Below are 69,688 nucleotides of genomic sequence, written 5' to 3'. Positions count from 1 at the left end.
TCGGAAATTTGGCGAAAATTTTGAAAATTTTGCAATTTTCAAAATTTGAAATTTTATGCCCATAAATCTGAGAGATATGTCACACAAAAAAGTTACTAAATAACATTTCCCACATGTCTACTTTACACCAGCGCAATTTTTGAAAAAAAATTCCGTCAGGAAGTTAGAAGGGGTCAAAGTTCATCACCAATTTCTCATTTTTCCAACAAAATTTACAAAAAAAAATTTTTTAGGTACCACATCACATTTGGAGTGATTTGAGAAACCTAGGCGACAGAAAATACCCAAAAGTGACCCAATTCTAAAATCTGCACCCTCACTCTGCTCAAAACCACATCCAAGAAGTTTATTAACCCTTTAGGAGCTTCACAGCAACCAAAGCAATGTAGACGAAAAAATGAAAATTTTACTTTTTTAACACAAAAATGTTACTTTAGCCATAAAAATTCGTATTTTCACAAGGGTATCAGGAAAAATGCATCATAAAATGTATCGTGCATTTTCTCCTGAGTACGCAGATACCCCATATGTGGTGGAAATCAAATGTTTGGGCACACAGCAGGACTCGGAAGGCAAGGAGCGCCATTTGAATTTTTGAGTGCAAAATTAGCTGCAGTCATTAGCGGACGCCATGTCGGGTTTGAAGACCCCCTGAGGTGCCTAAACAATGGAGCTCCCCCATAAGTGACCCCATTTTGGAAACTAGAGCCCTCAAATATTTTTTCTAGATGTTTTATGTGCACTTTGAACCCCTGGGGGCTTCACAGAAGTTTATAACGTTGAGCCGTGAAAAGAGAAAAATTTTTTTTTACCACAAAACTGTTGCTTCAACCAGGTAGCTTTTTTTATCACAAGGGTATCAGGAAAAAATGCACCATAAAATGTATTGTGCATTTTCTCCTGAGTACGCAGATACCCATATGTGGTGGAAATCAAATGTTTGGGCGCACGGCAGGACTCGGAAGGCAAGGAGCGCCATTTCACAGCAAAATTGGTTGGAATTATTAGCGGACGCTATGTTGCGTTTGGAGACCCCTGAAGTGCCTAAACAATGGAGCTCCCCCACAATTGACCCCATTTTGGAAACTAGACCCCTCATGGAATTTATCTAGCTGTTTAGGAGCACTTTGAACCCCTGGAGGCTTCACAAACGTTTGTAATGTTGAGCCGTGAAAATATTTTATTTTTTTTACCACAAAATTGTTTTTTCAAACAGCTAGCTTTTTTTCCACAAGGGTATCAGGAAAAATGCACCATAAAATGTATTGTGCAATTTCTCCTGAGTACGACGATACCTCATATGTGGTGGAAATCAATTGTTTGGGCGTACGGCGGGGCTCAGAAGAGAAGGAGCGCCATTTCACAGTAAAATTGATTGGAATTATTAGCAGACGCCATGTTTCATTTGGAGACCCCCTGAGGTGCCTAAACAATGAGCTCCCCACATGTGATCCCATTTTGGAAACTAGACCCCCCCCCCCCCATACAAAAAAAATTAGTTTGGCGAAATAAAAAATACAGACATCAGTAGAAAAAAAAAAAAAATGAGCGCCTGCCAAGACCAGTGCCAAACGTGAGAGCAATGCACGAGTCTCGCATCGCATCATCCACTGCAGTCTGGAAGCGAGCAACTGCGCTGGATAATGCGATGCGAGGGGGCGGGGCGGCAGATGAGAAAGGGCGCAGCGGATGGAAGATGGGAAATGGCGCAGCGGATGGAGGAGCGGCAGAGGATGGGAAAGGGCGCAGCGGATGGATGATGGGAAATGGCGCAGCGGATGGAGGAGCGGCAGAGGATGGGGGGGGGTGAGATGGGGATACCTACCTTACAGGATGGATCTAGGCAGCAGGATCACAGCAGACAGAAGAGGCAGCAGATGAAGGAGGCAACAGATCGAGGAGGGTGAGAGGGGGCAGTAGATGAAAAATGGGAGAGAGCAGGCAGCAGATCGGGGAGGGGGGCAGAGTCTGATGGGAGAGAGAGATGGCACATGTAGGGGGAAGGGAGGGGGGCTTGCAGCACATGTAGGGGGAAGGGAGGGGGGCTTGCAGCACATGTAGGGGGAGGAGGGGGGCTTGCAGCACATGTAGGGGAGGGAGGGGGGCTTGCAGCACATGTAGGGGGAGGGAGGGGGGCTTGCAGCACATGTAGGGGGAGGGAGGGGGGCTTGCAGCACATGTAGGGGGAGGGAGGGGGGCTTGCAGCACAATGTAGGGGGAGGGAGGGGGGCTTGCAGCACATGTAGGGGGAGGGAGGGGGGCTTGCAGCACATGTAGGGGGAGGGAGGGGGGCTTGCAGCACATGTAGGGGGAGGGAGGGGGGCTTGCAGCACATGTAGGGGGAGGGTGGCTGGCTTGCAGCACATGTAGGGGGAGGGTGGCTGGCTTGCAGCACATGTAGGGGGAGGGTGGCTGGCTTGCAGCACATGTGGGGGGAGGGTGGCTGGCTTGCAGCCACATGTGCTGCAAGCCAGCCACCCTCCCCCCACATGTGCTGCAAGCCAGCCAGCCACCCTCCCCCCACATGTGCTGCAAGCCAGCCAGCCACCCTCCCCCCACATGTGCTGCAAGCCAGCCAGCCACCCTCCCCCCACATGTGCTGCAAGCCAGCCACCCTCCCCCCACATGTGCTGCAAGCCAGCCACCCTCCCCCACATGTGCTGCAAGCCAGCCACCCTCCCCCCACGTGGGGGGAGGGTGGCTTGCAGCACATGGAGGGATAGGTGGTGTGGCGATGGAGAAGGGGCAGCCGAAGAAGGAGGCGGCGGCCGCCGCCGATCGGGGCAGCAACGGCTGAAAAAGGTGGGTGCGACGGCGGCGGGGACAGTGGCGAGCATGGCGGCGGGGACGGCGGTGGATCGGGAGCGGCGGCGGGGACGGCGGTGGATCGGGAGCATGGCGGCGGAGACGGCGGTGCAGCGGGAGCATGGCGGCGGGGACTGCGGTGGATCGGGAGCGGCGGCGGAGACAGCGGTGCAGCGGGAGCATGGCGGCGGGGACGGCGGTGCAGCGGGAGCATGGCGGCGGGGACGGCGGTGCAGCGGGAGCATGGCGGCGGGGACTGCGGTGCAGCGGGAGCATGGCGGCGGGGACGGCGGTGGATCGGGAGCGGCGGCGGAGACGGCGGTGCAGCGGGAGCATGGCGGCGGGGACGGCGGTGGATCGGGAGCGGCGGCGGAGACAGCGGTGCAGCGGGAGCATGGCGGCGGAGACGGCGGTGGAGCGGGAGCATGGCGGCGGAGACAGCGGTGCATCGGGAGCATGGCGGCGGAGACAGCGGTGCATCGGGAGCATGGCGGCGGGGACAGCGGTGCATCGGGAGCATGGCGGCGGGGACACCGGTGAAGCGGCAGCAGCGGCGGGGCGATCGGAGACAGCGGCAGCAGCGGCGGGGCGATCGGAGACAGCGGCGGGGACAGCGGTGAAGCGGGAGCAGCGGCGGGGCAATCGGAGACAGCGGCGGTGAAGCGGAGCAGCGGCGGGGTGATCGGAGACAGCGGCGGTGAAGCGGAGCAGCGGCGGGGCGATCGGAGACAGCGGCGGTGAAGCGGGAGCAGCGGGCGGGGACAGCGGTGAAGCGGGAGCAGCGGCGGGGCGATCGGAGACAGCGGCGGTGAAGCGGGAGCAGCGGCGGGGACAGCGGTGAAGCGGGAGCAGCGGCGGGGCGATCGGGGACAGGGGGCGGGCGGCGGGGCGATCGGGGACAGGGGCGGGCGGCGGGGACAACAACTTACCGCTCTCCTCGGCTTCCAGGGACGGTCACAGGCCGCAGATCCATATTGATTGGAGAGAGCGGTCACAAGACCGGTCTCTCCAATCAGAGCTGGGGGCGGGTGAAGCATCGATCACCCAGCTCCAGCCAATGGCCAGTGCTACAGCAGCACTGATCAGGGCTGGATTTCAATGTTCCAGCCATTTTCAATGGCTGGAACATTACAGTGGCTGTAATTGGCTGAGCGGCGTTCGTCAGCCAATCACAGCCTCTGTAGGTTCGGGGAGGAGGCACCACCCCTCCTGAGGTCAGGCAGAGGTCCCCTCCTTCCCGAATCTACCGTTTAAGTAAATAAATTTCACTCCCCGGGGCTCCGGGACCGCGATTTCGCCAGGACGTACTGAGTACGTCATGGGTCCTTTAGCACCATGTCACCATGACGTACTCAGTACGTCCAAGGTCGTTAAGGGGTTAACACCTCTATATACAGTAGATAACCTAGGATCTACTATTCACAATAGGTGATGTCACAGCTCACCTCCTCCTGTACAATGACTGATAACACCTCTATATACAGTAGATAACCTAGGATCCACTATTCACAATTGGTCATGTCACAGCTCACCTCCTCCTGTACAACGACGGATACTACCTGTAGGTATCAGTAGTAATTGTATTGGAGAAGGTGAGCTGTGACATCTCATTGTGGATCGTGTCATATACGGCATAGATATCATCTCCAGTAGTGACCCATGTAAGTTCTGTGGTTGTCTTCCCTCCCTTGAGCTGCATCTGATGAGGACGACGATGAGATCCCACGTAAGCAGGCGCGCACCGACACCGCAGACAAGGAGAAGGACTATGAGGAGTGGAAGAGAAAGATACTGGAAAACGCGGCCAAAGCTGCAAAACCCAAATAGCTGTGTGCAGGGCTGTCACCATGAATGGACATACGAGGCGCGGTCCCATCCTGCCCCCGCGATGGTGCACCTCTCCGGAGTCTTGTACGATGCTCTGCAGAACCGACTCACGGGTCATTTTTAATCGCCCAATTCCAAAAACTATTCTATACTTATATAATTTTTTTTATTTTTGTCTTAAAATCTTCATTTTCACAAACGCCGACCGGTTTCCATTCACTTGGATCAAGCGGAGATATTAAAAATGGAGCCACAAAGCCTGGGACGGTTTGTCCCATTTATTGGTAGGATAAACCGTAAACTGCCTCCGGGTCCGGACCTGTCTTAAAGGAGCTGTCCATCCTTTGTAATGATTGTATTGGGGGCAAATCACATTACACCCTTTAATTGCTGGGTGATAGGATGATGCAGTTCCTTGTATGTTTTTATCATTAGTTCAGTAATTTTTAATGTTGACTTTTTTTTTTTTTTTTTTTTGCTTATATGGTAGAATTTTCTGTTTAAAACTTAAAAAAAATATAATTTAATTTGTGCAGATATATTGTTGTTTTTGTTTTTCTTCTATGCTGTTTCCAAGGCTACTTGTTACAACGCCTCGGATGATAAGGTCATGATTCTTCGTGCCGCCAGGATTGCCGGAGACGTGAGGCTGCGTTATGTCAGGAAATCGCTTGATTAGACAGAACAGATTCTGTATCCATCTTGAGTCTCGTCTTGCAGTGATTTTATAGATGCTTTTTGATATGCTTTTTTTGTACTTGTTGTAATTGCTGCCATTGTCCTGAATCCGGCGCCGTTTTTCTTTTCTTTCTACGCCTCTGTGTTCCGGAGATACGGCCCTTTCATCCCTGTATATGAATCTAGTCTTGTTGAAGTGGGCGTGGCCCTCATTTTTTTTTCCCGCTAGGTCTTGAGAACCACACCCATTTGTCAAATAGGCCTAGATTTATGTACTTTGAGATAGAGGGCCGTATCTCAGGAACAGAGAGGCTTAGACAAAAGACAAATGTCGCTGGATTCGGGAAAAAAAAAAAAATACACTTGCTGACGTTTCCACCTCTGAACTCTTATCCAGTGTGCTGGTGTTTATAAATGTGGCTCACACGCTCCTGATAAAAAAAAAAAAAAACCTCTACACACCCATGATATATATGTATATATTTTAAAAAGTGTACACACCTGATATCTATTAAAAAAAAAAAATAGTCTAAACACCCTTGTGATAGCTGGATAAATCCTTTGAAGATCACCATACACACAGTGAAGCATGGTGGAAGCCGCATTGCCTAAGGCCGGTTTCACATTTGCGTTGTTTTGATGGAAACTGAATCTGTCAATAATGTAGTACAGTTCATTTATTTACAGTGGAAACGTTACAACATGTGGATATCACCTGAGCTATAGCTTGTTTGTTCAAACTTAATAAGAATATCTGTATATAAATAATCAAAATGTAGATGTAGTTGCATAATTATGTCTGTCTATGTAGCCATTGCATAGACCCATAATATAATTCTAAGCTGTGTAGTCATGAAGGATTTAACCAAAGATAATGAAGCCAGAATGTGAAGCTGCAAAGTCTTATCAGTAGCTTTCACACAGAATGTACAAGAAACAATGAGCTGGGAGAAAATAGGGAGTGAAATACTTCTTACTCCCTTGTTCTAGCTTCAAGGTTAGAGATGCAAACTGTATAATTGGGTGTCTTGCAATACACAAGTTCAGTTGATGACGCTGGCTCAAGGAGAACAGGTTTGTGTTCATTGTCTTAAGCTGGGTTTACACACTGCAACATCTCAAACGACATCGCTGTAACGTCACCGGTTTTGTGACGCAATAGCGATGTTGTTTGCGATGTTGCAGTGTGTGAAACCTATCAGCTAACCGGCCTCTGCTGTGAAGTTGTAATCGTTACAAATCGTTCAGGACCATTCCTAGGTCCTTTGTTTCCCGCTGTGCAGCATGAAGTTTCAGTGTGTGAAGACTTTGCAGCGACTTTGTTAGCAACTTCCCTTTCAAAAGGCTGCTTATCAACGTCCCCAAACAACCAGCTAGGTCGCTCTGCAGGTCTGGATCGCTGTTGAGTTGTTGGCCAGGTTTGCCTGTTTGAACGCTCACCAGAGACTTAGCAGAGACTTAGGGAGGTCGCTATTGCGTCACCAAACCGGTGACGTTACAGCGATGTCCTTTGCGATGTTGCAGTGTGTAAACCCAGCTTTATACATTGGCACTGATATACAGCTAATACGGCACTGTCTGTGGATATCCCGAACGAAGACTCCATTAGCATTCCTTATCTAAATTCCTCCCTTGATATGGACACATGCGGGTATTGTATGGTGTTGCGCTTCCACTGTAAATTAATGAAAAAAATTCAGTTTCCGTCAAAACAATGCAAATGTGAAACCGGCCTAACTGGTGTTTTAGTGAAGGTGGAGGGCATTATGAACAGTTCCAAATATTAGTAAAAGTTGACACCCCCCTTTTATGATGCCAGGTTTTTGTCCGGTAGGTAAATCCTACCTAAGAAGAATCATTTCAGATTTTTTTTTTCCACCTCTAATCTGTACAATAGACAAAAGAAATAATCTTTTTCAGGGGAAAAATAATATGATGCAGTTGCATAAGTGTGAGCATCCTCTTATAATTGGGGATGTGGTTGTGTTCAGAATCAGCCAATCACATTTATGCTCATGTTACTTAGTAGCCAGCGCATAGCTCCTATTATTTACAGGGGTGCAGATTGACCCCATAAAACTGTTTGCTGTTGTAAGAGGATTTTCTTGACATTTGTTTAGTTGTATTTTACAGCAACAGCTGACAACACAGCAAAGGGAACCTATTATCATATTAGCATTCAGGACAAGGGTGCAAAAATGCCTCCCAAAATATTAGATCCACCATGAAGCACTGAAGATGTCATGAGTGACTTACATTTGGCACAACGTTGACATTACCCAGAACTGCACGTTCCTCAAAAAAACAAAAGTCAAGAATAAAATAAGTCTTGGAAACTAAAAACCTGACTGCAACATTAAAGGAGCTGTAGGAATTATTTGCAAGTCCTGGTTGTGTCCTGCTAGTGCCAACAATCACCCGTATTCTTCATAGGGCTGGGCTGTGGGGTAGGAAGGCAAGACGGAAGCCTATTCTAAATAAAAAAAAAAAAACATCCACGCCTGGTTAAGCTTTGCCAAAACCTACATAACATCGTCCAAAAACGTGGGGGACGTGTCAAGTTTGATTGGACCAAAGGGGAATTTTTTTTTTACCATTTCAAAAAATGCGAAGTACTCTTTGGAAGGTCGCCAGACGATCACCATACACACAGTGAAGCATGGTGGAAGCTGCATTGTGGAACTGGTGTTTTAGAGAAGGTGGAGGGAATTATAAATGGTCCCAAATATCTGTAAATTTTGCTACAAATCCTTCAAGGTTTGTGCTAAAAACTGAATGATGTGGTCCTTAAGCGACTGCCAAATATGCCGTCACCAGAAGATTAAAAATTTGGAATGACCCAGAGTTGAATCCAATGTAAATCTGAGGAGGGCGCTGTACACAGGTTTGGAGCTACAGCAAGGAGGCGGAGCCAAAGATTGCAAATTCTAGATGTGTCATGTGATTGGTCCTGACCCAAAAAGACAAAACCTTCATAACTTAAAAGGGAACTTCAACTAAGTATTAGTTTAAGGGTGTGCAGATTTATGCAACCAAATTATACTACTTTTTTAATTTTTCCCTGCAGCACACCCACTCGTGAAATGAGGAATTATACCGTTCCCTGCAGCACACCTGCTGGTGAAATGAGGAATTACACTGTGCCTTGCAACTCACCCGCTGGTGAAATGAGGAATTACACTGTGCCCATTCACATAAATAGGGGATGGGTCCTCCAGTTTCCTTGCAGCACACCCGCTGGTGATATGAGGAATTATACCGTTCCCTGCTCAGTTTCCCTGCAGCACACTCGCTGGTGAAATGAATAATTACACTGTTCCCATTCATATCAATACCGGATGGGTCCTCCAGTTTCCCTGCAGCACACCCGCTGGTGAAATAAAGAATTACACCATGCCCTGCTCAGTTTCCTTGCAGCACACCCGCTGGTGAAATGAAGAATTACACTGTGCCCTGCTCAGTTTCCTTGCAGCACACCCGCTGGTGAAATGAGGAATTACATTGTGCCAATTCACATCCATAATGGATGGGTCCTCCAGAGCAGGAGACGCTATATGTAACCACTCTGCCTGACACAGGAGGATCCTGCTCTTAAATTTCTTAATAGAATAAGTCAAACTTTTCTAAATTGGCTAAAATAAGTACACCTCCAGTCTCTTATTTTTATTAATTTACAAATTTTCACCAAAAAACTGACTATTGCACAATCTAAACAATAAGATAGAAACGTCTTGAGCATGATGCCTGTAAACTCCTATGGAGCGGGCTAAGTCTCTGTTCACATCATTTGACCCTCGCATGCATAGGACCCATAGCCATAGGCTTCCATCCACCCAACGGAGGACAGAATAGTGTCTCCGGATGGGGGCATATATATTGGGTACTTCTGGTGTATCACTCCGATGTGATGTAAGCAGAGACTTAGAGGTTAACCCCGACCTCACTAATGCAATAAAAAAGGCAGATTTCATGCAATTTTGCTTTTTTTGGAAAGTGCACGCAGTCTCCTCGATCAGTTGAATACATTGTTACTGATCCTCTAGTTGATACAATGTAGAAGCCATAGTGTTACCATCCCAATACGGTCAGATGAATGGTTTGGGTTTTTTTTGCCTGGAATTGGTTCCACCCGGTCATCCGAAAGGTGCCCATAGGCTGACAATGCGCCCGCTGTCCTCATAGTCCGTACCGGAGGGGGAGAGTTTGGCTCGTTGTAAAGTCTACTTACACTATATCCAAAATAACTACATTTGCTTTGGGTTCCTGAAACTGCAAAGGAGCCGAGCCCTGAACGTCTCTCAGCCTCCGGTCGCTGGACCTCTATGTGCAGCCCCCGACCACCCTTATCCTACGAGGGCTTCAGGGAAAGGAGCTGGAACTTCCTGAGACGATTCGCAGCCGTGACCACGTAGAAATGTTTCTGGAGGAGAAAAAAGTAGAGATTATAAGTGAGCTGTCCTGCGACCTCCCATAATAGTGGCAGCTAGTGTAAGGGGAGGAGAATCTGACAGGCACTGTGTAAGGGGAGGAGAATCTGACAGGCACAGTGTATAGGGAGGAGACTCTGGCAGACACTGTGTATGGGGAGAAGACTGGCAGGCACTGTGTATGAGGAGGAGACTCTGGCAGGCACTGTGCATGGGGAGTAGACTCTGGCAGGCACTGTGTATAGGGAGGAGACTCTGGCAGGCACTGTGTATTAGGAGGAGACTCTGGCAGGCGCTGTGTATGGGGGGGAGACTCTGACAGGCACAGTGTATAGGGAGGAGACTCTGGCAGGCACTGTGTATTAGGAGGAGACTCTGGCAGGCGCTGTGTATGGGGAGGAGACTGGCAGGCACTGTGTACTGTGTATGGGGAGGAGACTGGCAGGCACTGTGTATGGGGAGGAGACTCTGGCAGGCACTGTGTATTAGGAGGAGACTCTGGCAGGCGCTGTGTATGGGGAGGAGACTGGCAGGCACTGTGTACTGTGTATGGGGAGGAGACTCTGGCAGGCACTGTGTATTAGGAGGAGACTCTGGCAGGCACTGTGTATTAGGAGGAGACTCTGGCAGGCGCTGTGTATGGGGGGGAGACTCTGACAGGCACAGTGTATAGGGAGGAGACTCTGGCAGGCACTGTGTATTAGGAGGAGACTCTGGCAGGCGCTGTGTATGGGGAGGAGACTGGCAGGCACTGTGTACTGTGTATGGGGAGGAGACTGGCAGGCACTGTGTATGGGGAGGAGACTCTGGCAGGCGCTGTGTATGGGGAGGAGACTCTGTCAGGCACTGTGTATGTGGAGGAGACTCTGGCAGGCGCTGTGTATGGGGGGGGAGACTCTGACACGCACAGTGTATAGGGAGGAGACTCTAGCAGGCACTGTGTATGAGGAGGAGACTCTAGCAGGCACAGTGTATGGGGGGGAGACTCTGGCAGGCACTGTGTATAGGGAGGAGACTCTGGCAGGCACTGTGTATTAGGAGGAGACTCTGGCAGGCACTGTGTATTAGGAGGAGACTCTGGCAGGCGCTGTGTATGGGGAGGAGACTCTGGCAGGCACTGTGTAGGGAGGAAACTCTGGCAGGCGCTGTGTATGGGGAGGAGACTCTGGCAGGCACTGTGTAGGGAGGAAACTCTGGCAGGCGCTGTGTATGGGGAGGAGACTCTGGCAGGCGCTGTGTATGGGGAGGAGACTCTGGCAGGCACTGTGTATGGGGAGGAGACTCTGGCAGGCACTGTGTATGGGGAGGAGACTCTGGCAGGCACTGTGTAGGGAGGAAACTCTGGCAGGCGCTGTGTATGGGGAGGAGACTCTGGCAGGCGCTGTGTATGGGGAGGAGACTCTGGCAGGCACTGTGTAGGGAGGAAACTCTGGCAGGCGCTGTGTATGGGGAGGAGACTCTGGCAGGCACTGTGTACTGTGTATGGGGAGGAGACTGGCAGGCACTGTGTATGGGGAGGAGACTCTGGCAGGCACTGTGTATGGGGAGGAGACTCTGGCAGGCACTGTGTACTGTGTATGGGGAGGAGACTCTGGCAGGCACTGTGTATGGGGAGGAGACTGGCAGGCGCTGTGTATGGGGAGGAGACTCTGGCAGGCACTGTGTATAGGGAGGAGACTCTGGCAGGCACTGTGTATAGGGAGGAGACTCTGGCAGGCACTGTGTATAGGGAGGAGACTCTGGCAGGCAATGTGTATGGGGAGGAGACTCTGGCAGGCACTGTGTATGGGGAGGAGACTCTGGCAGGCGCTGTGTATCTGGAGGAGACTGGCAGGCACTGTGTATGGGGAGGAGACTGGCAGGCGCTGTGTATGGGGAGGAGACTCTGGCAGGCGCTGTGTATGGTGAGGAGACTCTGGCAGGCGCTGTGTATGGGGAGGAGACTGGCAGGCACTGTGTATGGGGAGGAGACTGGCAGGCACTGTGTATGGGGAGGAGACTGGAAGGCACTGTGTATGGGGAGGAGACTCTGGCAGGCGCTGTGTATGGGGAGGAGACTCTGGCAGGCGCTGTGTATGGGGAGGAGACTCTGGCAGGCACTGTGTATGGGGAGGAGACTGGCAGGCAGTGTGTATGGGGAGGAGACTCTGGCAGGCGCTGTGTACTGTGTATGGGGAGGAGACTCTGGCAGGCTCTGTGTATGGGGAGGAGACTCTGGCAGGCGCTGTGTACTGTGTATGGGGAGGAGACTCTGGCAGGCACTGTGTATAGGGAGGAGACTCTGGCAGGCAATGTGTATGGGGAGGAGACTGGCAGGCACTGTGTATGGGGAGGAGACTCTGGCAGGCACTGTGTATGGGGAGGAGACTCTGGCAGGCGCTGTAGGGAGGAGACTCTGGCAGGCACTGTGTATGGGGAGGAGACTCTGGCAGGCGCTGTGTATGGGGAGGAGACTCTGGCAGGCGCTGTGTATGGGGAGGAGACTCTGGCAGGCACTGTGTATGGGGAGGAGACTGGCAGGCACTGTGTATGGGGAGGAGACTGTCAGGCGCTGTGTATGGGGAGGAGACTCTGGCAGGCACTGTGTATGGGGAGGAGACTGGCAGGCACTGTGTATGGGGAGGAGACTGGCAGGCGCTGTGTATGGGGAGGAGACTCTGGCAGGCACTGTGTATGGGGAGGAGACTCTGGCAGGCACTGTGTATGGGGAGGAGACTCTGGCAGGCACTGTGTATAGGGAGGAGACTCTGGCAGGCGCTGTGTATGGGGAGGAGACTCTGACAGGCACTGTGTATGGGGAGGAGACTCTGGCAGGCAATGTGTATGGGGAGGAGACTCTGGCAGGCACTGTGTATGGGGAGGAGACTCTGGCAGGCGCTGTGTATAGGGAGGAGACTCTGGCAGGCGCTGTGTATCGGGAGGAGACTCTGGCAGGCGCTGTGTATAGGGAGGAGACTCTGGCAGGCACTGTGTATGGGGAGGAGACTGACAGGCACTGTGTATGGGGAGGAGACTCTGGCAGGCACTGTGTATGGGGAGGAGACTCTGGCAGGCGCTGTGTATGGGGAGGAGACTCTGGCAGGCGCTGTGTATGGGGAGGAGACTCTGGCAGGCACTGTGTATGGGGAGGAGACTCTGGCAGGCAATGTGTATGGGGAGGAGACTCTGGCAGGCACTGTGTATGGGGAGGAGACTCTGGCAGGCGCTGTGTATAGGGAGGAGACTCTGGCAGGCGCTGTGTATGGGGAGGAGACTCTGGCAGGCGCTGTGTATGGGGAGGAGACTCTGGCAGGCACTGTGTATGGGGAGGAGACTCTGGCAGGCACTGTGTATAGGGAGGAGACTCTGGCAGGCAATGTGTATGGGGAGGAGACTCTGGCAGGCACTGTGTATGGGGAGGAGACTCTGGCAGGCGCTGTGTATAGGGAGGAGACTCTGGCAGGCGCTGTGTATGGGGAGGAGACTCTGGCAGGCGCTGTGTATGGGGAGGAGACTCTGGCAGGCGCTGTGTATGGGGAGGAGACTCTGGCAGGCACTGTGTATGGGGAGGAGACTGGCAGGCACTGTGTATGGGGAGGAGACTGTCAGGCGCTGTGTATGGGGAGGAGACTCTGGCAGGCGCTGTGTATGGGGAGGAGACTCTGGCAGGCACTGTGTACTGTGTATGGGGAGGAGACTGGCAGGCACTGTGTATGGGGAGGAGACTCTGGCAGGCACTGTGTATGGGGAGGAGACTCTGGCCGGCACTGTGTATAGGGAGGAGACTCTGGCAGGCACTGTGTATGGGGAGGAGACTCTGGCAGGCACTGTGTATAGGGAGGAGACTCTGGCAGGCAATGTGTATGGGGAGGAGACTCTGGCAGGCACTGTGTATGGGGAGGAGACTCTGGCAGGCGCTGTGTATAGGGAGGAGACTCTGGCAGGCGCTGTGTATCGGGAGGAGACTCTGGCAGGCGCTGTGTATAGGGAGGAGACTCTGGCAGGCGCTGTGTATGGGGAGGAGACTCTGACAGGCACTGTGTATGGGGAGGAGACTCTGGCAGGCACTGTGTATGGGGAGGAGACTCTGGCAGGCGCTGTGTATGGGGAGGAGACTCTGGCAGGCGCTGTGTATGGGGAGGAGACTCTGGCAGGCGCTGTGTATGGGGAGGAGACTCTGGCAGGCACTGTGTACTGTGTATGAGGAGGAGACTCTAGCAGGCGCTGTGTATGGGGAGGAGACTCTGGCAGGCACTGTGTATGGGGAGGAGACTCTGGCAGGCGCTGTGTATGGGAAGGAGACTCTGGCAGGCACTGTGTATGGGGAGGAGACTCTGGCAGGCGCTGTGTATGGGGAGGAGACTCTGGCAGGCACTGTGTACTGTGTATGAGGAGGAGACTCTAGCAGGCGCTGTGTATGGGGAGGAGACTCTGGCAGGCACTGTGTATGGGGAGGAGACTCTGGCAGGCGCTGTGTATGGGGAGGAGACTCTGGCAGGCACTGTGTATGAGGAGGAGACTCTAGCAGGCGCTGTGTATGGGGAGGAGACTCTGGCAGGCACTGTGTATGGGGAGGAGACTCTGGCAGGCGCTGTGTATGGGAAGGAGACTCTGGCAGGCACTGTGTATGGGGAGGAGACTCTGGCAGGCACTGTGTATAGGGAGGAGACTCTGGCAGGTGCTGTGTATGGGGAGGAGACTCTGGCCGGCACTGTGTACTGTGTATGGGGAGGAGACTCTGGCAGGCACTGTGTATGGGGAGGAGACTATGGCAGGCACTGTGTATGGGGAGGAGACTCTGGCAGGCGCTGTGTATGGGGAGGAGACTCTGGCAGGCGCTGTGTATGGGGAGGAGACTCTGGCAGGCGCTGTGTATGGGGAGGAGACTCTGGCAGGCGCTGTGTATGGGGAGGAGACTCTGGCCGGCACTGTGTACTGTGTATGAGGAGGAGACTCTAGCAGGCACTGTGTATGGGGAGGAGACTCTGGCAGGCGCTGTGTATGGGGAGGAGACTCTGGCAGGCGCTGTGTATGGGGAGGAGACTTTGGACGGCACTGTGTACTGTGTATGGGGAGGAGACTCTGGCCGGCACTGTGTACTGTGTATGGGGAGGAGACTCTGGCCGGCGCTGTGTATGGGGAGGAGACTCTGGCAGGCGCTGTGTATGGGGAGGAGACTCTGGCCGGCACTGTGTACTGTGTATGAGGAGGAGACTCTAGCAGGCACTGTGTATGGGGAGGAGACTCTGGGCGGCACTGTGTATGGGGAGGAGACTCTGGCAGGCGCTGTGTATGGGGAGGAGACTCTGGCCGGCACTGTGTACTGTGTATGGGGAGGAGACTCTGGCCGGCACTGTGTACTGTGTATGGGGAGGAGACTCTGGCAGGCACTGTGTATGGGGAGGAGACTCTGGCAGGCGCTGTGTATGGGGAGGAGACTCTGGACGGCACTGTGTACTGTGTATGAGGAGGAGACTCTAGCAGGCACTGTGTATGGGGAGGAGACTCTGGGCGGCACTGTGTATGGGGAGGAGACTCTGGCAGGCGCTGTGTATGGGGAGGAGACTCTGGCCGGCACTGTGTACTGTGTATGGGGAGGAGACTCTGGCCGGCACTGTGTACTGTGTATGGGGAGGAGACTCTGGCAGGCACTGTGTATGGGGAGGAGACTCTGGCAGGCGCTGTGTATGGGGAGGAGACTCTGGCCGGCACTGTGTACTGTGTATGGGGAGGAGACTCTGGCAGGCGCTGTGTATGGGGAGGAGACTCTGGCAGGCGCTGTGTATGGGGAGGAGACTCTGGCCGGCGCTGTGTATGGGGAGGAGACTCTGGCCGGCGCTGTGTATGGGGAGGAGACTCTGGCAGGCGCTGTGTATGGGGAGGAGACTCTGGCCGGCGCTGTGTATGAGGAGGAGACTCTAGCAGGCACTGTGTATGGGGAGGAGACTCTGGTTCTCTCTGTAAAAGTTTGTGCACCCCCTCTCTAGAGATTCCATTTGCTCTCTCGGAATTAACCACTTACTTTCCATTTCTTCTGGGCCATGTATCTCTGGAGCAGGACCTGGGACTTGAGCCGCACTTTGTATTTTTGGGCTTTTAGGGGCAGGTTGACGAGCCACTCGTGCTTCAGGCACTGCCCGGCGCTCAGTCTGCAGCTGGAAAACAGAAATAGGAGAGGTCCTCACTGACAGCGGCCATGTACAGCCGGTGGTGAGGGGGGATTAGTCACAGAGTCACCCAGGCTTTATATAGGGGTATGGTCCCTGCTGGCTCCCCCCCCCTGTGCTCTGTGGCTTCTCCCTTCCTGTACTCTGGCTCTGCCCTCCCCATGCTCTGTGGCTCCTCTCACCTGTGCTCTGTGGCTCCTCCCTCCCCACCCCCCTGTGACCCCCTCCTCCTACACTTATCACAATGCGGTCCCTGTTGGCTCCTCCCCCTGTGTTATGTGGCTCCTCCCTTCCTGTAATCTGGCTCCGCCCTCCCCATGCTCTGTGGCTCCTCCCTTCCTGTGCTCGGTGGCTCCTCCCACCTGTGCTCTGTGGCTCCTCCCTCCCCACCCCCTGTAATCCCCACCTCCTACACTTATCACAATGCGGTCCCTGTTGGCTCCTCCCCCTGTGTTCCGTGGCTCCTCCCTTCCTGTACTCTGGCTCCGCCCTCCCCATGCTCTGTGGCTCCTCCCACCTGTGCTCTGTGGCTCCTCCCTCCCCACCCCCCTGTGACCCCCTCCTCCTACACTTATCACAATGCGGTCCCTGTTGGCTCCTCCCCCTGTGTTATGTGGCTCCTCCCTTCCTGTAATCTGGCTCCGCCCTCCCCATGCTCTGTGGCTCCTCCCTTCCTGTGCTCGGTGGCTCCTCCCACCTGTGCTCTGTGGCTCCTCCCTCCCCACCCCCTGTAATCCCCACCTCCTACACTTATCACAATGCGGTCCCTGTTGGCTCCTCCCCCTGTGTTCCGTGGCTCCTCCCTTCCTGTACTCTGGCTCCGCTCTCCCCATGCTCTGCGGCTCCTCCCTTCCTGTGCTCTGTGGCTCCTCCCTCCCCACCCCCTGTGACCCCCTCCTCCTACACTTATCACAATGCGGTCCCTGTTGGCTCCTTCCCCTGTGCTCGGTGGCTCCTCCCTCCCCACCCTCTGTGGCTCCTCCTCCTACACTGATCACAATACAGTCCTGAGTGCCGGATGAACATCCCCTTTAAGCAGCTTCACCTTTTCTCTTTCACTAAGAGTCTGGAGATGAAATCTTTGGCTTCTTCCGACACTTGATCAAATGTCTCGGATTCGAAGTCCCAGTTGCAGTTCACAATGTAGTTCATGGTCTCGGCATCACTTTCACCCAAAAACGGAGACAGACCGCTGAGGCTACAAAAGAAAGGGGCATGAGTGCGGGGGAGGAAACAGGGAAACAGTCAGTGAGTCTGAACTTTGCCTCCAGCCATTCTGACACTACAACTCCCAGCATATCTAGACTATTGCACTATGGACTCAGCCTTAAAGAGATCATTCCATCTTAGACGACGGAGTACCATATGCCTCCAGTGTGGGGGTCTCATGTTGCTTCCGGCTCTCTCCATTCACTTCTATAGTGGAGACCTGAAAACAGTCACAGAAGCTCCCATAGAAGTCATGGTCACCTCTTCCTTCCTTCCTTGCGCCCGCTTCACCAGGCGAGACAGAGTTAGGAACCTACATTTATGAAACATGTTTAACCCTTTACAGGTTTCCGAGTCATGGATAGCGCCACTCTTGCCTACAGGATGTGTCTGGTACTGCAGCTTCAGAACCGGACCTGGAACACCACAGCTCTGTATACTGTCTAGTGGCCATTCTCAGGATCTGCAGCTCAACTCCCGTTTATTTCAAAGAAAAGTTAACTGCAGCACCCAAGTATGGCCACTACACTGTGTAGGGTGCTATTTTGTTCTGACACCGTACACTGTGATAGGTCGACACATCAGAGCTGGACAATCCCTTTAACTTGCTCCTGTCCCCAACATATAATGCACTGGGCGGTTGGTGGCTCCTGGGCTATTGGTGCCTCTTGAGCTGTTGGTGGCTTTTGTGTCTTTGATGGCTCTTGAGCCTTTGGTGACTCTTGGGCCATTGGTGATTCTTTGGCAGTTGTTGGCTCTTGGGCCGTTGGTGGTTCTTGACCCTATGATGGCTTTTGAGCCTTTGGTGACTCTTGGGCCAGTGGTGGCTCTTGAGCCTATGGTGGCACTTGAGCCGTAAGTGGATCTTGAGCCATTGGTGACTCTTGAAACGTTGGTGACTCTTGAGCCATTGGTAGATCTTGGGCCTTTGCTGACTCTTGAGCCGTTGGTGACTCTTGGGCCGTTGGTGACTCTTGGGCCGTTGGTGACTCTTGGGCCGTTGGTGACTCTTGCACCGTTGGTGGCTCTTGCACCGTTGGTGGCTCTTGCACCGTTGGTGGCTCTTGAGCCGTTTGAGACTCTTGGACAGTTGGTGACTCTTCCACCATTGGTGGCTCTTGAGCCATTGGTGACTCTTGGGCCTTTGCTGGCACTTGAGCTGTTGGTGGCTCGCTCTTGGGCCGTTGGTGGCTCGCTCTTGGGCCGTTGGTGGCTCGCTCTTGGGCCGTTGGTGGCTCGCTCTTGGGCTGTTGGTGGCTCGCTCTTGGGCCGTTGGTGGCTCACTCTTGGGCCGTTGGTGGCTCACTCTTGGGCCGTTGGTCTGTCTTGAGCTGTTGGCAGCTCTTGAGCCTTTGATGACTCTTGGACTGTTGCTGGTTCTTTGACCTTTGCTGGCTCTTGGTGGCTCTTGGCCCTTTAGTGGCTCTTGAGCTTTTGGTGGCTCTTGGCCCTTTAGTGGCTCTTGAGCTTTTGGTGGCTCTTGGCCCTTTAGTGGCTCTTGAGCTTTTGGTGGCTCTTGAGCTGTGACCTTCTCTCCCTTGATCATTTACTATGAGAGATTTGTGAAGACGATGCAGAGAATGACTCGAATATGTGACATCTACGCCAGGAGATGACTCACAGCATGTAGGTGATGACTCCTACACTCCACATGTCCGTGGGGAAGGACACAAAATCGTAATTTACCACTTCTGGAGCCAAAAACTCCGGAGTTCCAAAATTCACTTTTAGCTTTTCGCGAGGCTTGTACCTAGAAATCATCAAAAAAAAATCATCAATGTCGTAACTGGGAGATCATCCGGTCATCAGAGGACGGGAGCGCGGCACTCACCTCCGCGCCAGCCCAAAATCAATGATCTTTATCTGGTTCCCTGTGCGGCTGACACATAGAATATTCTCCGGCTGAAGGATACAAAGTAGGCAACAATTGGAGCTATACGATAAATGGCTGCAACAGTGGACATCCCCTTGAAGATGAATTAAAGGGGATGTCTGAGATGCATTCCCAAGACATCCCCTTTAACACCCCCAATGCAGGGCATCACCTTGAGGTCCAGGTGTAGAATATACTGTTGGTGCAGGTAGTAGATCCCCTCACAGATCTGCCTGGTGAACATGATGGCGTCCAGCTCCGTCAGGTGGTAACTCTCATCGGTGATCCTGTCGAATAATTCCCCTCCGTCCAGACTGGAGAGAGAAAAACAGAAACCCATAGAACCTTCTAGGTGGCCACCATCTAGTTATGCCTGATCACTGCGGGGTCGGGGGGGGGGGGGGGGGGGGCGATGGCTGGGACACCCCTTGTGCACCAGATCCAGAGTCCTGTGACCCCCGAATGAACAGATCGAGCACATGCAAGAGTTTCCAAAAAAGAAGGGTGACTTAAAGGGGTTGTCCAGCACTTTAACATTGGACACAGCTGACGGAGATGTGGAGCTCCGCAACTGAGCGTTTCCAGATGTCGCCGGCATCGGGAACAGCTGACCGGTGAGGGGGCAGGGTGTTGCACCCCAACCAGTCAGACATTGATGACCTGGCCTATGCATTTATTTCACCTGAGTGCTGGATTCACAGCAACACAGCTCAGTACTTCTTTATAATGTCCTCTACACTGCTGCTTTCTAGTAAGTGTTTTATCTCTCTCCAGTTCTGGATTCACAGCTACACTGCTCAATGCTGCTGTATAATGTCCTACATGCTGCTGCTTTCTAGTAAGTGTTTCATCTCACGCCAGTGCTGGATTCACACAATACAACTCAGTACTAATAGATAATGTCCTTTTTAGCTGCTGCTGATTTCTAGTAAGTGTTTTATCTCATGCCATTGCTGCATTCACACAACACAGCTCAGTACTTCTTTATAATGTCCTGTATGGTGTTGCTTTCTAGTAAGTGTTTTATCTCTCTCCAGTTCTGGATTCACAGCTGCATTGCTCAATACTGCTGTATAATGCCCTACATGCTGCTGCTTTCTAGTAAGTGTTTTATCCCCCGCCAGTGCTGCATTCACACAACACAGCTCAGTACTTCTTTATAATGTCCTGTATGGTGTTGCTTTCTAGTAAGTGTTTTATTTCTCTCCAGTTCTAGATTCACAGCTGCATTGCTCAATACTGCTGTATAATGTCTTACATGCTGCTGCTTTCTAGTAAGTGTTTTATCTCACGCCAGTGTTGCATTCACACAACACAGCTCAGTACTGATAGATAATGTCCTCTATTTAGCTGCTGATGCTTTCTAGTAAGTGTTTTATCTCACGCCAGTTCCGGATTAAATGCTGCACTGCTCGTTACTGCTTTATAATGTCCTACATGCTGATGTTTTCTAGTAAGTGTTTTATCTCACGCCAGTGCTGGATTCACAGCTATGCTGCTCAGTACTGCTTTATAAAGTCCTACATATTGCTGCTTTCTAGCAAGTGGGGGTTTTTTTCCACTCCAGAGGTGGATTCACAACTACATTGCTCAGTACTGCTAGATAAAGTCCTCTATGCAGCTGCTTATGCTTTCTAGTAAGTGTATTATCTCAAACCAGTGCTGGATTCAGAGCTATTTTACTCAGTACTGCTGTATAATGTCCCCCATGCTGCTGCTTTCTCGTATTTTATTTCACTCCAAAAGGTGGATTCACAGATACACTGCTCAATACTGATAGATAAAGTCTTCTATGCAGCGTCTGATACGTTCTATTTTTATCTCATTCCAATGCTGCTCAGTACTGCTGTGTAATGTCATAAATGCTTCTGCTTTCTAGCAAGAGCTGGACTCACAACTGCATTGCTTAGTACTGATGTATAATGTCCTCTATGCAGCTGCAGCTGCTTTCTAGTAAGTGTTTTATTTCACCCCAGAAGTAGGTTCACAACTACACTGCTCAGTACTGCTGTACAATGTCCTCTATGCAGCTACTGATGCTTTCCTAGTAAGTGTTTTATCTCACTTCAGTGCTGGAATCACAGCTACACTTCTCAGTACGGCTGTATAATGTCCTCAATGCTGCTGCTTTCTAGTGAGTGTTTCCCCCCCCCAAGAGGTGGATTCACTACTACAATGCTCAGTACGGATATATAATGTCTTCTAAGCAGCTGCTGCTTTCTAGTAAGTGTTTTATTTCACTTCAGAAGTAGGGTTCACAACTACACTGCTCAGAACTGATAGATGCTTTCTAGAGTCTTATCTCACTCCTGCTGGATTCACAGCTGCACTATGCAGTACTTCTGTAAAATGTCCTCCATGCTGCTGCTTTCTAGTAAGTGTTTTATTTCACTCCAGAGGTAGATTTACCACTACACTGCTCAGTACTGATGTATAATGTCGTCTATGCAGCTGCTGATGCTTTCTAGTAAGTGTTTTAACTCACTCCAGTTTCACAGTTGCATTGATCAGTACTGCAGTATGGGAGATGAAATAGCAGTTAGTCTCCACCCACTAGCTCAGCAACAACTGAAAAAATTGAGAAAGAGCCCAAACTTATTCTGAAAAGTATGGTTATGAAAAATAATTTCTTAAAGGGGCAGCGTTCTCTGATGCTGCAGACCCCCTCCCCCTCCTCCCCCAGATGATACATACTACTCCATGATTAGCGTCAGGTCGTTCTTGCATTCGAACGCGTCGTACAATTGTATCAGGTTGACGTGATTTAACTGATTCATGACATTAATTTCATTCTTCACTTCGTCCTAAAAGAAATAAAAAATAAAAAATAACCATAAAATCCAAACTCTGATCTCTCCCCCCTCCTTGTAACGCAGACGAGGGGTCTGGAGCGCCAGGTGTCTGTGGAGGAGTAAATAAACGGATAATTAGAGGCTGGCGGGGGCCCGGATGACTAGCGGCAGCGCCTGCCTGCCCTTTTCCAGACCCCCATCTGAGCACGTTAGCGGAGCACTGACAGCATCTCCCGCTAAGAGGCTCATGAATATGTAAATTTATGCAAATGAGCTAGTCAGAGCCCCTGGCCTTCTCACTATACATCTCTGCACTAAAGGGTAAGTGCCTTCCCCGGCAGCGGCATAAAAATGGACAAAACAACAACAAAACTTATACATGTCCGTAAAATAAAAAGCAATTTGATTATTTTTGTACAAAAATATAAGAAATGGTCGTTGTCACTTCTACAAACGTTACATAAATCAATACAAGAGAATATACAACTTTGGAATGTTTATTATCAGAGAAATCTACTTCTTTCTCCACTTATGAGCCACTTCTCCTCCCCCATTACTGCCTCCTGAACTCATCCTTCATTTATAAAATAGCTAAAATTGCTCAACCTTTACACAAGAGTGCAACGTCACTGAAGAGTCAGATTATAGCTGCCTATTGCAGTCTATGGAGAGTGGAGAGGAGTAGAGGAAGAGGGCTAAAGACAAACAGAGTAGGTTTCTAGTAAGTGTCTTATCTCACCCCAGACCTGGATTCGCAGCTATACTATTCAACCTGTTGTGTAATGTCCTCCATGCTGCAGCTTTCTAGTAAGTGTTTTATTTCATTACAGTGCTGGATTCACAGCTACACTGCTCAGTCTTGCTATATAATGGCCTCTAGTAAATATTTTTCTCACGCCAATGCTGGATTTGCAGCTACAAGTCTTAGTACTGCTATATAATATTCTTCACGCTGCAGCTTTCTAGTAAGTGTTTATCTCACTGCTCAGTACTGCTGTATAATGGCCTTTGTGCTGCAGGTTTCCAATAAGTGTTTTATCTCATTCCCTGCTGAACTAACAGCCACACTGCTCAGTACTGTTGTATAATGTCCTACATGCTGTAGCTTTCTAGTAAATGTTTATCTCACTTCGGTGCTGGATTCACAGCTACACTGCTCAGTTCTGTTATATAATGGCCTCTAATAATTATTTTTCTCATACCAATGCTGGATTTGCAGCAACACTTCTTACTAATGCTATATAATATCCTTCATGATGCAGCTTTCTAGTAAGTGTTTATCTCACTCCAGTACTGGATTCAAACCTACACTGCTCAGTACTGCTATATAATGACCTTTGTGCTGCAGGTTTCTAATAAGTGTTTTATCTCACTCCTGTGCTGGATTCACACCTATACTGCTCAATACTTCAGTATAATGTTCTACATGCTGTAGCTTTCTAGTAAGTGTTTTATCTCACTTCGGTGCTGGATTCACAGCTACACTGATCAGTCCTGCTATATAATGGCCTCTGTGCTGCAGGTTTCCAGTAAGTGTTTTATCTCACTTCAATGCTGGATTCACAGCCACAATGCTCAGTACTGGTGTTTAATGTCCTCCATGCTGTAGTTTTCTAGTAAATGTTTATCTCACTTCAATGCTGGATTCATAGCTACAATTCTCATTAATGGTTTTTAATGTCCTCCATGCTGTAGCTTTCTAGTAAGTGTTATATCTAACTCCATTCATGGATTAAAACCTACACAGCTTAGTACTGCTGTTTTATATCCTCCATGCTCCAGCGACATATCTCACACCAATCCTGGATTCACAGCTACACTGCTAAGTATTACTGTATAAAGTCCTCCATGCTGCGTTTTAGTAAGTGTTTATCTCATTCCCATAGCTGGATTCACAGCTACACTGCTCAGTAATGCTGTATAATGTCCTTCCTGATGTAGCTTTCTAGTAAGTGTTTATCTCACTCCAGTGCTGGATTCAAACCTACGCTCCTCAGTAATGCTCTATTATGTCATCCATGCTCCAGCTTTCTAGTAAGTATTTTGTCTCATGCCAATGCTGGATTCACAGCTACACTGCTTAGTACTCCTACATAATGTCCTCCATGCTGCTGCTTCTAAACATTTCCCACATTGAGACAGGAGAGCAGGAATCTCTCATCTCTGTGTGTGCTGTGTATGGGAGACATCATAGAATCTAGTCTGCACCCACCAGCTCATAGACAAGTGAAAATTAGAGACCGTCTGTGTGTGCTGTGTATGAGAGACATCATAGAATCTAGTCTGCACCCACCAGCTCACAGACAAGTGAAAATTAGAGACCGTCTGTGTGTGCTGTGTATGGGAGACATCATAGAATCTAGTCTGCACCCACCAGCTCATAGACAAGTGAAAATTAGAGACCGTCTGTGTGTGCTGTGTATGAGAGACATCATAGAATCTAGTCTGCACCCACCAGCTCATAGACAAGTGAAAATTAGAGACCGTCTGTGTGTGCTGTGTATGAGAGACATCATAGAATCTAGTCTGCACCCACCAGCTCATAGACAAGTGAAAATTAGAGACCGTCTGTGTGTGCTGTGTATGAGAGACATCATAGAATCTAGTCTGCACCCACCAGCTCAGAGACAACTGAAAATTAGAGACAGTCTGTGTGTGCTGTGTATGGGAGACATCATAGCAGCTTGTCTCCACCCACCAGCTCAGAGACAACTGGAAATTAGAGACAGTCTGTGTGTGCTGTGTATGGGAGACATCATAGCAGCTTGTCTCCACCCACCAGCTCAGAGACAACTGGAAATTAGAGACAGTCTGTGTGCCGTGTATGGGAGACATCATAGAATCTAGTCTACACCCACCAGCTCAGAGACAGCTGAAAATTAGAGACAGTCTGTGTGTGCTGTGTATGGGAGACATCATAGCAGCTTGTCTCCACCCACCAGCTCAGAGACAACTGGAAATTAGAGACAGTCTGTGTGCTGTGTATGGGAGACATCATAGAATCTAGTCTGCACCCACCAGCTCAGAGACAACTGGAAATTAGAGACAGAGTCTGTGTGTGCTCTATATGGGAGACATCATAGCAGATAGTCTGCACCCACCAGCTCAGAGGCAACTGGAAATTAGAGACAGTCTGTGTGTGCTGTGTATTGGAGACATCATAGCAGCTCATCTCCACCCACCAGCTCAGAGACAACTGAAAATTAGAAAAAGACTCTGCAGAGGGAAAAACTGAGTATATAAGTAATATAACGTCTAGAAATGATCTACAAGTCTACACAGATACATTGTTGTCACACCTGTGACTTGTACCGCTGGTAAGTGTTGCCTCACTCACTGGGTGCTCCGCTCTGCTGTTCCCTATGTCATTTTGTCCTTGCAACATATCTGGATGTGCTACATCCTCCTGTTGCTGGAGAGTCTCCACCTGGCTATAGGAAGATGTGACCAGACAGTCTCTGCCTCCTGTTTTGACCAGCCAATCAACTGCTGCAGACCCAGGGACTGCCCTGGAGGAGCGCCTGGTGACTACCTGCAGCCCCGACTATCCTCACCACCAAAGGCTCTAGTGAAAACCAGGTAGTCGCCTAGTTCTGCCCCTGCAGGGTGAGCCCGGCCCGTGGTGCAGTGGGTCCACACCCAACACCGTTGCAATTACTGTATAAAGAAAAGTATCAACACCTGAAGAAATTATGCAAGCCAAAACATATTATAAATTATACCAATATCCTTTATTGATAAATATTAAATATATATTTAAAAATGGAACAACTCAAGAGATGGATGGTATACATTGGGGAAATCCGGATATGCCCTGATACAATAAATAAATATCACACAAGTGTGTGAGTATCCAATTCAATTAGAATAGATTTAAAAGGATACATGACATCCCAAAACTGCAACAGAACTTTATATATAAAGAAATTAAATACTCACAAGTGAATGCTAAAAGTAACAGTGGTATTTGAAAAGTATCAATTACAAACTAAAGAATCAAAAAAGGAAGTGAATTACCAATGAGCCGGGTCCAAAACAGGGCTAAGGAGCAGTTTTCCCCGTACACTCGACGCGCATTTCGCAACCGCACTGAGGTTGTGAAACGTGCGTCGAGTATACGGTGAAAACCGCTCCTTAGCCCTGTTTTGGATCCGGCTAAGGATATGATAAGCATATGATAAAATTGTCACAGTGGCATAAATATTGGTGCCTTAAATATTATCTCGTTGCACCTCCACTTACCCTGTCCTTGGGCGCCTTCACTTTGATGATTTTTGCAGCCAGACGAAGCCCGGATGAAATCTCCACACATTTGTGAACTTGACCAAAGCGCCCCCTAATGATCAATATATTAAAATGTGAAAAGGAAATACATGGAACAATAAAGCTTATGTTCGTATTCCCATTCCTCCCTTGTTATAGGCCAGTTTATTTTTTTTTTTAAGTTTTTGTAACCACCAGATGGTGCTGTTGCTGTGACAGCAAAATAACATTTAAAGGTAAACTCCACCTTGTTAACTTGGAAACTTCAGCATTGTTTCAGTTTGTAAAGCTGAACTAAAGAGCAGTTCTCCATTTGAACAACCCTTTGCATCTTTATACACATGGTCCATTTATTTGGATCACTTCATTTCCTAAATAATACCAATGCATTGCACATAAGCCAGCAGCTGCTTCCTTCCGGGACAGGTTAGTATAACTCCCGACAATTAGGGATTCCCAGGAGGAAAGTGACAGCTGGACAACTCTTTCTCTAAGAGCAAACACTGTCCAAATGACCAACACTTATAATGGTAGCGAAGACTTAAAGGGGGTGTCCATAACTAGAAAAACATGACTACTTTAAAAAAAAAAAACAGCGCCACACCTGTCTACAGGACATGAGTGGTGTTACAGCTCAACATCATTGGGTTTTAGCAGCAATATCACACATAAACTGTAGACAGGAGATCTTTTTGGAAGAAGCAACCATGTTTTTCTAACACTAGGCAACCCCTTTAATATAGTCTAAACCAAGCAATAGGAGTTGCTCTTTCAGTAGATTCTCTCACTTCTCATAAGCCTTGTGTGAATGCTGGTGTTGGGTCTGATATATATCCATATTTATATATTAGACTTTAATATATGTTTTTTACTGTAACAGATAAGCAAGTGACTTAAAGGTGACTTTTCAGGTGACATAAATATGTAATTCTTTTACAATGGCTAAATGCCACTGTTCTCCTGAATCCGACGCTGTTTTTCTTTTCTTCCTGCGCCTCTCCGTTCATGAGATATGGCCCCTTTTGCCTGTATACCCTGTTACTGAGTGGGCGTGGCCCTCCACTCTTCTCTGGACCACGCCCACTTTTCTAAGTAGACTAGAATTATATACAGGCAAGAGGAGGCCATATCTTATGAACAGAGAGGCGTAGAAAGAAAAGAAAAACAGCGCTGAATTCAGGAGAACAGCCACATTTACACCATGTAAAAAAAATTACATATTTATGCCACGTGAAACGTCACCTTTAAGTCACTTTCTTCTCTGCTACAATAAGAAACATATATTAAAGTCTAACAGAGAAGAAAGTGACTCAAAGGTGACGTTTCACATGGCATAAATATGTAATTTTTTTACATGGTGTAAATGTGGCTGTTCTCCTGAATCCAGCGCCGTTTTTCTTTTCTTCCTGCGCCTCTCCGTTCATGAGATATGGCTTCTTCTTTCCTGTATATAATTCTAGTCTACTTAGAAAAGTGGGCGTGGTCCAGAGAAGAGTGGAGGGCCACGCCCACTCAGTAACAGGGCTAAATTTATATACAGGAAAGAAGAGGCCATATCTGAGGAATGGAGAGGCGCAGGAAGAAAAGAAAAACAGTGTCGGATTCAGGAGAACAGCGGCGTTTAATCATTGTAAAAAAAATTACATATTTATGGCAATGGAAAAGTCACCTTTAAGTCACTTTCTTCTCTGTTACAATAGAAACACAGTGCTGGATTCAGGAGAACAGCGGCATTGACACTAGGAAATAAAATTACATATTTATGGTATGTGACAGATCCCCTTTAAGTCAGTGTCTTCCCTATTGCAAACTGAAACATATGTATGAAATGTCATAAACACAAATGCATGACTGTGGATACACACACATATATAAAAATATATATATATATATATATATATATATATATATATATATATATATATATATATATATATATATATAAATATATATATAAATATATATATATATATATATATATATATATATGTATATATATATAAATATATATCTAATATAAAAAAAAATATATATATAAATAAATATATATAATATAAAAAAAATTATATATATATATATATATATATATATATATATATATATATATATATATATATATATATATATGCATAATATGTACAATGGGATAGTTAACCTCTTTGCCTGGGACAGGTTAGTATAACTCCCGACAATTAGGGATTCCCAGGGGAAAGTGGCTGCTGGACAACTCTTACTCTAAGGGCAAACACTGTCCTAATGATCAACACTTATAATATTAGCAAAGACTTAAAGGGGTTGTCCATAACTAAAAAACATAACTGCTTACTTTCAAAAACAGCGCCGCACCTGTCTACAGGACATGAGTGATATTGCAGCTCAACATCATTGTAAGGAATGGGTTTTATCTTCAATATCACACACAACCTGTAGACAGGAGTTCTTTTTGGAAGAAAGCAGCCATTTTTTTCAAACACTAGGCAACCTCTTTAATATAGTCTAAACAAAGCAATAGAAGTTGCTCTTTCAGTAGATTTGCTCACTTCTCATAAGCCTTGTGTAAATGCTGGTGTTGGGTCTTATATGTGTATTCATGTATTCCTATTTATATATTAGACTTTAACATATATTATAAATATGTTTCTTATTGTAAAAGAGAATAAAGCGACTTAAAGGAGACTTTTCCATTGCCAGAAATATGTACATTTTTTGACATGGGGTAAATGTGGCTGTTCTCCTGAATCCGGCGCTGTTTTTCTTTTCTTCCTACGCCTCTCCGTTCATGAGATATGGCTTCTTCTTTCCTGTATATAATTATAGTCTGCTTAGGTAAGTGGGCGTGGTCCAGAGAAGAGCGGAGGGCCACGCCCACTCAGTAGCAAGACTAAATTTATATACAACTGAATAGGATAACTGAAGTGAGCACTAATATATATATATTGAGTGCAAGCCAAAAAATACATACATTATAAAAGGATAAGGCTGCACATCAAACTTAGATAATAGTATAATGCCTCAAGCATATGGAAAAATATTGGAATATACAATGAAAAATGCTACTTGCTAATTTGAACATGTGAATAATGAATTGCATACCTGCCATGAATATTAGGAAAAAGGAGATATTTAGCAATCACATTGATCAATGTAACTGAGCCCCAAGACCTCGTCCAGGTATATCTCTATATTGGGGTCCCTAGCTCTGTGACCCTAACTGTGTGTCATCTCATTGCAATTAAAAACTGCTATGGGTGGAGAGGGGTAACTAAGGACTTTCTTATATAGGAGATGGAAAAAACATGGCCGAAAGGGGCGGAGCTGTGTTCACATTCAGAAAAAAACTACATATAACTGAATAGGATAACTGAAGTGAGCACTAATATATATATTATGAGTGCAAGCCAAAAATTACATACTATATACGGATAAGGCTGCACATCAAACTTAGATAATGGTATAATGCCTCAAGCATATGGACAAATATTGGAATATACAATGAAAAATGCTACTTGCTAATTTGAACATGTGAATAATGAATTGCATACCTGCCATGAATATTAGGAAAAAGGAGATATTTAGCAATCGCATTGATCAATGTAACTGAGCCCCAAGGCCTCGTCAAGGCATATCTCTATATTGGGGTCCCTAGCTCTGTGACCCTAACTATGTGTCATCTCATTGCAATTAAAAACTGCTATGGGTGGAGAGGGGTAACTAAGGACTTTCTTATATAGGAGATGGAAAAAACTCCTATCTCCTATCCTATCCTATATATCCTATCCTATCTCCTATATAAGAAAGTCCTTAGTTACCCCTCTCCACCCATAGCAGTTTTTAATTGCAATGAGATGACACATAGTTAGGGTCACAGAGCTAGGGACCCCAATATAGAGATATGCCTTGACGAGGCCTTGGGGCTCAGTTACATTGATCAATGCGATTGCTAAATATCTCCTTTTTCCTAATATTCATGGCAGGTATGCAATTCATTATTCACATGTTCAAATTAGCAAGTAGCATTTTTCATTGTATATTCCAATATTTTTCCATATGCTTGAGGCATTATACCATTATCTAAGGTTGATGTGCAGCCTTATCCTTTTATAATAAATTTATATACAGGCAAGAAGGGGCCATATCTCATGAACGGAGAGGCGCAGGAAGAAAAGAAAAACAGCGTCGTATTCAGGAGAACAGTGGCTTTAATACTAGGAATTAAAATGATATATTTATGGTATGTGTCAGAACCCCTTTAAGTCAGTGTTTTCCCTGTTACAAACTAAAACATATGTATAAAATGTCAAAGTCAAATTCATGAATGTGGAAACGTATAAGATGTTCGGTATTCACTGTGGGGGGCATAATATGTAGGCTAACATAGTTAACCCCTTCTCTGCCAGAGAAACAACAGAATGGAAAAAGTTACACAACCGGTGTGCTGTTCCTATGTTTAAGGCGAGACCTCAGAGATGTTTTGGGAGTTTGCCAAAGTGCTGTTGTTATCGCTGATTATAAATAGCCCCGGTACATGGTAAACACCATTGAAAGACCAGGAGCATAAATCTCATCTTTCTCACGCTTTACAATGGATTAGCCCCTCGGCCAGCTGTCCGCTAACCATGTAATACAATGTTACAGCGCTTTTTCTATGCCACGGTCACATGCCGCAGGGTGTAAATATATCCGCTGCGGAAAAACAACCTTACAAGAACATTATGGCCTATAGACAAAGGTGGTAATGTATTGGAGCCTGTATCCATTTCCATCATTATGGCTTCCCTCTCAGCACGCAGATAGCACATGATTACATTTTCTACATTTTCCCCCTTTTCTTCGCATGTCTACATCCTGACTTTGTAAGTATATGATAAAGAGGAGGCTAAACAAGCCTGTGCAGCATGGAGAGGCAGTCACAGGTATAACTCCTCTTTGTCATCCACATAGCCTGAATTAGAGGGAAATAGACAAGTCTACGCACAAGAGAGAGCCAGTCCACTGTATAGCAGAGAAAAAGCTACAATATTTCTTGACCAATCATTTTTTAATTCATGGTGCCTAGATTAGATTGAACTAAACAAGTCTGTGCATCATAGAGAGGCAGTCTATTGTATGGCAGACAAATAGAAACCACATGATTTCTTGAATAATCTTTTGTCAATTTCTTAGTTCATGATGCCTAAAGTTGAAGAAACTAAACAAGTCTGTACACTATGGAGAGGCAGTCTTTTTTATTTTATTACTCTTGAATTAGAAGGAACTAGACAAGTCTGTGTACAACAGAGAGACAGTCTGTTGTATAACAGATTCTAAGGAACTTTACTAGTCTGTGCACCTTGTAGAGCCAGTCTACTAAACAGCATACAAATAGAAGTCACATGCTTTCTTAACGAGTCTTTTGATCATTTTTTTAATTCCTGATGCCTACATTAGAGGGAACTAAACAAGTCTGTGCGCCTTGTAGAGGCAGTCTACTAAACAGCATATAAATAGAAGTCACATGCTTTCTTGACCAGTCTTTTGATCATTTTTTTAATTCCTGATGCCTACATTAGAGGGAACTAAACAGGTCTGTGCGCCTTGTAGAGGCAGTCTACTAAACAGCATATAAATAGAAGTCACATGCTTTCTTGACCAGTCTTTTGATCATTTTTTTTTTAATTCTTAATGCCTACCTTAGATGAAACTAAACAAGTCTGTGCACCTTATAGAGGCAGTCTACTATATAGCAGATACATAGAAGTCATGTGTTTCTTGACTAGTCTTTTCATCCTTTTTTTTAACTACTGATGCCTACATTAGAGGGAACTAAACAAGTCTATGTAACATGGAGAGGCAGTATATTGTATAGCACATAGAATTTACAGAACTCTTCACCAGTTTACTGATATTCTGTATTGCTTGAAACAGATCTGTGCACCATGGACAGGCAGTGCACTGTATAGCAATTAGATGTCACCTGATTTTGCAATTTCTTAAAATATTTGCACCAAACAGTTAACCGCTCCGCCGGCTCCTGCCGGGATCCGGGTGACATTTACGCATCGGCCAGCACAAACAAGATGTAGGTGTTTCTAAACAGACGGTTTTCGGGATTAAACATCTTAAGAGAAGTCAGTTCTGTTTTCTAACTCAATTTTCGCAGCCAAATTGTAAATGTCACCGTTAATTAATGCGTCGAGCTATAAAAAGGCGCATTTTCTAGTCCCTCATTGCATATTTTTTTTTACAATCCTCTGATATGTTTTCACAAAAGAAGCCACTTTCTAAACTTTGTTTTGAAGCTGCAGCCTGCAGTGTAAAGCATGGAGGCTTTTTAGTATTATTGTGTTTGGCAGGACTCACCCTCCCAGGACCTCGTGCTGGCACACCGTGTAGCAGGATGACAGGATGGCTTGCTTGATGCTGACTATTCGGTGGTTGAACGGCGCAGGCGGGGGCGGACAGTCATCTGTAGGATAGTAACACACAAGTCTGAGGACGGAGATTATCATATTTGCATATATGTGGGTAAAGATGGCGGCTGATCACATAACTCTCACAATGTGGACCATATGGTGCTGGATTATATATAATTTCCCTTATTAACCTATATGCCTCTCCTGAAATACTCTGTGCTGCAGGAAAACTCTATGCACTTAGTCCATGACCCCCCCCCCCACTTGTCTTTGACCCTCTCCTCTAATCCTGACATATCCCAGTTACATGCACTCCTGTCCTCACCATCATTAGCCTGACAATGACAAAAATATGTTAAAGCACGTTTTTCCTGAAATACTCTGGGCTGCTGTGGTTACCTGCACCTGACCTCTGCCCTTGTTTTTTATTTCTCCCCTCGCATAATGACACAAACCTATCACATGGAGCCCATCCTCACTAACGCTGTCACATCACAAGTCACCCTGACCCAACCAGGATCAGCACATTATTCTCCTGAAATACTCTGTGCTGCTGTGGGTGCCTGCACCTGACCTCACCCCTTGATTTTCGATTTCTCCCCTCCCATAATGAGACAAATCTATCAAATGCAACCCTGTCCTCACTAATGCGGTCAGGCCACAGGCCACACGGTCAAACAGGATCAGCACATTATTCTCCTGAAATACTCTGTGTTGCTGTGGGTGCCTGCACCTGACCTCACCCATTGATTTTTTTATTTCTCCCCTCGCATAATGACACATAACTATCATAAGCAACCATGTCCTCAATAATGCTGTCAGGCCACAGGTCACACTGACCCATCAGGATCAGCACATTATTCTCCTGAAATACTCTGTGCTGCTGTGGGTGCCTGCACCTGACCTCACCACTTGTTTTTTATTTCTTCCCTAGCAAAATGACACACACCTATCACATGCAGCACATCCTCACTAACGCTGTCACATCACAGGTCACACTGACCCATCAGGATTAGCACATTATTCTCCTGAAATACTCTGGTCTGCTGTGGGTGCCTGCACCTGACCTCACCCCTTGATTTTGGATTTCTCCCCTCTCATAATGACACACCTATCACATGCACCCCTGTCCTCACTAATGCTGTCACGTCACAGGTCACACTAACCCATCAGGATTAGCACATTATTCTCCTGAAATACTCTGTGCTGCTGTGGGTGCCTGCACCTGACCTCACCCATTGATGTTAGATTTCTCCCCTTGCATAATGACACCTATCACATGCAACCCTGTCCTCACTAATGCTGTCAGGTCGCAGGTCACATGACCCATCAGGATTAGCACATTATTCTCCTGAAATACTCTGTGCTGCTGACGTTAGTTACAATACCCAGCTTTCCCAGATCCAGATCAGCTGGGTATAATTCTGTGTTTGGCAACAGTATCAGTGACCCCGAGTTACTGCATAGTATCCACCCACCGATTATATGCAGAGAGGAGGCTTCTGGCTCCATGGTGGCATCATCCGGGGTCTGGGTGGCATCATCTTCCTTCTTGCTCTGGTCTCCTTTTTTGGGGGTCACCCCACTTTTCCCTCCCTGGACGGCTCCTTTACCTCCACCCCTTACATCTTCTCGCCCTTTGTCCTCATCAGCTCCCTTCTTCCCCGGACGGTCGCCCGTCTGCACCTCCACTGTCTTGTCCTTACTGGTAACCTCCGCACCCTGCGGTGCCGGTTCTCGCCTACTCGGGTGCGTGGCTTGTGCTCTTGTCTTGGTTTCCACGCTGGGGACCTCTTTTTCTTCTTTTTCTTCCACATGTATTTGAGATGATTCCCTGAAAATGGCACATCATTAAAGGGGTCCTCCGAGAAAATATACAATTACAATCCCATTGAACCATCCCCAAATGGTTGGGACATCCCAATAGTCCCTAATCTGGGACTACCTGTGACAAGGAGGTCCTTACAATCATCGCTGACTGTCATGGCGGCGTCAGGTGATTCTGGCACTCTGCTGTCTGTGACCAGTGCAGGCAGACTCAGGCGTCGACCCACAGACTTGTACTTCATAGGCAGGCTAGCAAGAGTTAATCTCTAATGCTCTGCTTGTTAGTCTCCTTTGATCACATGCTGTGGGGGAGCCAGTCACATTCACTCCCCTCCTATATATGACTTCCTTTAATGCCAGCTATAGCTTTTCTATACTGGTCTGGAGAGGTGTTGTGCTCCAGCCAGACTTACTGGAGGTTGTAGAACTTCATTGCTGTGAACAGCTGTGGTGTTAACCCCTGTTGTCCTATTGTTGCTGCCTTCCTGCTCTTGCTTTTCTCCTTAGTCTCTTACTGTGTGTTCCTGTGAGTTTGCAATGTGTCTGAGTTTTGATTTTTTTTTGCCCCATCTTCTGCCCCTTCCTTTCTGTGGGGAGGGGACAACAGATTAGTTCTGATAAGGAGCATAGCCATGCACGGGACTCCGGCATCTCCACCATTAGAGGTAATCCAGAGGTTAGGGATAGCTTAGGGTTCCCTAGCATGATGGACAGTATAGGAGGCCCCTGTTCCTTGCTATCCTGCATTCAGATCACGACACCACCCTGATGCCCACTTATCCGGCATACCATGGCACCGTGGGGGTACAGAGGATGGAAATATGGCCCTAGGAGGTCTCAATGGACGGAGACTACATGGCCCTGAGCTGCTGTCTACCTCCAGCCATGATCATCCATGATGAACCCCAATGGATGGGTTTTCCTTACCTCGGGAGCTGAATTTCTATACATGGTGGAGATATTGAGGCGATAGGTTCCCTGTTGAGGGTGCCCCGATTCCCCCCAGGTTCTTCTGGTATCTTCTTGGGTTCTTCTAACCTGTGGTCCTGCTCCATTGGGCTGGGACGGACACCTGGGTCGACATGGACCCTTTTCTCTTGAGGCTTTTCGCCTGCTACTTTCTGAGCCCATGGTTTGGGGGTAGGAGATATTTCCGGACATCGAGGGGTTTGTCCAACTGTTTTCTGGGGGTTGCTGCCCTGCGGGGTCTTTACAGGGAGCTTTTTCTCTTCCGAAGGATTGCTCTTATGGGCACCTGTATGGAAGAAATCAGGGCATCAATCATGAGTTACTTAATTAAGGGGCCCTAAATCCAGCCCTAATCACATCCATATAGACGTTACCGGTTGTGGACCGCTGCATCTCTGCCTGGGGGTCTCTGATGGGGAGCACATGCTTTGGTTTTGTCTCTTTTTCTTCAGATTTTTCTTTAGCCTTAAAAAAATGGAAATACATGTATCCATTAATTACTAGAAAGAAATGTAATTTTATATATATATATATATATATATATATATATACATACAGTATATATATATATATATATATATATATATATATATATATATATATATATATATATATACACAGTATATATAGTAATATATATAATCAGTCTGCAGTTCTTCTATATGGAGCTAATCATTTCTATTCTTCCTCCAGTCACCACTAGAGGGAGCTAAGTGCATACAGATTCTCCATTGACCGCCACAATAACACTGTCTGCAGTAGAGTTCTCAGATTTAAAATTGTTTCCATTCCTCACTATATTTGTGAATATTTGTGAATACATCATTTTCTGCATGTGAACGGAAACATTGTTGCTTCCATGTCTCATTACAATGTGTCACTGCTCAGGTGACCATGCAGCAGTGACTATGATGGGATCTCAACAGCTTCATTCTGTGAAGCAAGCAGAGATATTATACAAAAGCATATTAATTAAAGTGTACGCAGAATAAGCTGATGAGTAGGTACATGAAGAAGCATTTTTGGCCATTATATGTCTTGTATCCTGCATTTTTCATCAGTTTTTACCCTCATTAGCTAAAGTGCAGTTGTCTCTGAGCTGGTGGGGGGAGACTGTCTGTTATGATATCTCCCACAGCATACAGAGAGATGAGGGATTCCTGCCTTCCTGTATCTATGTAGCACATGATCACAAGGATCAGCAGCAGCATGGAGGACATTATACAGCAATACTGAGCAGTGTAGCTGTGAACCCAACTGTAGAGTGAGATTTAACAACTACTAGAAAGCCGCAGCACCAGCTCTCAGTTTCTCTCTCACACTCCGGTCATCTGGATTCTTGCCCTCCTGTCTCTCTGTAGCACACAGAAGGATCAGCAGCAGCATGGAGGACATTATATAGCAGACCTGAGCAGTGTAGCTGTGACTACAGCTAATGGGTGAGATTAAACAACTACTAGAAAGCTGCAGCACCAGCTCTCAGTTTCTCTCTCTCACTCCGATCATCTGGATTCTTGCCCTCCTGTCTCTCTGTAGCACACATCCAGAATAATAATCAGCAGCATGGAGGACATTATACAGCAGTACTGAGCAGTGTAGCTGTGAACCCAGCTCTAGAGTGAGATTAAACAACTACTAAAAAGCCGCAGCACCAGCTTTCAGTTTCTCTCTCTCACTCTGGTCATGTGGATTCTTGCCCTCCTGTCTCTATGTAGCACATGATCAGAAGGATCAGCAGCAGCATGGAGGACATTATACAGCAGCATGGAGGACATTACACAGCAGCATGGAGGACATTATACAGCAGCATGGAGGACATTATATGGCAGCATAGAGGACATTATACAGCAGCATGGAGGACATTATACAGCACCATGGAGGACATTATACAGCAGCATGGAGGACATCATACAGCAGCATGGAGAACATTATACAGAAGCATGGAGGACATTATACAGCAGCATGGGGGACATTATACAGCAGCATGGAGGACATTATACCGCAGGACTGAGCAGTGTAGATGTGAATCCAGCTCTAGTGTGAAATTAAACAAGAAAGCTGCAGCACCAGCTTTCTGTTTCTCTCTCTCTCACCTATCCTCTCTCCATAGACTTCCATAGGCAGCTGTAATCTGATTTGTCAGTGGATTTTCAGTGAATAATGAATAGCAAAGGCGGGGGGGGAGAGAAGTGGCTTATAAGTGGAGAAAGAAGCATATTTCTTGGATAAGTTATAGTATAAGGTTTCTTACATTTGCTTGTACTTTTGATTTATTGTCAACTTTGAAGGATTTTCCAAGCAAAAGGAAGTCTCGGGCTGTACTCCGGACGGTCTGTTGGGTAATATCTGGGTGACTTTACATTCAGGCTGCAGATGTAAAATCCACATTCTCAGTCTGAGGGGTCACTGAAGAAACGCGCGTCGTGCAGAGGCGATCAATGGCATTATTCCACAGACAGCAGCGAGCCCTTCTCTAGGCGTTCGGCTTCTCTCCTTTATCTCAGTTAAGCCGCTACATATAGAATGGCGGTCACGGGTGGAACGTTCGGATCTCATCTCTCCCTACAAGATGGGGTCTAAAGCCCCAAAAGCGTCAGCATCATCTGAATATAGATGAAGGGTCCGCAGGGTCTAAAACGAGGGAAAAAGCTATCTATAGCGAGGGCTGCAGTGGTCTATGGGGGAATGAAGTCACATTGTTAAGACAGGTCAGGACTCTGGTAGATGGCAGGCTGCTCAAAACACTCCCTAGCTGCTGTAACACTACAACTCCCAGCATGCCCTGATAATAACCTACAGCTCCAAACAGGGGCTTTACAGCTTTTGCAAAACTACAACTCCCAGCATGCTCTGACAGCCTACTCCCAACTTCCCATCTTTCGCTGATAGGAAACTGCATTGCCCAGCAGAACCTACCAGCCTCCAGCTGGAGAGGAGAGAGGAGAGAGGAGAGAGGAGGGGAGGAGAGAGGAGGGGAGGGGAGGGGAGCACATATTACTTTTACTAGTGAAGAACACCGAGATCCAACTTTTGACAAGCCTAGAAAAGTGCATGCGGAGGAACAGACGGATGGAGGGATGATAGATAGATAGAGGGAGGGATATATGGAGGGATGGCTTTCCATCAAACTCGATGGTTGCTCACTCTCCCCAGTCTCACAAGCTCGTTGCCTTGGAGTAACCCTCGACTCTGCTCTATCCTTCAAGCCACACATCCAAGCCCTCTTCACCTCATGCCGACTACAACTCAAAAATATCTCCCGGATCCGTGCTTTCCTTAACCAAGAATCAGCAAAAACATTAGTGCATGCCCTCATCATCTCCCGCCTCGACTACTGCAACCTCCTGCTGTGTGGCCTCCCTTCCAACACTCTTGCACCCCTCCAATCTATCCTAAACTCTGCGGCCCGCCTAATCCACCTCTCCCCTCGCTACTCCCAGCCTCTCCACTCTGCCAATCCCTTCACTGGCTTCCCATCGCCCAACGACTCCAATTCAAAACACTAACCATGACATACAAAGCCATCCATAAACTGTCTCCTCCTTACATCTGTGACCTAGTCTCCCGGTACCTACCTGCATGCAACCTCAGATCCTCACAAGATCTCCTTCTCTGCTCCTCTCTTATCTCCTCTTCCCACAATCACGTACAAGATTTCTCCCGTGCCTCCCCCATACTCTGGAACGCTCTACCTCAGCACATCAGACTCTCCCCTACCGTGGAAAGCTTCAAGAGGAACCTCAAGACCCACCTCTTCCAACAAGCCTACAACCTACAATAGCCCTCAGTCCAGTACACCACTGCGCAACCAGCTCTGTCCTCACCTATTGTACCATCACCCATTCCCTGTAGACTGTGAGCCCTCGCGGGCAGGGTCCTCTCTCCTCCTGTAGACTGTGAGCCCTCGCGGGCAGGGTCCTCTCTCCTCCTATACCAGTCTGTTATGTACTGTTAATGATTGTTGTACGTATACCCTCTCACTTGTAAAGCGCCATGGAATAAATGGCGCTATAATAATAACTAATAATAATGGATAGACAGAGGGATGGATGGATGGATGAATTAACACTAGAACCACTGAGGTAGTCATTTTGACTACTTTGCACTATGTATTTCTATATAGGTGTCACGAGTCCAGTGGTTCTAGTGTTAATGGTTAAATGAATGGAGGGATGGATGGATTGATGGATGAATGAATGGAGGGATGGATGGAAGGAAGAATAGATAAAGGGATGTATGGAGTGAAGGATAGATGGAGGGATGTATGGAGAGATGTATCAATGGATGGATGAATTAATGGATGGGGGGATTGATGGAGGGATGTATCAATGGATGGATGGATGGTTGGAGGGATGGATGGATGGATGGAGGGATTGATGAAGAGATGGATGGATGGATGGATGGATGGAGGGATCGATGGAGAAATGGATGGATGGAGGGATTGATGGAAAGATGGGCGGATGGATGGATGGATGGGAGGGATCGATGGAGAAATGGATGGATGAATGGATGGATGGAGGGATTGATGGAAAGATGGGCGGATGGATGCATGGATTGATGGAGAGATAGATGGATGAATGGATGGAAGGATTGATGGAGAGATGGATGGAAAGATTTTTTTAATAATTCTCTTAATGAAGAACACTGAGATAGATGGATGCTGGATGGATTGATGGATTAATGAATGGAGGGATGGATAGATGGAGGGGAGAATAGATAAAGGAATGGAGAGATGGATAGATATATGGAGGGAAGGATAGAGGATGGATAGATGGAGGGATAGATCAATGAATGGATGGAGAGCTGGATGGACAGATTTTTCAGTAATTTTCCTAATGAAGAACACTGGGATCCACTCTTGTCAAGACTAATATGACGCTGTGCGAAGGGATGGATGGATGGAAGAATGGAGGGATGGAGGGAGGGATGGATGGATGGATGGAGGGAGGGATGGATGGATGGATGGATGGATGGATGGCTGGATGGAGGGAGGGATGGATGGATGGAGGGATGGATGGAGGGATGGATGGATGGATGGAGGGAGGGATGGATGGAGGGAGGGAGGGATGGATGGATGGAGGGAGGGATGGATGGAGGGAGGGATGGATAGATGGAGGGATGGATGGATGGAGGGATGAATGGAGGGAGGGATGGAGGGATGGATGGATGGAGGGATGAATGGAGGGAGGGATGGAGGGATGGATGGATGGAGGGATGGACAGATATTTCCCTATGTATGATTATTCCGTCTCTTCCTCCCACTCTTCCTTCCTGCGCAGCTTGTTGAAATCAATTTCATTGAATTGAAGTGGTCCTCGATCCCCCATAATTACTCAAGAATTAGATGGGGGTGGGCGGCTGAAAGGCTCGTTATTAAATCTTTATTTTATTATTTGGAGGATATTAGATTAACAAGGTATTAAAAAGAAACCTCCAATAAAGCGCAATTCACATGTGACAACAATGATCTATCTACACAACTTCATAGGAAATGTGCCTTAAAGGGCCAGCAGCCAAAAAGTCTACATTAGCCTCTGGATATCAGGATGGAAATGTTCCTGGAGGTTCTGATAAGTGCAGCGAGACACAGTCCTAGTGATTCCCTGTCACCAGGAACATTCTACCTCTCTCCAGTCTGAAATGGCTGATAACACAGAACAATAGCCTGCATTGAAATATCTGAAAAGAAATGAGAAGAGAAGGTACTGTGGGTCTTTAAAATTTTTCCTTTAGGGTGTTTATTTCTATAGTGTCTCCAAAATTCAACCATCGGTCACGTGATTGATCGGCAGAATAGGTGAGTTCTGGTTATTTTTTTAATATTTATTGCTCCTGGAGAAATTTCGAAAAATCCAGGTCATCCCCTTTAAGATTTTGGTGGCTTCCACGACATTGCCAGAATTGAAAACTTCAAGTTTTGTGTCCCCTTAGGTTTGGTGGCTTTGCCCCAATAAATATCCTAAACTAAAAGGGGGCTTTACACGGTAGCGATATCGCTAGCAATTTCTAGCGATAGCGACCGTGTAAGTACCCGCCCCCGTCGCGCATGCGATTGTTTGTGATCGCTGCCATAGCGAACATTATCGCTACGCAGCGTCACACATACTTACCTGGTCGGCGGCGTCGTTGTGACTGCCGAACAATCCCTCCTTCAAGGGGAAGGGGCGTTCGGCATCACAGCGACGTCACCGCAACGTCACTTAGCGACCGGCCAATCAAAGCAGAGGGGCGGAGATGAGCAGGACGTAATATCCCGCCCACCTCCTTCCTTCCTCATTGGGGCCGGCGGCAGGTAAGGAGACGTTCCTCGCTCATGCGGTGTCATACATAGCGATGTGTGCTGCCGCATGAGCGATGAACCACGACGCTAAACAACCCTTACCGATTTTTGACTTTGGGACGTCCTCTCCATGGTGAACGATTTTCACCATTTTTGAGGTCGCCTAAGGTCGCTGGTATTACACGCTGCGATATCGTTAATGACGCCGGATGTGCGTCACTAACAACTTGACCCCAACGACCAAACATTAACGATATCGTAGCGTGTAAAGCCCCCTTAAGGCTTAACTGGCCCTAAAACTTGGGGGGTGTGTGTATATATATATATATATATATATATATATATACACACACACACACATAGTACAGACCAAAAGTTTGGACACACCTTTTCATTCAAAGAGTTTTCTTTATTTTCATGACTCTGAAAATTGTAGATTCACATTGCAGGCATCAAAACTATGAATTAACACATGTGGAATTAAATACTTAACAAACAAGTGTGAAACAACTGAAAATATGTCTTATATTCTAGGTTCTTCACAGTAGCCACCTTTTGCTTTGATTACTGCTTTGCACACTCTTGGCATTCTCTTGATGAGCTTCAAGAGGTAGTCACCAGAAATGGTTTTCCAACAGTCTTGAAGGAGTTCCCAGAGATGCTTAGCACTTGTTGGCCCTTTTGCCTTCACTCTGCGGTCCAGCTCACCCCAAACCATCTCGATTGGGTTCAGGTCTGGTGACTGTGGAGGCCAGGTCATCTGGGGTAGCACCCCATCACTCTGCTTCTTAGTCAAATAGCCCTTACACAGCCTGGAGGGGTGTTTGGGGTCAATGTCCTGTTGAAAAATAAATGATGATCCAACTAAACACAAACCGGATGGAATAGCACGCCGCTGCAAGATGCTGTGGTAGCCATGCTGGTTCTGTATGCCTTCAATTTTGAATAAATCCCCAACAGTGTCACCAGCAAAGCACCCCCACACCATCACCTCTCCTCCTCCATGCTTCACGGTGGGAACCAGCCATGTAGAGTCCATCCGTTCACCTTTTCTGCGTCGCACAAAGACACGGTGGTTGGATGCAAAGATCTCAAATTCGGACTCATCAGACCAAAGCACAGATTTCCACTGGTCTAATGTCCATTCCTTGTGTTCTTTAGCCCAAACAAGTCTCTTCTTCTTGTTGCCTGTCCTTAGCAGTGGTTTCCTAGCAGCTATTTTACCATGAAGGCTGCTGCACAAAGTCTCCTCTTAACAGTTGTTCTAGAGATGTGTCTGCTGTTAGAACTCTGTGTGGCATTGACCTGGTCTCTAATCTGAGCTGCTGTTAACCAGCGATTTCTGAGGCTGGTGACTCGGATAAACTTATCCTCTGCAGCAGAGGTGGCTCTTGGTCTTCCTTTCCTGGGGCGATCCTCATATGAGCCAGTTTCTTTGTAGCGTTTGATGGTTTTTGCCACTGCACTTGGGTTAACTTTCAAAGTTTTCCCAATTTTTCGGACTGACTGAGCTTCATTTCTTAAAGTTATGATGGCCACTCGTTTTTCTTTACTTAGAATTTGTATTATGGCAAGAAAAAAGCAGCTAACAGTGTATTCAGTAGGACTATCAGCTGTGTATCCACCAGACTTCAGCACAACACAACTGATGGTCCCAACCCCATTTATAAGGCAAGAAATCCCCCTTATTAAACCTGACAGGGCGCACCTGTGAAGGGAAAACCATTTCCGGTGACTACCTCTTGAAGCTCATCAAGAGAATGCCAAGAACGTGCAAAGCAGTAATCAAAGCACAAGGTGGCTACTGTGAAGAACCTAGAATATAAGACATATTTTCAGTTGTTTCACACTTTTTGTTAAGTATTTCATTCCACATGTGATAATTCATAGTTTTGATGCCTTCAATGTGAATCTACAATTTTCAGAGTGATGAAAATAAAGAAAACTCATTGAATGAGGTGTGTCCAAACTTTTGGTCTGTACTATAAATATATATAAATATATATATATATATATATATATATATATATATATATATATATATATATATATATATATATATATATATAAATACTTTAGATTTGGTGGGTTTACTATCTTAAATATTTGGTGATCCTCCAAGAAGTCAGAAGAATCCCAGACTCCCCCAATAAATATTCAAGACAAAGGTTACCCAGAACTGGTCCCTTCCATCTCTGATATAAGATTAGTCTTCATAGATATTTGGTGTCCCTCTAAGAGGTCAAATAAATTCTGCTCTTGTTGGCTTATTGGCCCAAAGTGGTCACGAGAAATGGAATCTTGTCGTCTTATACATTTATAACTTTAGGTTTGGTGGTCTTTCCTTCAGTGATATTTGGTGTTCCTCAAAAGATTTCAGAAGAATATAGTCCCATTCCTTTCAAAAATATTCAAGGCTTTAGGTAAGTTGCCCTATAAAATGTCTCCAGTTTTGGACCCCTGACTCCACCAGATTTGGACCACTGACCCCACCACCATCACCCACCAGATTTGGACCCCTAACCACTCCTGATTTGTACCACTGACTCCATCAGATTTGGACCCCTGACCCCACCAGATTTGGACCTTGACCCCACCAGATTTTGGCCCTGTTCCCATCAGGTTTGGAACCTAAACCCATGACTCCACCAGATTTGGACCCCTTGAGCCCACCACAGTTGGACCCCCTGACCCCACCACAGTTGGACCCCCTGACCCCACCACAGTTGGACCCCCTGACCCCACCACAGTTGGACCCCCTGACTCCACCACAGTTGGACCCCTGAATAAAACACATTTGGACACTTGCCTCTCCCTCATTTTGCCCATTGACTCCACTAGGTTTGTACCCCTGACTATACCAGATTTGGACCCCTGAGTATATCAGATTTGGACCCTTGACTCCACCAGATTTGGATCCCTGACTCCACCAAGATTGGACCACTGAAGCCACCAGGTATGGACCCCTGACTACCATATATGGACCACTGAACTACATTTGGACCCCTGTCTACACCAGATTTGGACCTCTAACTCCACCAGATTTAAACCCGTAACTCCACCAGATTTGGACCCCTAACTCCACCAGATTTGGACCCCTAACTCCACCAGATTTGGACCCCTAACTCCACCAGATTTGGACCCCTAACTCCACCAGATTTGGACCCCTAACTCCACCAGATTTGGACCCCTAACTCCACCAGATTTGGACCCCTAACTCCACCAGATTTGGACCCCTAACTCCACCAGATTTGAATTCATGACTACACCAAATTTGGACCCATGACTACACCAGGTTTGGACCCCTGACCTCTCCCCGTATGTACCCCTGAATACAACACATTTGGTCCCTTGCCTCCACCAGATTTGGACCATTGACTTCACTAGATTTGTAGCCCTGATTCCACCAGATTTGGACCCTTGACTTCATGATTAAATAGAAAATAACCACCCACCTCTTCATGTGTCTCTTTCCTCCATGGCACTGTACCTTTCAGAATAAAGTCCACAATCTTAGAGTTTCTCAGTGTGTCCCCTACAAATTCTACCACTTTGTCCATGGTAGAAACCACTTTCTGAAGGCCATCAATCTTTTCTTGTTGGATGATAGAATCCATATGTAACACTTTCAGTAAATGGATAAAGTCATTGAAGCCTCCCTGCTCCTTGACCTGCTCGTGACCATCCTTGGCATCTTGCTGGTCTTCCACCTTCCTTAGACAAGGTCCTTGAGAAGCTGATAACCTGTCCATTCCTCTCTCCAGCACATCCATCCCGTGATAAACCATCTCAAGTTTTCCCATGACGTCCTCCTGAAAGTTTAAGAGTTTATCCATCTTCTCATTGAGTAGATTCAGTTTCCGGTCCATGGTGTTGACCCCTCCTGAAGACTTTGCCTGGGATTTTCCCGATCCGGTAGAATTGTCGAATTTGCTTTCGTACATTTTGGCCAAACAAGACGCTATTGAATCCTGCTTGCTCATTCTCTCTTCCGGTGGTGGACAAACACTCTTAATCTGGTTGTGTCCCGATAATCCTTCACCTAATTTTGCATCTACGAGGAGGATTTAGGTTTATACGCCGGTAACCTTAGCCGGCCGAATGGGCGTCAAATTCCTTGTGTGCAAACAGATTTAACCGGTGCTATCTGCCTTCTCATTGTGAGGCCTCGAAACAACTGTCTAAACTTGGCCACTGAACTTTTTTTCGGGGGTCCTTTGACGTCACAGGGACATTTTAAATTCTTTCCTGAGAGGGTGGTGATGGATGAGCACGTTAAGAATCGGCAGGGTTCCTGCCTGACAATGGTAGAGGGACAACATTCGACCGTCAGAATCCAACTTCTACCAAACTTTTCTACTACAGGGACCCAGGTCCTTGGACGGGGACCCCAAAAACATTACAAAACGTTTTCCATAATGTTATAACCGGCCATTATAAAAGGTCTACGGCACAACCGAGGAGTGACAAAGCTGAAAGATTCGGCTGTGACTTGTGTCTATAAATAGACAACAATAACAAGTATACACAGAGCTCGGAGATCTGGGAATCTGACCAGGGGCCGCTCCGCTGCCCTGCAACAGAAGAGGACAATTCATTTGTTCCCGTTTTTATCACGTCCAGTCAATGAGAATTAAAGTTTTTTTAAGGAATTCACAGACGTTCCATTTTTGGAGAAGGTTTTGTTTTCCTGAGCCATTTTTGGAGGAATTTTTGCAGCAGAAACTCTTCAAATTCTCCTTCAAGTCTCAAAAATTCCCGAAAAACTTAGTGGTTCTGCTTTGTTTCTTCCTCGAATTCTCAAAAATTCCTCAAAACTTAGTGGTTCCGCTTGGTTTCTGCTTCAAAAACTCGGCAAAAGAACTCCCTGTGCACATAGCCTTTCGGGGTGATTAGCTGAGTTTCTGGAGCAGGAACGAAGCGGAAACTCAAAGCTTTTGAGGAATTTTGAGATTTTAAGGATGACTTTGGAGATTCTCCACACTGAAAACTCAATTTTTGAGGAGTTTTAACATTTTTAGGGATGATTTTGGAGATTCTCTACTCTGTAAACTCAGTTTTTGAGGAGTTTTGAGATTTTAAGGCAGATTTTGGAGATTTTCTACTCTAAAAACTCAAATTTTGAGTTTTGAAATTTTAAAGATTATTTTGGAGGTTGTCCACTTTGAAAACTTAATTTTTTTTAGAAGGTTTAAGATTTTAAGGAGGATTTTGGACATTCTCCACACTGAAAACTCAATTCTTGAAGAGTTTTGAGATTTTAAAGAGGATTTTGGAGATTCTACACTCCAAAAACTTGGCAAACAGATTTGACGTGAGCAAACCCTTGGAAGAGAAATTGGCTAGTGTCAACCCATGCTCATATAGAGTTTTTCAAGGAGTTTTTGAAGCAGAAACTAATCTCCAAAGGCTTCAAAACCTATGAGCTTTCGCTTAGTTTCTGCTCTGAAAACTCGGCAAAAGGACTCCGTGTGCATGTAGATCTTTGGGGTATTTAGCTGAGTTTTTGGAGCGGGAACTGAGTGAAAACTATGTTTTTGTGATTTTAAGGATGATTTTGGAGATTCTCCACTCTGAAAACTCAGCAAAAAGACTCAATGGGAACACACCTTGGAAGAGAAATTGTCTTGTATTAAGCCATGCTCACACAGAGTTTTTCCAAGGAATTTTTGAAGCAGAAGCTGAGCAGAAACTTTCCAAATCTCCAAACTCCTCAAAAACTTTGAGGTTCTGCTTAGTTTCTGCTTCGAAAACTCCGGAAAAGAACTTTGTGTGCAGGTAGCCTTTTGGGGTGGTAAGCTGAGTGTTTGGAGCAGAAACTGAACAGAGCCTAAGTTTTTGAGAAGTTTTTGACATTTTAAGAATGATTTTGGAGATTGTCCACTCTGGAAACTCAATTTTTGAGGAGATTTTAAAGATGATTGTGTTCTCTAAAAACTCAGCAAAAAGACTGAATGTGAACAAACCCTTGGAAGACAAATTGTCTTGGATTAAGCCTTGTGCACACAGTTTTTCATGGAGTTTTTAAAGCAGAAACTGAGCAGAAACTTTCCAGATCTCCAAACTCCTATATAAAAAAATTGAAATTCTGCTTAGTTTCTGCTCTGAAAACTCATCAAAAGAGCTCCGTTTGCACGTGGATTTTAGAGTGTTTAGCTGAGTTTTTGGAGTAGGAACTGAGTGGAAACTACAGGTTTTTGAGGAGTTTTTAGATTTTAAGAATGATTTTGGAGATTCTCCACTCTAAAAACTTATCAAAAAGACTCGATGTGAGCAAACCCTTGGAAGAGAAATTGGCTAGTGTCAAGCCATGTTCACAGAGTTTTTCAAGTAGTTTTTGGATGATTTTGGAGATTGTCCACTCTGAAAACTCAGCAAAAAGATGCAATGTGAACACAGCCTTGTAAGACAAGTTGTTTTATAGTAAGCTATGCACACACACAATTTTTCAAGGAGTTTTTGAAGCAGAAACTGAGCAGAAACTTTCCAAATCTCCAAATTCTAAAAACCCAGCAAACTTAACCAAACAAGGCACCGTCCAATCAAAAGGCTGCAACAAAGTGCATCAGAAAAAAAAAAGAAAAACTTCACATTTTTCTCCTCCAACATCTATTCCAAAAAGTTTACGGAAGTGGTTTTTTGCTTGAAAAACTAATTGCTTTTCAATACTTAAATAAATAAATAAATAAATAAAAAGATCTGATGGCATACAAACTTTTTTTTACAATAGGCATTTTTTTTTAAAAAAAAAAACAAACCCTTAAATCGAAGAGGATTTTCCCAAAAAATATCAACAGAATGGGGAGGATTTTGGAGTGGATTAGTTCCAAAGTCCTTAAAAATAATCCTGCATAGCCTTAGAAAAAAATGGTAGAAAAACAAATCACAAAAATTAGACCAAAAATAGAAGTAGACCAAGCTTTGAGTTTTCATGGGATAAGCGGTGCCAGGTGAGTCCGGTTGCTGCTTATCTCCCTCTATAGATAAAATATGACTAATCATCCCATATCTTATGTCAATGACCAGCTTAAAAGGGTTTGTAAAAAGTAGAAGAATATGGCTATTTTACTAAATAAATGCAATACCACAAACAACCTGTGGACAGGGGTGGCGCTGTTTTTGGAGGAAAGCAAACTTTTTTTGCTAATTTTGCAGCTAAAATGAAGCATGCAAGAAATATAATATGACTGCCATTCTGCAACATTCTATCCACTTGTAACAATAGGTAATATTTTGCAAATAAAAACCTGAGCAGAGTATCAGTATTGGATGGAGTTCAGACGACCGCAGGCTCCAACAGACAACACAGCTGAGCTCCGAGCACATCCGGGTAAAATGGTCCGAGGACTGTGGCTTTTTCCAGAATTGCAGTATATTTTGGAAAGTGCAGCCCAGACCAGATAATAAAAAACACAGAATTTACTGTCACCGCAGCTATTGTAATAAATGGTAGAAGCTGCTGCGAATGTAATGCGACCCCTGTATCAAGCTTTGTGACACCCCGACGTGTGGAAAGGTTTATCTCCTGCCAAGGAAACATGGTGCCAACCCCTCCCCCAATCAGGGGTCTCTGTTTTCCAGAACTAGGGGATATCCAGTTATCCTTAAAAATCTTTAAAAAAATTCCTATGCTTTGCTAAAAAAAAAAACGGAAAAAAACCTGTCATCTCTCCAGTTATATCGGTTTTAATAAATTGTAAAAAAAAAAAAAAAAAAAAAGAAATTAGATAAATTAAAAAAATGCATATTTTGTTCCTCTGTTATTCATCCTTGAAATGTATGCATGAAAAATATTTCACCGCTTCTTGATGATAAATTATATATAGATTCACAGTATATTCCACATGGAGTGTATTCGTCCATGCAATAACAACAACAACAAAAAATAAATAAATAATTTTGTTCCTCTGTTATTCCTCCTGGAAATGTATGCATGGAAAATACTACACCGCTTCTTGATCAAAAATTATAGTCACAGTGTATTCCAAATGGAGTGTATTCATCCATGCAATAAAAAAAATGCATATTTTGCTCCTCTGTTATTCCTCCTGGAAATGTATGCATGAAAAATACTTCACCACTTTGATAAAAAATTATATAAAGACTCTCAGTATATTCCAAATGGAGTGTATTCATCCATGCAATTAAAAAAAAAAATATGCAGGTTTTGTTCCTCTGTTATTCCTCCTGGAAATGTATGCATGGAAAATACTTCACCGCTTCTTGATAAAAAAAATTATATATAGATTCACAGTATATTCTAAATGTAGTGTATTCATCCATGCAATAACAAAAAAAAATGCAGATTTTGTTCCTCTGTTATTCCTCCTGGAACTGTATGCATGGAAAATACTTCACTGCTTCTTGATCAAAAATTATATATAGAGTCACAGTATATTCCAAATAGAGTGTATTCAGCCATGCAATAAAAAAAAACAATGAAAATTTTGTTCCTCTGTTATTCTTCCTGGAAATATATGGATACATGTAAAATACTTCACCGTCTCTTGATCAAAAATTAATCTCTAGAATAAAAAATGTATACATGTAGAGTCGTATTATATTCCAAATGAAGAAATAAAATATAGCTTTTGGGGGGGGGGGGGTTCTAAAAATCTTCAAGTGTCCTAATGTGAACACCATTAGTGACTAATCAAAGAAAATTGTAATTGTATTACCCGTCCAATTAAAAAAAAAAATGCAGATTATGTTCCTCTGTTATTCTTCCTGGAAATGTATGGATAAATGTGAAACTGTGCCTAGTATTTGGAGTGTGTCACTACACATGTTCCCTTTGTAACAAGCAATAAATAAATTATAGATAGATAAATTTCCAGGAGGAGTAACACTAACAACAAAGTAAAAATCCCCCCCCCCCAAAAAAAATGTATCAAAAATCTTTGCCCTTGCTTTTAGGACCCCCCTTAGGTCCACTACATGGCCCAGTAAATGACCAATCAGGAAAGCAGGAGACACAATGTGTGATGCGATTGATCTAAGCACTACTGAGTGACTGAGAAAATGTACAAAAGGGTGGGGCATATGTGACAAGCTGCTTTACCCCTTTAATTGTACAGTGCTGCGGAATATGTTGGCGCTATATAAATGACATTTATTATTATTTCTGATTGGTACTTGGCAGGGCAGAATATTGTGATAAATAGCGCCCCCTCTGGTGGAAGCTCATACGTGAGGTCCCTTTAAATGTCCCAGGCGTCAGATTTATGATGTGTTTTTCCTTTGAAGTCCTGAGACGTGAGGAGGAGACACAAGACGCTCCATGTCTCAGCGACTCCGGGAAGAGTCTATAGAACGCTGCATTCTCTCGTCTTCTGCATCATATTACATTGTGTGTCCATTCACCTGTACTGCAAAGTGGGCTAAAGAGGATTAAAGGGGTTGCTTAAAGGGGTTGTCTCATGGCAAGCCTTACAGGGGTTGTCTAATGACAAGCCTTAAAGGGGCTGTCTCACGGCGATCCTTAAAGGAGTTGCCTCGTGGCGAGCCTTAAAGGAGCAGTCTCCTGACAAACCTTAAAGGGGCTGCCTCGTGGCAAGCCTTAAAGGGGTTGTCTCATGGTGAGCCTTAAAGGGGTTGTCTCATGCCGAGCCTTAAAGGGGCTGTCTCATGGCGAGCCTTAAAGGGGTTCTTTCATGGCGAGCTGTAAAGGGTGTGTCTCGTGGCGAGCCTTAAAGGGTTGTCTCACGGCGAGCTTTAAAGGGGTTGTCTCGCGGCAAGCCTTAAAGGGGTTGTCTCACGGCGAGCCTTAAAGGGGTGGCCTCACGGCGAGCCTTAAAAGGTTGGCCTCACGGCGAGCCTTAAAGGGGTGGCCTCACAGCGAGCCTTAAAGGGGTGGCCTCACAGCGAGCCTTAAAGGGGTTGTCTCATGGCGAGCCTTAAAAGGGTGGTCTCACGGCGAGCGTTAAAGGGGTGGTCTCATGGCGAGCCTTAAAGGGGTGGCCTCATGGCGAGCCTTAAAGGGGTTGTCTTGTGGCGAGCCTTAAAGGGGCTGTCTCGCGGCGAGCCTTAAAGGGCTTGTTCGTTGGCGAGCCTTAAAGGGACTGTCTCGCGACGAGCCTTAAAGGGGCTGTCTCGCGATGAGCCTTAAAGGGGCTGTCTCGCGACGAGCCTTAAAGGGGCTGTCTCGCGACGAGCCTTAAAGGGGCTGTCTCGCGACGAGCCTTAAAGGGGCTGTCTCGCGACGAGCCTTAAAGGGGCTGTCTCGCGACGAGCCTTAAAGGGGCTGTCTCACAACGAGCCTTAAAGGGGCTGTCTGATGGCGAGCCTTAAAGGGGTTGTTCGTTGGCAAGCCTTGAAGGGGCTGTCTCATGGCGAGCATTAAAGAGGCTGTCTCATGGAGAGCATTAAAGGGGCTGTCTCATGGAGAGCATTAAAGGGGCTGTCTCATAGTCGTAAATGGTTAAAATTACAAAATGCTAATTTACAAGAAAAAAACTTTGCAATTTAGTTCTGGAGGTATTTTTAATTCTAAAGTTTACATCCCGTTGCTTGGGAGGTAGGTGAGCGGTGTCCTTCTCAAAAATATACATTAGGCAACCCCTTTTACCCACTAAATGGTAAAATAACAAATAAATCAGTAAATCCATGTCTTGTCTGCCTTTTTTCAAAGTTCCTAATAATTACATATGGTGACAAACAGCGCCAAAAAATTACCTACATAATAGCACCAAACAGTGCTGTATTAATACTGCCAGCCAATGAATAAATAGTAGCCTAGATGGTAATAATACCGCTATACAGTACACAAATAGTAACCTAGCCAGTCATAACACTTCTATTTAGTGCATAAATAGCTGCCTCAATAGTAATAATCCTGTAGAAATAGTAACACAGATGGAAGGAAATACCGCTATACTGTGTATACAGTGAACAAATAGCACTGCTGGTAATAATACTACTATACAGTGCATGAAAGGTAGCACAGCTAAGAATACCACCATAAGTGCATAATTATCAATATACAGAGAACAAATAGAAGCACAACTGGTAATACTGCTATACAGTGCATAAATAGTAGCACATTTCATAAAATCACTACAGCAGCCTGGGTAATGATACTGCTATACAATGAGTAAATGCACAGATGGTAATACTGCTATACAGTGAGTAAATGGCAGAGATGATAATACTGCTCTACAATGAGCAAATGCACAGTTGGTAATAATGCTATACAGTAAATGGCACATTTAGTAATACACCTATACAGTGAGTTAATAGTACAGATGGTAATAATACTGCTATACAGTGAGTAAATAGCACAGATGGTAATACTGATATACAGTGAGTAAATAGCGCAGTTAGTAATAATACTACTACACCTTGAGTAAATGGCACAGATGGCAATAATACTGCTATACAATGAGTAAATACAGAATTGGTAATAATACTGCTATACAATGAGTAAATAGCACAGATGGTAATACTGATATCCAGTGAGTAAATTACACAGTTGGTAATAATACTGCTATACAGTGTAAATAGCACAGGTGGTAATACTGCTATACAGTGTGTAAATAGCACAGATGGTAATACTGCAATACAGTGTGTAAATAGCACAGGTGGTAATACTGCTATACAGTGTGTAAATAGCACAGATGGTAATACTGCAATACAGTGTGTAAATAGCACAGGTGGTAATACTGCTATACAGTGTGTAAATAGCACAGTTGGTAATACTGCTATACAGTGTGTAAATAGCACAGGTGGTAATACTGCTATACAGTGTGTAAATAGCACAGATGGTAATAATATTGCTATACAGTGAGTAAATGGCACAGATGGTAATAATACTGCTATACAGTGTGTAAATAGCACAGTTGGTAATACTGCTATACAGTGTGTAAATAGCACAGTTGGTAATACTGCTATACAGTGTGTAAATAGCACAGATGGTAATAATATTGCTATACAGTGAGTAAATGGCACAGATGGTAATAATACTGCTATACGGTGTGTAAATAGCACAGATGGTAATACTGCTATACAGTGAGTAAATAGCACAGTTGGTAATAATACTGCTATACAGTGAGTAAATAGCACAGTTGGTAATAATACTGCTATACAGTGAGTAAATAGTACAGATGGTAATAATACTGCTATACAGTGAGTAAATAGCCCAGTTGGTAATAATACTGCTATACAGTGTGTAAATAGCACAGGTGGTAATAATACCTCTATACAGTGAGTAAATAGTACAGATGGTAATAATACTCCTATACAGTGTGTAAATAGCACAGTTGGTAATATTACTGCTATACAGTGTGTAAATAGCACAGGGGGTAATAATACTGTTATATAGTGTGTAAATAGCACAGTTGGTAATAATACTGCTATACAGTGTGTAAATAGCACAGGTGGTAATAATACCGCTATACAGTGAGTAAATAGTACAGATGGTAATAATACTGCTATACAGTGTGTAAATAGCACAGTTGGTAATACTGCTATACAGTGTGTAAATAGCACAGGTGGTAAGAATACTGCTATACAGTGTGTAAATAGCACAGTTGGTAATACTGCTATACAGTGTGTAAATAGCACAGTTGGTAATACTGCTATACAGTGTGTAAATAGCACAGATGGTAATAATATTGCTATACAGTGAGTAAATGGCACAGATGGTAATAATACTGCTATACAGTGTGTAAATAGCACAGATGGTAATACTGCTATACAGTGAGTAAATAGCACAGTTGGTAATAATACTGCTATACAGTGAGTAAATAGCACAGTTGGTAATAATACTGCTATACAGTGAGGAAATAGCACAGTTGGTAATAATACTGCTATACAGTGAGTAAATGGCACAGGTGGTAATAATACCGCTATACAGTGAGTAAATATCCCAGTTGGTAATAATACTGCTATACAGTGTGTAAATAGCACAGGTGGTAATAATACCGCTATACAGTGAGTAAATAGTACAGATGGTAATAATACTGCTATACAGTGTGTAAATAGCACAGGTGGTAATAATACCGCTATACAGTGTGTAAATAGCACAGGTGGTAATAATACTGCTATACAGTGTGTAAATAGCACAGGTGGTAATAATACCGCTATATAGTGTGTAAATAGCACAGTTGGTAATAATACTGCTATACAGTGTGTAAATAGCACAGGTGGTAATAATACCGCTATACAGTGTGTAAATAGCACAGGTGGTAATAATACTGCTATACAGTGTGTAAATAGCACAGTTGGTAATATTACTGCTATACACTGTGTAAATAGCACAGGGGGTAATAATACTGTTATATAGTGTGTAAATAGCACAGTTGGTAATAATACTGCTATACAGTGAGTAAATAGCACAGTTGGTAATAATATTGCTATACAGTGAGTAAATGGCACAGTTAGTAATAATACTGCTATACAGTGAGTAAATGGCACAGATGGTAATAATACTGCTATACAGTGAGTAAATGGCACAGATGGTAATAATACTGCTATACAGTGTGTAAATAGCACAGGTGGTAATAATACCGCTATACAGTGAGTAAATGGCACAGTTAATAATAATACTGCTATACAGTGAGTAAATAGCACAGTTGATAATAATACTGCTATACAGTGAGTAAATAGCACAGTTGATAATAATACTGCTATACAGTGAGTAAATAGCACAGTTGATAATACTGCTATACAGTGTGTAAATAGCACAGGTGGTAATAATACCGCTATACAGTGTGTAAATAGCACATGTGGTAATAATACTGCTATACAGTGTGTAAATAGCACAGATGGTAATAATACTGCTATACAGTGTGTAAATAGCACAGCTAATCACATGAATGAGCAGCACTGACACGTTGTAACCAGCCCTCCCTCCAATCACGTTACATCAGCATCTGCTGGGAGTTGTAGTTCACCCCAGAATTTAAGGAGGAGCTGATGTAAAAACGAAATAAGGATCAATCCATGCAGCAGACGGTTTATCACTATTTACTAATTTTGGCATCTAATGCTGGGACTTGTAGTTGCCATAAGGAGCGTATAGTAAACTGATCCGTTACCGCAAACTTCTTGATATAGTCGGAGACGCTGAACCCCCCGGTGGCCAGACGGATGGATCTGTGCAGCGTGGAGTCCTGCTGTAATGTTCCCATTTTCTCCATATAGGATCCGACCAAGGAGCGGACAGTTCTCTGCGGAGGATTTAAGAAAAAAAAAATCCCAGAAGCTTCGAGTCCGATTGGATCTTGTGTTTGGAGTTCGTTTTTATCAGACTGCGCTCCGGACGTCAGCGCCTTGTCATGGCCTTATCTCCGGGCCAGCGGAGTATAGCTTCCTGCACAGGAGATAGCGGCACCACATGCCGGAGAGAGACGAGCATGGGGGTCCCGAGAAGCAAATAGGCCCCCCATATTCTGGAATGGGAATGTTATTTACATACATTTCCTCATATTGGTGGCATTATATGGACGGCTGGGAGGTGAAACCAAATGCCCTGAAAAGAATATGGATGTGTAACAGTAGAGGGTCCGGCAGACCACCAACACTGTCCGGCAACATGGTCAGAACCCGAGCGCTCCATCTGCACCCCACCAACAAGTATTAACCAGAAAGGGTCAGAACTGCAAGTGAATAGCCTAACGGCTGGTTTATTCCATGTCAGATGACACCACTGTGTTACATCAAATGTAGCAGAGTTATTAGACAAGTTTTAGGAATAAACCCTTCCTCAGGTTGTGCAGAGCCTATACCCCTGTGAGCGACACTAACATCTCAGAATGAGACTGTAACCTCTGTAAACAACGATGTAACCTCTGTGAGCGACACTGGCATCTCAGAATGATACTGTAACCTCTGTAAACAACGATGTAACCTCTGTGAGCGACACTGGCATCTCAGAATGATACTGTAACCTCTGTGAACAATGATGTAACCTCTGTGAGCGACACTAACATCTCAGAATGATACTGTAACCTCTGTAAACAACGATGTAACCTCTGTGAATGACACTATAATCATTGTAACCTCTGTACATGACACTGTAACCTCTGTGAATGACACTAATCATTGTAACCTCTGTACATGACACTGTAACCTCTGTGAGTGGCACTATAATCATTGTAACCTCTGTACATGACACTGTAACCTCTGTGAGTGACACTATAATCATTGTAACCTCTGTACATGACACTGTAACCTCTGTGAGTGACACTATAATCATTGTAACCTCTGTGAGTGACACTATAATCATTGTAACCTCTGTGAATGACACTGACATCTTTCAAAGACACTAACATTTTTCGTTTGAACAACACTAACTTCTGTGAACAACGCTGTAACCCACGTGAGCAACACATTAACTTTGCAAAGCAATATTTGTAAACAATTGATTATCTGTAACATATCAAGCCCTGTTACACCAGAATAATATTTTCATATAATTTTTTTTATCATGTATCAATCTATTTTTTATTAAAATATCTAATATCTATCAATTTGAGCTAAGCTAAAAGATTCACAAGACCCTGTCCTGTGGCCACATCAGTTTTTCTTGGTTGCCAGACCTGAGCCCTTACAAACATATTCCTGCCGGCGACCCCTGGTTAGTGCAAAATGGGTGGGTTTTGCACCGTAACAATGACTTCACGCCAGAACTATAAACGAGCAATGGTGCCGGGGATACTGTCAAATAGGTGGGCTCTGGTTGTAGCATTGGTAATCTGTGCCACAAAGATCATCTATGGATCTTTGGATGTTGGAGAACTACAAGATCCAGCATTCGATACCAGCCACAGCCAGAGAAAACCATAACCGCTTTATACAAACCATAAATGACAAATACATTAATAATTTTGAATAGGATCCAGGCACATAAATAATACCGCCTAATCCGATTTATAATGCTAATCTTTTATATTTTAGCACGAAAGGCTTCATCCAGCCCACACTATAAAACGCGGAAAGGATTCATAAGCTGCACTTATGATGGACGGAGATGAATCACAAACGCAGAAGAATGAAAAGACCTTATATTGATTGTTTTTGGAAGGGAATCCAACATTTAAGAATGCCAAAAAGTTCTGTAACTTTCTATATAAAGTTTTTCGATTTCTCGCAGTTTTTAAAATCCGTGCGCAAAAAGTTTCGATATTTAGTTTATGAGAATTTCAATTTTAAAGGATAATATATGGAAGATGGCGAAGAATAAAAACGGAATTCCGTAGAACTGTAAACCCCCGTGGATTCCGTCAGACGCGTCACTTACGTTTGGTCTCCGGCACCAGCCATAGACGTATCTAGAGTTTGACACCAGCATTAATCCCAGAGGTTTCCAGTAGGGTTCTTACACCAGGACGTACTGGAAGGGAATGAGCGTCCAAACTGGGAATTCCCAGAGATCTACTAAACTCAGAATGGACAAAGGATATAAAAGTAATCCGCAGTCCACCCTCCCCATTGGGCATCTCTGGCTGCCTCCTGCAAAGATTAATATTAAAGGTCATTCCCTGCGAGCCGCGGCCAAACGCGTACATCAACTCAAAATAGCGCCAGCCCGTGCATCATCCCGTTATTTCAGGTACCAGGTGCCGTCACTTATTGTCTCTGGCACCAGAGCTCAGGCTTCCACCTGCCATCATTTCACAAGTATATCTGGATAATTGCGTTTTGTTAAAAAACGTTCCTCCTCTTAAGATCCCCACAGCTCTGCAGCGCCCCCCAGAGGGAAAGTGAAGCACAGCACCCCAAGTATACATTTTTTAGACTGGGCAATAGTTTTTATAAAGGGAATCATTAGGGTTATTAGAAACTTGCAACAATGTATTTTTTTTGTTTATAAATAACAGTTTCTTACACACTTGAAACATCTCAGATTCTACCACTAGGGGGCGATCTTTAAGAAACTCCTATAATAACCATTTACAGATCTCCCAATTCTATTAAAAGGGAATCAATAGGGTAAATAGAAACTTGTAACAATGTATTTGTTTATAACAGTTACTTCTTTCTCATACACTTAAAATTTCAGCTGCTACCACTAGGGGGCGATCTTTATTAAACCCCTATAATAACTTTATTGAGCAATCTGTATACGGTTATTAGAAGTTTGCAACAATGTATTTATTAGTTTATAAATAAGTAATTTGTTTCTCATCCACTTTAAACATCTCAGCTGCAACCACTAGGGGGCGATCTTTATGAAGCCCCTATAATAACCATATACGATCACCCAATTCTATTTAAGAGGAATCAATAGGGTTAATAGAAACTTGCAACAATTGGTTTATAAATAGTCATTTGTTTCTTACATACTTGAAACACCTCAGCTGCTACCACTAGGGGGCGATCTTTAAGAAATTTCTATAAGAATGATATACAGATGGCCCAATTCTGTTTAAAGGGAATCAATAGGGTTATTTGAAACTTGCAACAATGTATTTTTTGTTTCTTACACACTCGAAAAATCTCAGCTGTTACCACTAGGGGGCGATCTTTAGGAAACCCCTATAATAGCCATATACAGAGTGCCCAATAAAGTGATTAGAAACGTGCAACAATTTATCTTTTGCTTATAAACAGTTGTTTCTTAAAGGGAACCAAACATCAGGTTTTTCGTCTAGAAGGTGCAGCCAGTGCAGTGCTGGCACTATCAGGCACAGGCTGTACATACCATTAGGGTGCAACTCAGGTGTTTAGGCAGGGAAATCCAACTTTATAAAGTTGAAAATTCGTGCACTTTTTGATTGACGTGTGCACCTCTCTGCTAATGTCCGGGTGTGTTATGCACGTGTATCCCGCCCCCCCCCCCCCCCCGCCTGTTCCTCCCTCTCTCTGGTTGTATTTAAATTTCCCTCTTCAGTAACATGACGTCAAAGTTGGCGCCTGCGCATAGCGCTTATCTCCGGCGCCATGTTTCTGAAGCCCGCAGTACCGTGCAGCCGTGTGCACGAGAGGGCGGCGCATGCTCCCTCGCTTCTTCACATCCCGTTGTGACCGCGGTTACAACAGGACTGGAGATCAGCTGACAGGAAGACGCAATTAGCTGCAGCTACGCTACAGCCGCCTAGGACACCGGGGCTCAGGTGAGGTGAGGTCACAATGCTGTGTGTGCGCCCCTGCGTTGACCTGGGCTCACCTTCTGAATGCCAGGTCACCGCAGGAAAGCACTCACAGTGCAGTGTGTGTGTGTGCGTCTGTGCTATGTGTGTGATTCTGTGCAGTGTGCGTGCAGTATGTGTCTGTGCTATGTGTGTGATTCTGTGCAGTGTGTGTGTGCAGTGTGTGTGTGTGTGTGAGATTCTGTGCAGTGTGTGTGTGCAGTGTGTGTGTGTGCAGTGTGTGTGTGTGTGTGCAGTGTGTGTGTGTGCAGTGTGTGTGCACGCAGTGTGTGTGTGCACGCAGTGTGTGTGTACGCGCAGTGTGTGTTTGCGCGGTGTGTGTGTGTGTGCACGCTGTGCGGTGTGTGTGTGTGTGCACGCTGTGCGGTGTGTGTGTGTGCACGCTGTGCGGTGTGTGTGTGTGTGTGTGCACGCTGTGCGGTGTGTGTGTGCACGCTGTGCGGTGTGTGTGTGCACGCTGTGCGGTGTGTGTGTGCACGCTGTGCGGTGTGTGTGTGTGCACGCTGTGCGGTGTGTGTGTGCACGCTGTGCGGTGTGTGTGTGTGCACGCTGTGTGGTGTGTGTGTGTGCACGCTGTGTGGTGTGTGTGCACACTGTGTGGTGTGTGTGTGTGTGCACGCTGTGTGGTGTGTGTGTGTGTGTGCACGCTGTGTGGTGTGTGTGTGTGTGTGCACGCTGTGTGGTGTGTGTGTGTGTGTGCGCACGCTGTGTGGTGTGTGTGTGTGTGTGCACGCTGTGTGGTGTGTGTGTGTGTGCACGCTGTGTGGTGTGTGTGCACGCTGTGTGGTGTGTGTGCACACTGTGTGGTGTGTGTGAGTGTGCACACTGTGTGGTGTGTGTGCACGCTGTGTGGTGTGTGTGTGTGTGCGTGTGCACACTGTGTGGTGTGTGTGTGTGTGTGTGCACACTGTGTGGTGTGTGCGCACGCTGTGTGGTGTGTGTGTGTGTGCGCGCATGCTGTGTGTGCGCGAATGCTGTATGTGCGTGTGCGCGCGCGCATGCTATGTGTGCTGGGCCGGGAGGCAGGGGGGCAATTGCCCCCCGGGCTGCTCTCCCATCTATTGTAGAGGGTCGGCCGCCTGCTGCATAATGTCATTATAGCACATGGCCACGCACAGTGAATTGCGCGTGGCCGTGTCTCCTGTACTGTGATGCGGCCGCACACACTGACATTACAGGTGCACACAGTGCTGACCGGCCGCATAGTACAGGAGACTGTGCGCGGCCACATGTGTTATAATACACAAAGAGAATCCCGGCACACCGTATGGAAGGAGGAAAATAGTCAATGATTCTTGTTGTATGTTGTAGTTTTATTCAAGAAAAAGTTCTCACACCAAGTTGTAATATAGTCTTTTCATGACAACAGGAAATTGTATTAAAGTCCGACGTTTCGGCTCTTAATTAAGCCTTCATCAGGGACCAAAAGATACCGTACTGATGTTGTCATAAAAGAGTCCTATTAACAACACTAGGGATTGAAGAGATTCAGAGAAATATGGATCTTCCAAAATGGAAAACTTCGGTTATTAAATGTAGGTCGATATAAGATGCGGCTACCGTGAAAATCACCTTATCTTATGAGTAGGTAATGGCTCATATATAATCGAGGAATAGAGTATAATTATAAGTATAAATATTCTATTCCTCGATTATATATGAGCCATTACCTACTCATAAGATAAGGTGATTTTCACGGTAGCCGCATCTTATATCGACCTACATTTAATAACCGAAGTTTTCCATTTTGGAAGATCCATATTTCTCTGAATCTCTTCAATCCCTAGTGTTGTTAATAGGACTCTTTTATGACAACATCAGTACGGTATCTTTTGGTCCCTGATGAAGGCTTAATTAAGAGCCGAAACGTCGGACTTTAATACAATTTCCTGTTGTCATGAAAAGACTATATTACAACTTGGTGTGAGAACTTTTTCTTGAATAAAACTACAACATACAACAAGAATCATTGACTATTTTCCTCCTTCCATACTGTGTGCCGGGATTCTCTTTGTGTATATGGACTTTTTTCTCCTGAGCACCAGGTATACAGTAGTGAGCCCAGCATACCCCTAACATGTGTTATAATGGCTTCCTGCAGTGCGCGCTGCCTCCGTCCAGCCGAAGAGCATCAGACAAGAGTTGCGGCTACATCCCAGTGACTAGAAGAAGCTGCCTGGGTAGTGGGCGTGGCCATGCTTCCTCCCGTCCACTTTACTCATGCAGGCTTCCCATCCCCCTCTCCCCCTGCGACCCCCTCCCTCATTTCGGGATCTTACCTCAGATCCCTACTTCTATTATAAACAACTCCAGGATCACCTGGAGTTTCTTTATTATTATTATTATTATTATTGTTTATTTATAGAGCACCATTGATTCCATGGTGCTGTACATGAGGGGGTTACATACAGAATACATGTACACGTTACAATAGACAGACTAGCACAGGGGGAAGAGGGCCCTGCCCTTGCGGGCTTACATCCTAAAGGATTTTGGGGAGGAGACAGTAGGTGGGGTGTAGGTGGGGCGGCAGCTCCGCACGGTGGTGGGGCGGCAGCTCCGCACGGTGGTGGGGCGGCAGCTCCGCACGGTGGTGGGGCGGCAGCTCCGCACGGTGGTGGGGCGGCAGCTCCGCACGGTGGTGGGGCGGCAGCTCCGCACGGTGGTGGGGCGGCAGCTCCGCACGGTGGTGGGGCGGCAGCTCCGCACGGTGGTGGGGCGGCAGCTCCGCACGGGGGTGGGGCGGCAGCTCCGCACGGTGGTGGGGCGGCAGCTCCGCACGGTGGTGGGGCGGCAGCTCCGCACGGTGGTGGGGCGGCAGCTCCGCACGGGGGTGAAGCAGTGAGGTCATTGAAGGTTATAGGCATTTCTGAACAGATGAGTCTTTAGATTCCGTTTGAAGTTTGCAAGTGTAGTAGATAGTCTGACGTGTTGAGGCAGCGAGTTCCAGGAGACTGGGGATGCTCGGGAGAAGTCTTGGAGTCGGTTGCATGAGGAGCGAATGAGAGAGGAGGATAGAAGGAGATCTTGGGAGGACCGGAGGTTACGTTTTGGAGTGTAGCGAGAGATTAGTTCAGAGATATATGGAGGAGACAGATTATGGATAGCTTTGTAGGTCAGTGTTAGTAATTTGAATTGGATACGGTGGAAGATTGGGAGCCAGTGGAGGGACTTGCAGAGAGGAGAAGCGGGGTGGTATTGAGGAGAGAGGTGGATCAGTCGGGCAGCAGAGTTAAGGATGGACTGGAGAGGGGCGAGTGTGTTAGCAGGGAGACCACAGAGGAGGATGTTGCAGTAGTCGATGCGGGAGATTATGAGGGCGTGCACTAGAATTTTTGTAGATTGGGGATTGAGAAAAGGGCGGATTCTGGAGATATTTTTGAGTTGAAAACGGCAGGAGGTGGTGAGGGATTGGATGTGCGGTATGAAGGACAGGGCAGAGTCAAAGGTCACTCCGAGGCACCGAACTTTGGGTGCTGGGGAGAGCGTGATGTTATTAATTGTAATGGATAGATCAGGTGGAGAGTGCAGGGGAGATGGAGGAAAGATGATCAGTTCAGTTTTGGCCATATTGAGCTTTAGGAAGCGAGAGGAAAAGAAGGAAGATATAGCAGATAGGCACTCTGGGATTCTGGACAGCAGAGATGTGACATCTGGACCAGAGAGGTAGATCTGAGTGTCATCAGCATATAGGTGGTACTGGAAGCCATGGGACTTTATGAGTTGTCCCAGGCCAAATGTATAGATAGAAAAAAGTAAGGGTCCCAGGACAGAGCCTTGAGGGACAGCAACAGAGAGAGGACGGGGTGAAGAGGTTGTGTGGGAATGGGAGACACTAAAAGTGCGGTTGGAGAGGTATGAAGAGATCCAAGAGAGGGCGAGGTCTCTGACACCAAGGGAAGAGAGGATCTGTAGTAGCAGGGAGTGGTCAACAGTGTCAAAGGCTGAGGATAGGTCTAGAAGTAGGAGTACAGAGAAGTGGTTGTTAGCTTTGGCGGTAAGTAAGTCATTTGTGATTTTAGTCAGGGCAGTTTCAGTGGAATGATGTGGACGGAAGCCGGACTGTAGGTTGTCAAAGAGAGAGTTAGAGGAGAGGTGGGAGGAAAGTTCAGCATGGACGTGCTGTTCCAGGAGTTTTGAGGCAAGTGGGAGTAGCGATATGGGTCGATAGCTGGTAGTAGAGGTTGGGTCGAGGGAAGGTTTCTTTAGGATAGGTGTGACTGTTGCATGCTTAAAGGCAGAAGGGAAGGTACCAGTTGTTAGAGATAGGTTGAAGAGATGGGATAAGGCGGGAATAAGGATAGTGGTGAGGTTGGGGAGGAGGTGGGATGGGATGGGGTCAAGTGCGCATGTAGTGAGGTGTGCTTTTGAGAGAAGATGTGCAAGCTCTCCTTCGGTGATAGTGGGGAGGAAGTTTATGGGGGAGGAGCAGTGGTCTGTTATATGAAGGGGTTGTGGTGGTTGAGCAGAAAAGACTTGTCTGGTTTGGTCGATCTTTTCTTTGAAATATGTGGCAAATTCTTCTGCGGAGATGAGGGAGGTTGGAGGGGGCAGTGGTGGGCGAAGGAGGGAGGTAAAAGTGTTAAATAGCTGTTTGGGGTTGTGTGTTAAAGAGGATATGAGGTTTTTGAAGTAATTCTGTTTAGCCGAGGTAAGGGCCAAGCGAAATGTGTGAATTGCATTTTTGAATGTGGTGAAGTCTTCCTGGGAGTGCGTTTTCTTCCAGCGCCGCTCTGCGGCTCTAGACACTTGCCGTAGTTTTTTAGTGAGGCTGTTGTGCCAGGGTTGCCTATTGATTCGTCTTGCTCTGCCGTTCACAAGAGGAGCGACTGAATCAATAGCTGATGTGAGAGTGGCGTTGTAGAAAATGGTGGCACTGTTTGTGTCGTGGAGTGAAGATATGGAGGACAGCGGTAGGATAGAGTCAGAAAGGGTGTGTATGTTGATGTGTGCAAGGTTTCTGCGGGGGTGTGATATGTGCTGGACAGGGGGGGCAGGTGAGGAGGACAGGGCTGAAAAGGTCAGCAGATGGTGGTCAGATAAGGGGAGAGGGGAGGTAGTGAGGTTAGATAGAGAGCAGAGACGGGTGAAGATAAGGTCTAGTGTGTGGCCATCTTTGTGGGTGGCAGAGGCGGACAACTGAGTTAGACCAAAAGATGAGGCGAGGGAGAGGAGTTTGGAGGCCGCTGACTGGCGGGTGTCAGTGGGGATGTTGAAGTCACCCATGATGATAGTGGGGATGTCAGCAGAGAGAAAGTGTAGAAGCCAGGCGGAGAACTGGTCGATAAAGGCAGTGGTTGGGCCCGGGGGTCTGTATATGACGGCCACTTGGAGGTTGGAGGGAGAGTAGATGCGGACAGAGTGCACTTCAAAGGAAGGCAGGACAAGGGAGGGTAGAGGTGGCATTGGGGTGAAGCTGCAGTTGTTAGAAAGGAGGAGGCCCACTCCTCCACCCTGTCTATTGCCAGGGCGAGGGGTGTGGGTGAAGTGGAGGCCGCCGTAGCACAGCGCAGCAGGGGAGGCAGTGTTGGATGGTGTCAGCCATGTTTCGGTGAGGGCCAGAAAGGATAGATTGCTAGAGATAAAGAGGTCGTGAATGAAGTGCAGTTTATTACAGATGGAACGGGCATTCCAGAGCGCTCCAGAGAGAGGGGGCTGCGGAGTGGCAGAGAGGGGAATGGATTTTATGTTGGAGAGGTTGCGGTAGTTACTACTAGATGGGGAGCGGTAGGGGGGTGATAAAGAGGAGTGTCCCATCTGTGGGGGTCCAGGATTGGGAGATATGTCACCAGCAGTGAGGAGAAGTAGAGAAAGGGAGAGCAGGTGGGAGAAGGAGAGTGGACGGCCTGGTCTGCGCGATACTAGAAGCGATCTGCGGTTTAGGAGCAGGTCAGCAGATGAGGACAGGTGGGGAGGTAAGAGGGAAGGGGAGATGAATATTTGTTTGGAGAGTGCTGGGGTTTGGGGATAGCTGTGTTGCTGAAGCCCCGCCCCTTCTGATCACATGGGCAGGACGTCACCACAGGTCCTTTAGCCCGTGGGATTTACCATCAAACAAGTGGAGCGCACGGGAGACAAGAAGAGGACAGAAGTGTCCCCCAATCATCAAAAGTAAAAGCCCCCCCAGTATGTGTGTATGTATAGCATTGTGTCTGTCTGTGTCTGATTATGATTGATGTGTATGATTTGTATGTGAATGTTTTCAAATATGTATACGCTTCTATGTGACTATATCTGTATATGTTTCTGTATATGTATGTATATATAGCTGTACACTGTGTGTGTGTTTACGGCTGTGTGTACGTGTATACAGCTGAACGTGTGTGTTTATACAGCTGTACGCTGTGCGTGTGTATATGGCTGTGCTTGGGTGTATACGGCTATACGCTGTGCGTGTGTGTATACAACTGTGCATGTATGTATACGGCTGTGCGTGTGTGTATACAGCTGTGCGTGTATGTATATGGCTGTACGCTGTGCGTGTGTGTATACGGCTGTGCGTGTGTGTATATGGCTGTACGCTGTGCATGTGTGTATACGGCTGTGCGTGTGTGTATATGGCTGTGCGTGTGTGTATACGGCTGTGCGTGTGTGTATACGGCTGTGCGTGTGTGTATACGGCTGTGCGTGTGTGTATATGGCTGTGCGTGTGTGTATACGGCTGTGTGTGATGATTAAGAACGTTCCAGCGTTCGAAACGCGTCTCTCTTGTTCATTAATGGACTTTTTAATGGAATTTTAACCTTATCTAAATAAAGGCGGAGTTTTATTTTTATAAAGACATGGATGCTGGAGTTTTTCCTTTGGGCTGTGCGTGTGTGTATACAGCTGTACGCTGTGTGTAGGAGTATACGGCTGTGTGTACGTGTCTGCGTATATGTATGTGTGTATGGCTATACGCTGTGTGTAGGAGTATACGGCTGTGTGTACGTGTCTGCGTATATGTATGTGTATATGGCTGTACGCTGTGCATAGGTGTCTGTATATGTATGTGTATATGTCTGTATACTGTGTGTGCACGTCTATGACGTGTGGGAGTACATGTGTGTGTATATATGTTCACATCTCTGTACTGTATGTTTACATGCCCGTGTTTTTGGGGTTGTGTATGTGTAAGATGCCTGTATGTGAGGCTGGTGCCCACCATCAGGGTTCACTGCATTGTGGAGTGTTTTCGCTGCGTTGTACAGTACAAGCACAGTGGATGGGATTTGTAGAAATCCTCTGCGCACTGTGCGTGTGCAGCTCACAGCGAACACTGACCTGTGGTGCGGCTTCCTGAGCCCTGGGATGTTAATTTATTGCTGTGTCTCCACAGAAAGAATAGAAGAGAGACCACCGTGGCCCGGACCCTGACTGTGGGCACCGGCCGCTGTGGTCCCTGCGGAGAGCACTCACAGCCCCACAGGAGAGGACATGTGTCCAGGACACACCATGTCCAGACCGTGGGCACAATCTTATAGTGTATTGTGGTGTATGTGTAAAACATTTGTATTTTTAGGGCACAACACTAAGTCTATAAGGGCGAGTGTCCACCATCAGGCGTCTTCACGGTCTGGACACAGCATGCTTTCTCTGGTGGAGACGCTAGTGGAGCACCCCACAGGGCCTGGGGGTTACTCGTCACCGGGCCGGTGAAGGGTCAGGGGGATGGATGTCACGGATGGCCTGCCCGGTTTCGTGACCCCGAGGTGTCCATGGAGAAGGGGGGATGGATGGAACGATTTTGTGATGCCACCTGCGGTACGCGGCCAGGGATTAGCCGCTGCTGCTGTCGCTGTCTTCTGGAGCAGATGGTAATTGCAGGTAAGATGGTTTGGCTCCCCTCAGGTGGAGTAGGCCCCGGGGAGGATAATGAGGGGGGTAGTGGCTGTTGGCGCCGGTAATAAGAGTCCGAGTCGGCTGCTGCGGTTCCAGGTGTCTTTACTAACAGTCTTTGTTTTGCCCGGGAGGCACCGGACACCGCTGTGCTGGGCCCCGTCGACCTCGGATGAGTTGGAGGAAGCCACCGGTGTTTAGAAAGTGTCCTAGGGGTGTCCCTTCAGGAGAGGAGGACCCGAAAGCATCTCGTTCCAAGTCGCAGGCCCCATGAGAAGAAAAAGGAGAATAAGTGGTGTCATGTCGCCAAAACTGAAGCCCCGACTTGACTGCCAGGTGTGTGTGTGTGTGATGCTCCTCTTCTATCCCAAGTGGAACCCGTCCCCCAGGTGGTAGTCCTAGTGACCGGGAAAGTCCCAAGCTTCGTGATGGCCACCCCCTGCCTACCCTAGTCCGGCTCCCCAGTGAGAAGGCGCCTAAGGCTGCTTTCATACATCCGTTTTTTCACTGTGACGCCGCACGGACCGCCCCCTTAGAAAGGAGGTGGTTCGCCGGTCACAGCGACGTCGCCGGACAGGTAAGTATGTGTAACGGCTCTGGGCGATGTTGTGCGGCATGGGCAGCGATTTGCCCGTGTCGCGCAACAGATGGGGGCGGGTACCCACACTAGCGATATCGGTACCGATATCGCAGCGTGTAAAGCGGCCTTAACTCTCCACTAATCTTGTTTGCCGATTAGTTGTTTAGTCATCTTATGCTAATCTGGGGATTACTTATTGTACAATTCAAGCTGCAGTATCTTTGCACTTTGTGCATATCATTGTCATCCAGGTTGTGGGTGGTTGTCCATCTAAATCTAATGGGTCATTGTACCAATGTATGCTGATAAATTGTGCATACTTACTATATGTGGGCACCTATTGGACCTTGCTGCTACACTAGTATGGATAATTAATTATATTTATATTGATTATATTAATTAGTATTTATACCCCATATTGGTGGTTGCAGTAGTCCTCTATATACCTATGTAATGTCTGTCCACTGCCTGGATTATGATATTAATATTTGACTATATATCTACATAGACTGCAGGAAATTGTCCCCGAATTGAAGATATAATTGTAGCTGCCATCTGTAACTAATGTATTAGTGTCCCTATGCTTTACACACATATATATATATATATATATATATATGTATATATATATATGTATATATACATTATTGTATATAAAACTTTTTCATTGCTTGACATGTGCGATACCCAGCAGGATACGATTATTGTTCATCACTCCACTGATTTTTATTGTGTGTATTCACCTACTGCTCTATATGAAATTATTCATAAAAAATAAATAATATTAATATAATAAATACTGTTTTGCATGGAAATTGAACCTTGTTCGCCTCTTCCTTTTTCTTTTTTCTTAGTGTAAGTGGTTGTCAGAGCTTGTACCTGCCCCATTGGAGGCCATTGGAGAGGGGGTTTGTTAGGGGTCCTCCTGATACCTTAGTCTTTGACCCTTTCCTTTACACGTGGGGGCTGAGGGTTCATAGTGGGGGGAGGCCATCGGAGTCATCTGGTTTTTGGTTCTTTGTGCACTATTTTTCTTTTATATTAGATGATATTTCATGGTTTCTTTATAAGGGGGTATATTTCTTTATTTTGAAGATATTTAACTAGATTTCTTTACTTGTCTTTTATTCCCTATTTACTGCTATCAAATGAAAAGACCACGTGGCATCAAAAGCTCTGATGACATCACTGCCTTCTATGACATCACGAGGATCCAGACGTTCTATGCTATGACATCACAATGACCTAGTTCCATAAGAACGTCACCCGCAGTCAGATCTGCACATTCACAGGGACACAGAGGACGAAGATGGAGGCGATTCGTGGTGAGGTTAGAGTCACAATGTGAGTGTGTAAGAAACATCAACCTGCACATGGATTCTGTCCTGTGCATATTACAGGCTACCTGTGGGGGAGCTCATCTACAGCAGAAACCTGATCACCAGATGTGTACACACTCACATGACCTCGGTCACTGGCATATCGTATCGGATGATAGGCATTGGATGCCATATGCTAGTGTGACTCTAGCCTAAAAGGCTCCCAAAAGGCTCCTAAAAGGTGCCCTAAAAGGTATGTACCACAGCGACACACCCACCATCCTCACATACTGTACAGCTCTGGCAAAAAAGTTGATAATCATTAAGAAACAACAATACTAATAATGTTTTACCTCAGGAAAAGTTCAGAAATCAATATTTTGTGGAATAA

At 46.1% G+C, this 69,688-nt stretch overlaps 1 protein-coding gene and 1 long non-coding RNA gene across 4 annotated transcripts in view; one reads left to right on the top strand and one right to left on the bottom strand.

The window, feature by feature from the left end:
• Window positions 1–8,948: 8,948 nt before the first annotated feature.
• MYLK3 (myosin light chain kinase 3) lies at window positions 8,949–45,471 on the bottom strand. The gene is made up of 13 exons (XM_075325231.1): window positions 44,944–45,471; window positions 35,583–35,673; window positions 35,167–35,494; window positions 33,891–34,246; window positions 32,360–32,465; window positions 26,000–26,093; window positions 21,660–21,769; window positions 19,138–19,279; window positions 18,924–18,994; window positions 18,714–18,842; window positions 16,929–17,081; window positions 15,739–15,871; window positions 8,949–9,730 (listed from the first exon to the last, which is right to left on the bottom strand). Exons 1-13 carry the CDS (start codon window positions 45,469–45,471, stop codon window positions 9,659–9,661), a joined length of 2,313 nt encoding a protein of 770 aa, XP_075181346.1. The 3' UTR covers window positions 8,949–9,658.
• Window positions 45,472–59,396: 13,925 nt separating this feature from the next.
• LOC142254812 (uncharacterized) overlaps window positions 59,397–69,688 on the top strand; it is a 14,388-nt gene continuing 4,096 nt past the window's right edge. Inside the window, exons 1-3 of one of the 3 annotated variants that reach the window (XR_012727315.1) lie at window positions 65,567–67,386; window positions 67,533–67,734; window positions 69,135–69,550. This is a non-coding gene — a long non-coding RNA (uncharacterized LOC142254812). Of the gene's footprint in view, window positions 59,545–65,566; window positions 67,735–69,134; window positions 69,551–69,688 lie in introns of those variants that run through there. The other 2 variants (XR_012727313.1, XR_012727314.1) reach the window with 2 other exon arrangements.

The sequence above is a fragment of the Anomaloglossus baeobatrachus genome, chromosome 10 (assembly GCF_048569485.1).
Source record: "Anomaloglossus baeobatrachus isolate aAnoBae1 chromosome 10, aAnoBae1.hap1, whole genome shotgun sequence".
NCBI lineage: Eukaryota > Metazoa > Chordata > Amphibia > Anura > Aromobatidae > Anomaloglossus > Anomaloglossus baeobatrachus.
Note: the sequence above shows the minus strand (reverse complement) of the source record. Positions and strands in the feature narration are given on the sequence as shown.

Excerpts from the sequence above, each read along its gene's own strand:
- MYLK3 (XM_075325231.1), bottom strand. The coding sequence starts at position 45,471 with ATGAGCAAGCAGGATTCAATAGCGTCTTGTTTGGCCAAAATGTACGAA. Across the intron at positions 32,466-33,890 it reads CTCCTCTCTGCATATAATCG|ATGACTGTCCGCCCCCGCCT; the intron begins GTGGGTGGATAC and ends ACTATCCTACAG. Across the intron at positions 18,843-18,923 it reads GATTTTGGGCTGGCGCGGAG|GTACAAGCCTCGCGAAAAGC; the intron begins GTGAGTGCCGCG and ends GATGATTTCTAG.